Below are 72089 nucleotides of genomic sequence, written 5' to 3'. Positions count from 1 at the left end.
CAAACTCTTTTTATGAGGCTACAGTTACCCTGATACCCAAACCACATGAAGATTCAACAAAGAAAGAGAACTACAGACCAATTTCCCCCATGAACATTGATAAAAAAAATACTTAGTAAAAAACTAATCCAAGAAGACATCACAAAGATCATTCACCATGATCAAGTAGGTTTCATCCCAGAGATGCAGGAATGGTTCAACATATGAAAATCTGTCAATATAATTCACCACATAATCAAACTGAAAGAAAAAAAACCCCACATGATCATTTTATTACATGCTGAAAAGCCTTTGACAAAATTCAACACCCCTTTATGATTAAGGTCTTAGAGAGGTCAGGGATACAAGGAAGATACCTAAACATAATAAAAGCAATATACAGCAAGCTAATAGCCTACATCAAATTGAACTCAAAGGGATTCCACTAAAATCAGGAACAAGACAAGGTTCTCCACTCTCTCCATATGTATTGAATACAGTACTTAAGTTCCAGTTAGAGCAATAAGACAACAAAAGGAGATCAGGGGGGTACAATTTGGAAAGGAAGAAGTCAAACTTTCACTATTTGCAGATGATATGATAGTATGCATAAATGACCCAAAAACTTCTACCAGGGAACTCCTAAAGCTGATAAACACCTTCAATAATGTGACAGGACACAAGATTACCTAAAAACCAAAATCAGTAGCCCACCTATACACAAATGATAAATGGGCTGAGAAAGAAATCAAGGAAACACGCTTTACAATAGCCACAAATAATATGAAATATCTTGGGGTAACTCTAACCAAATAAGTGAAAGACCTGTATGACAAGAACTTTAAGTCTTTGAAGAAAGAAATTGGAGAAGATATCAGAAAATGGAAATGTCTTCCATGCTCATAGATTGGTAGGATTAACATAGTAAAAATGGCAATCTTACCAAAAGCAATCTACAGATTCAAAGCAACCCCCATCAAAATCCCAACACAATTCTTCACAGACCTCAAAAGAACAATACTCAACTTCATATGGAAAAACAAAAAACCAAGGATAGCTAAAACAATCCTGTACAATAAAAGAATTTCCAGAGATATCATCATCCCCGATTTTAAGCTCTACTACAGACCTATAGCAATAAAAACAGCATGGTATTGGCATAAAAACGGACTGGTGGATCAATGGACTTGAATCAAAGACCCTGATGTAAATCCACACACCTATAAATACCTGATGTTTGACAAAGAAGCCAAAATTATACAATGGAAAAAAGAAAGCATCTGCAACAAATGGTGCTTATATAACTGGATGTCAGCATGTAGAAGAATCCAAATTGATTCATATTTATCACCCTGCACAAAACTCAAGTCCAAGTGGATCAAAGATCTCAACATAAAACCAGTTATACTAAACCTGACAGAAGAGTGGGAAGTAGCCTTGAACGCATTGGCATAGGAGACAACTTCCTGTTGCAGAATATTGTTTTAAAGTATGTTGCTTTTATTTATGTTGTATTTGTTTAACTCTGTGAAGCTGTGTTATTGTGTCTGTCTATAACACCTGACGGTCTCATGAAGAGCTGAACGGCCAATAGCAAGGCAGGAGAAAAAATAGGCAAGGCTGGCAGTCAGGGAAGATATATAGAAGGAGAAATCTTGGAAGAAAAAAAGAGAAGAAGGAGGACTCCAGGGGACAGCCACCCAGCTACACATCAAGCCATGGAGTAAGAGTAATATTTGCAAAAGAAAGAAAATGGGAAAAGCCCAGAGGCAAAAGGTAGATGGGATAATTTAAAGTTAAGGAAATGCCAAGCTAAGGTCAGACATTTATAAGTAAGAATAAGCTTCTGTGTGTTATTTATTTGGGAGCTGGGTAGTGGGACCCCCAAAGAGAAAAAAAAAAAACATATTGTTGCTGCCTTTTAAGCCACAGCTGTCCAAATCAGCAACTGCAATTCAGCCACTACCAGCAGCAGTTAGGCCTCATGGGCCATTGCTGAAGGGAATTCTGTTCCCTCAGGCTCTGATTCTTTCAAAGCTATGAAGAGAACTTAACTGAATCTCTGTCCCTCTAAAGAACTCAAGATTCAAAGGTTAAGGTGGAATTCTGCTCCTCAGAGAGGCTACATAGCAAGTAGCTCACCTCCTCTCCTTGCTCACATCTTCCAAAAAGCCCTTCTGATTCTCCTAGCTTCTTCTTAAAACCCTTCTCTATTTGGCTCCCCCCTACCATTTCCTGTCAGCTAGTTGCTGACTCAGCTTTCTGACCACAGTTGAATTTCTAGAGCATAAACAAAAGTAACACACCTTAAAATAATATCATGCAACAAATTCCAGAATAGGACACCAATAGCACAGCACTGATATCAACAATTACTAAATGTGGCCTCAAGAAACTGAGAAGCTTCTATGAGGCAAAGAACACTGTCAATAAGACAAAAACCGCAGCTGACAGAAGGGGAAAATATCTTCACCAACCCCATATCTGACAGAGGGCTGATCTCCAAAATATTTAAAGAACTCAAGAAATATAAAAATACTAAATAATCCAACTTTAAAAAATGGTGCATTGATCTAAACAGAGAATTCTCAACAGAAGAATCTCAAATGGCCAAGATGCACTTAAAGATTTGTCCAACATCCTTAGCCATCAGGGAAATGCAAACCAAAATGACTCTGAGATACCATCTTACAGCTGTCAGAATGGATAAGATAGCTAATGACAGCTTATGCTGGAGAGGATGTGGAGTAAGGGGAACACTCTTCCACTGCTGGTGGGAGTGTAAACTTGTACAGTCACTTTGGAAATCAATAGGGCAGTTACTCAGAAAACTGAGAATCAATCTATTTCAAGATCAATCTTGGGCATACACCCAAAGCATGTTCAGTCATACCACAAGGATACTTGCTCAACTATGTTCATAACAGCTTTATTTGTAATAACCAGAACTGGAAACAACCTAGATGGCCCTCCGCTGAAGAATGGATGAACAAAATGCAGTGCATTTACACAGTGGAGTATTGGCTGTACAAAACAATGACAGCATGACATTTGAAAGCAAATGGAAGGAACTACAAAAGAAAATCATCCTGAGTGACGTAACCCAGACTCAGGAAGACAAACATTACAGTGTACTCACTCATAAGTGGATATTAACTATAAAGTAAAGGATAACCATGCTGCCATCCACATCCACAGCCCCAAAGAGGCTAGGTAACAAAGAAGACCCAAAGAAGGATGCATTGATTTCCCTGGGAAGGGGAAATAGAAGAGATCTCCTGGGTAATCTGGTGGGGCAGGTAAGGGATTGTGTTGGGTGGGTGAGGGGCCGACAGATGGGGAGAGTAATGAAAGATGCCTTGATGGAGGGGGAGGGCATTTCAGGGTCAGGTTGAAACCTGATGCAAGAGAAATGCCCAGGAATCCAAAAGGATGACCCCAGCTAAGACTCCTAGTAATAGTGGAGAGGGTGTCTGAACTGGCCACCTCATGTAATCAGATTGGTGAATACTCTAATTGTCATCAGAGAGCCTTCATCTAGCAACTGATGGAAACAGATGCAGAGATCCACAGTGAAGCACTGGGCTGAGGTCTGGGAATCCTGTTGAAGAGAGAGAGGAAGGACTGTATGAGCCAGGGAGGTCAAGGTCATCACAAGGGAACCCACAGATACAACTAACCTGGTCTCACAGGAGCTCACAGACTCTGAACCACCTAGGCCATCTACATATGTGTGACTGTTGTATAGCTTAGTCTACTTGTGGGTCTCCTAGCAATGGGATCAGGGCCTGTCTCTAATGCTTTGGCTGGCTTTTGGGAGTCTATTCCTCAACTGGGTTGTCTGGCCCAGCCTTAATACAAAGGGAGGATCTTAGTCATACTTCAGCTTGAAAAAAAAATCCAATACCATATGGAGACCTCTTTGGACAAGATAAGACCCACTGATTTAGAGCCAAAGACCATGTCCAAGCAACTTTTCCATTCATAGCCTCTGTGGTTCATGGAAGGTCAAGCTGCTTCTGGGAGCCTTGATTCCCTCAGTCCCACAGCAAGCATCACAAATTGTCGTGCTAGAAACCCCATCCAATGACTGATGGAACTGGATGCAGAGATCCATGGCTAGGCCCCGGGTGGAGCTCCGGGAGTCTAATTAGTGAGAAAGAGGAGGGTTTATATGAGCGAGAATTGTTGAGACCAAGGTTGGATAAAGCACAGGGACAAATAGCCAAACAAATGAAAACACATGAACTATGAACCAAAGGCTGAGGGGCCCCCAACTGGATCAGGCCCTCTGAATAGGTAAGACAGTTGATTGGCTTGATCTGTTTGGGAGGCATCCAGGCAGTGGGACTAGGTCCTGTGCTCAGTGCATGAGTTAGCTGTTTGAAACCTGGGGCTTATGCAGGGAGGCTTGGCTCAGCCTGGGAGGAGGGGACTGGACCTGCCTGGACTGAGTCTACCAGGTTGATCTCAATCCTCAGAGGAGGCTTTGCCCTGGAGGAGGTGGGAATGGGGAGTGGGCTGGGGGAAAAGGGAGGGAGGCGGGAGGGGGGAGAACAAGGGAATCCATGGCTGATATGTAGAACTAAATTATATTGTAAAATAAAATAAATTTTCTTAAAAAAGGTGTGTGCTACCACTGCCTAACCTCTAAAAGAAGAAGAAGAAGAAGAAGAAGAAGAAGAAGAAGAAGAAGAAGAAGAAGAAGAAGAAGAAGAAGAAGAAGAAGAAGAAGAAGAAAGAAAGAAAGAAAGAAAGAAAGAAAGAAAGAAAGAAAGAAAGAAAGAAAGAAAGAAAGAAAGAAAGAAAGAAAGAAAGAAAGAAAGAGGAATACATGTATTCATATGGATAATGGGGGAAATAATTTTAGATTTTATTGACTGATTCTCAAAGGATAGTGTGGATCAGCATCATTTGGAAACTTGTCAGAAATGAAAATTCTCAGAACCCACACCATACCTACTGAAGCAAATACTACAGTGAGGGTCAGCATCCTCCACCTTTACAAGTGCCTGGGTGGTGCCAATGGTACTGGAATTAGAGAAATACTATTCTACAGTATTACCACTCGCTAATGTTGGCAACAGCCTTTTTTCCTAATTCAGTATCTTAGTTTCCTCACCTTTAAGTAGAGGTGTAGGTAAAGATTAAATGAGTAAATGTCCATAATCTAGGTGGCCAACAATGGAGGAATAGGTCGAGAAAATGTGGTATATGCTCGGAAGTGTAATCTTTTTCAGCGAAAAAGAAGAAGGAAGTTAGGGTGTCTTAGGTTAATGAATGCACCCGGATATAGTCATACTTAATAAATTAAGTTAGCCTCAAAAAAGATTCTGGTATGTTTCACATTATTTCCACAGATTAATTAATTAATTAATTAATTAAAATCTATTTCCTAGATTTCCACATAAATACATAAAATCAGTATGTATATATGACATGGAAGGGGAACTATCGAGGGGGGAACGGAAGCTAACAGAGTGGGAGGGGTGAAAGGGATATAGAAAGGATGTGAGTGATTGTGCAAATTTACAATATACATGTATGAAAACTTAAGAGGCAACTATTTTAAAGTCTTCAGCACAGTGCCTCATAAGTGGCAAACATAAAAGCAGCTCCTACTGAGCCTAAGCAGTATTCTAGACTCTGAAAATGCCAAGTGGAACAACTGATACAACCCTTGTTCTCAAACACAAGACAGAGAGCATGAATAAACAAATAAATGATGTAATTCAATACAGAAATGACAATCTCTGTGAACACTGCTGCAAGGAGAGCTTGAATGGGAAGCCCTTTAGTTAGACGGGGAAGGAAGACCTCACTTCAGAGATGACTGCTGAGCTAAGAGTTGAAAGAGGAAGGCAGATCAGACATATGAAAATTGTTGGAAAGATCATCCAGGAAGAAGTCAGTGTTAAGTCCACAAGATGAGGATGTACTGTCTTGTAAAAAGGACAAAAAGGACAGGCCACAAAACAAGAAGGAAGCAGAAAGTGTTGTGATCCACAATGTGAGCAATAATCACAGTCCATGAGACCTTGTAAGTCCTTAGAGATTGAATTCATTCTCAGTGTTAGAGGCCATGATCATAGTGACAGATCTGATTTTCAAGGAGAATGGAAGCTGCACTGTGGAAGGTGAACCAGACTTGAGCATTTCAGAAGCACTGAGAAGAATTGAGCAGCCCTGCAGGACGATGGGAAGCAGGTGGTGGCTGCAAGGCATGATGATGGAACCAAAATTACTAGAAAGGAGATACATTTTGAAGGAAGAACCAACAGAATTTTCCAGTAGTCAGTGAGGGAAAAGGAAGGGTAAAGGATGAGCATCACTTCTCATCCAGTAGGTAAGGCTTAAGGAGGAAGGAAAGGATGAGCATCACTTCTCATCCAGTAGGTAAGGCTTAAGGAGGAAGGAAAGGATGAGCATCATTTCTAATCCAGTAGCTAAGGCTTAAGTAAGCCCTCTAAAACCTTGGTCCTCACACACAGGGCAAACAAGAATTGAAGAGGACATTTTAGCTGGACTCTGCCATGAATATCTGGGTAGTGCTAAGCAAGTTAAGTGCAAAGCTAAGGTCCTTTGTTCTTTCACACATAACGTTGTGGTCACTGAGGCAGGACTGAATGATTTCCTTATATTTGAATAAATAAAACCAAGTTCACAAGTACTCTTGAAGAAGCCCCTGATGACCAAGTGAAGTCCAGTGGCTGCCTTTGAAATTTCTGACATCCATGAAAGGTTTGGCATGGATCCCAGACTTTCTCTTCTCTTAGCTTTCGGACATCTCCTCTCTGCTTCCCTTACTGTCTGGTGACAGCTACTGAAGTGTTCCAGCAGCGCCATGCCTGTCCTTCCGCTCTTTCAATGCATCGCTTGGATAATGGGTCAGCCATAAAACTCAGCAGGGCAAGGAAGTTATCGTTTTCTTCTCTGTGCTGTGGACGCACAGAACAGCACATGAGAGTGCTTAATATCCCTGCATTCATTTTTAACACTCGTTCCTTCACTAAATGTTTACAAAATCCTTCCATTTGTATAATTTAACAAAAGAAAATTCCTGACCACAGAGTTGCATTCCAGCGAGGGAGAGAAGATGGGATGATGGAGAAACAGGCAAGTGCTGTATGTGGCTAAGTGGTAAGTGCAGCAAGAGTAAAGTGGGTGAAAGCAAACCAGAGAAGTCGTGGGTCAGAGCAGAGGGGTGGGAGCAAGGTGTAGAAATACCTGGGTGTGGTGCGTACACATACCTAACTTATTCTGCAGAAACTATTGACCTTCAGACCTTTGCAATTGCTCTTAAACAAACAGGATTGCTTCTAGTCCACGTTAGGCTGGGTGGACACTGTGCCTGTGGCATCCTCACTCAGACTTGAACTGATGAGGGTCTGAATTGCAGTGGTTGATATATGCTGGACACCAACGTCAAGTCGGATATGTATCACCTCTGCTCACATTGCTTGACTAAAGTAAGTCATGCAGTCATTGCTAACTTCAAGGGAAAATGTGACCTGTCCAGTTGTCGAAAGATGGATTTTATTGAATAATAGCAATGTCCACTAGAGTGTTACATTAAGAAGAGAGATGAGAGGGCAGAAGAGATGAACCAGCAGTTAAAAGAACCCCCCTATTCTTCCAGAGGACCTGAGTTCAGTTCCCAAGGCCCATGTGAAGTGGCACCCATCTGCCTGTGACTCCAGTTCCAGGAGCCCCAGCACGTTCGTCTAGCCTCTACAGGTACCAGCAGAGACACAAACACAGATAAATAAGCTCAACCTTATTATAAAAAACATAAGAGAGTTGAATAAGAAGATGTGCATGGGAAGACTCTTCCAGGCAAGAGAAAGGGCTATTGAGAAAGCCTGGTTGCGGAGTGTCACTGTGGTGTTCAAGGCAGTATGGAGGCTGGTATAAAAAGAGGAAGTCATCAAAAGAGGGGAAGGAGGTGAGATCAGCAGGTGACAATCACCAGGAGGGAGAGGAGGAGGGGCCAGGAAAGAAGGAAGGAGGAAGAGGAGAGATAGGAGACTGGTGGAGGGAGTCTGATACCACCACAGCAGGCGAGTCTGGCTCCCCTGTGACTAAACAACAACCTTCCCTGGTTTAATTTGAACTAGTTTTAATTATAACTCATCTTAAGTCAGCATAGCCTAGAAAAACATCAAGTTAATTTTACTATTTTAGAAGTAGTGATCCAATAACCACATATACAGAATGAAGTGAGATAAACTGACACATTCAGTGCATATGAAAGATATAAAGGTATAGGGAGAGCTATAAAATTCTCTGTACTGGTGCAGGCTCCGGAAGCAAAAGTGCCCATTGCCAAGCCTGAGGACCCAAGTTCAATCCCTGTGAGCCACATGGTAGAAGGAGAAAACCAACTCCTCTGATCTTCCCAAGAGTGCCGTGACATACTCACAAACACACACACACACACAGCACAGGCACACACACACACACACACACACACACACACACACACGTGCACACAAAGTGAACAAGAGAGAGAATAAATAAATAATATGTTAAAATAAATCGACAAAATGATACGTTCTCATTCATTTAAGATCCTTTTATAAAATACCTACTCAGGTAATAAAACAAACTACTAGTGATACATAATGAATGTGCCCCCATAAAGTTAGGGAGCTATGGCATGCAAAAGTGAAAAGATTTGTAACCCACACTATCCATTAAGAAAAAGCAAGGGTCTTTGAAGTTGGGGGAAGAACGGGGAGAGCTAGATAAAGTGTAGCTGGGGGAATGGGGGAGGCAGGCAGAGAGGAGACGGGCAGAGCTCAGTCAGGAACACCTGTCTTCAAACTGCCCCACTGCCAAGGTGGGGGAAACCACTTCCACGTTTGTGTGACGTACAAGATGACCACTTGCTCTCTGATTATCCAGCATTTGTTAAGAGAAGAAGCGTGGCTGCCAGCAAAGTGGCCAGTGCTTCTGTTCAGAGGAAACTCCAGTGGAACAAGTTAAATGGCTTGGCCTCGCCCTCAGCTAGCCTGAATCTTTGTCTTCTCAGAGCAGTTCAGTCAAGATTCTCCAGTGCATGATGCATGGGGTATTAGAGTTAAATTTAACCGGAAATTAATTTTAAGGTTGCTTACTTAGATTAGATACTAAATATTTATTTAACATAAATGCAGAGCATCCTTGAAAACAATGAACAAAAAGTCTCATAAGCACAGCGAGAGATGGACAGACTGACAGTGGAAGTACACAGGAGCCTACATCCGTTTACCCACCTGTTTTTGTTTTTTGTTTCTTGGTTTTTGGTTTTGGTTTTGATTTTGATTTGGTATTTTTTTTTTAAGACAGAGTTTATGTTTGTAGCTCTGGCTGTCCTAGAACTCACTCTGTAGACCAGGCTGGCTTGAACTCAGAAATCTGTCTACCTTTGCCTCCTGAGTGCTGGGATTAAAGGCTACCCATGTGTTAATTCTGCTGTGGGATGTTCTGTATGGCAAATGTGTTGCTCTGATTGGTTAGTAAATAAAACACTGATTGTCCAGTAGTCAGGCAGGAGGAAGTATAGGCAGGACAAGGAGGAGAAGAATTCTGGGAAGTGGAAAGCTGAGTCAGAGACACTGCCAGCTGCCACCATGACAAACAGCATATGAAGATGCTGGTAAGCCACAAGCCATGTGGCAAGGTATAGATTTATAGAAATAGATTAATTTAAGATATAAGAACAGTTAGCAAGAAGCCTGGTACAGCCATACAGTTTGTAAGCATCTGCAGAAGTGAGTGTTCTTAATGGGTATGTTTGCTCAAAGTGAGTGAACATGTCACAGCCAGGACAGAGGCGGGTATTATCTGTTCCTTCCAGAGAAAGAAGTAAGTCCAGGGAGAGGTTTGTCCTTGAATCCCTGTTGATGTGAGAGCTCAAACCAGCAAGGAGAACAGTAAGGGAAAGTCTAGGCAGTAAGGTGAGAGAGAAGGGCTTTAGATCTGGGTTCATAATAAGACAAACTTAATCTTGAGGAAGAAACATCATTCATGACCTCTGCAGAAGTGAGAAAGTACACAGCACTGTCCTGAATCTAAGAAAACTCAGACCCACTCATTCAATGCCTTGGAGAGAGTGTGTTCTAAGCTTTAGTAAAAAAATGCATCCCTCCATGAAATGCTGGGAGGTCCTGAGATATCTTGAAGTAGCCTCTGGAATGAAGGCCTTCAGAGGATTTCCTGCCACTGACTTAGCACCACAGGAACTTTGACTCTCTCTCATTTGCCCCTGTGATTTTATCCACTAATACCACGAATGCTTAAAGTTTTAAAGAAGAGGTCTGCAGGGCTGAGAATGTAGCTCAGCTGGTAGAGTATACCTGGATTTCCCCAGCACCAAATAAAGCCATGTCATGAGGTATAGACAAGAGGGTCTGACGTGATGTTCAAAGTCAAAGTCATTCTTTCTTGGCTACATTGGGAGTTCAGGGTTCAAGGCCAGGATGAACTACATAATGTCCTGTCAGAGAGAGAGAGAGAGAGAACAGGAAAGGGACAATGAGAAGGGAGGAAGGAAAAAAGAGAGAGTAGAGGAGGGAGAAGTAAGAAAGGGGAAGAAGAAAATATCTTCATTAGTTCACTTAAATACCACCATTAGTTTTATTATTAAAGTGTATCACTGACAAGAAGTATACATACTTAAGAAGTCCGTAAATGTTCCAAAACTGATCTTATAAAAACCCAGTCTGCTACAATGGAAATAGACATAAAATGTATTTGAAATACTAAGAATGGAAGAAAAAGATGTTTTTTAGTGTTTGGTGGAAACTGAGAAGACATTTCTTAATGTCAGAAATTCAATAACAATTCGTATTCTTCAGTTTTCAGAATAAAGATTTAGTCCCCAAGGGTTACCAAAAAAAGCATCCTTTGAAATATCGTTATTAGCTCAGATTTAAACATAAGTGAGAGTTTAATACACTTATGACTGTTTACATATTATACTTGTATTGGTTATTATTGCTCTAGCAACCTTTCTCCAGAGTATTTTGTTATTAATCATCCCTTTGCTCTAACAGTTTATTTATTTTTTTATTTTTTGTTTGCTTCCTCCCATAAGCATAGCTGTAAAAACCTTGCCACAGTTTGGAATATTTTGATGGTTTTAATATTAAAAGAAATGAGATACTGAAGGTGTTCCTTGAAAGAGAAAGCTGGCTACCCACTGCTACAATGTAAATCAGGGAAAGGAAGAGTACCCGGTAGAATCAAAATAGAGGAATGAGGCCTGAGGGATGGGGAGTAGCCAAGGGCCATGCAGGAGAGTCCGCTAGCATAAAGGCTGGCTCTTCACAGCAGTTAAGTTTAATACTTTGGAAATGGATCAAAAGCCAAGGTCATAGTTGAAAGATCAAAGGTGAAGGAGCAGGGGAAACACAATAATGAGCTTTTACATTAATCACTTAATACACAAGTTTCCATCTGATTTTCCTTAAACAAAGGACTATTATTTGACGAACACCAGAAGACCATGCAAAAAGATTATTCAAAGTTTAAGTTCTCTGTTAAAGGTTTGAGGTATTGCCAGGCGACCCTACAGAACACACTCCCACTGCTGGGAACTCCACAAGAGTGAGATGAGGGAGAGACCTGTTTGCCATATCTTTGAAAGGGAGATTCTGCCTTCAGAAGAGTTCTCCAAGTCCCCAAGTTAGGACATCAGCCTGTTATAAGCAGTTCTGCACTTGGCGATTTTAATACTCCCTAGGGTGACATAATGAGCTGGATGACCCCTCAGGGCACACAGACTTGCAGGCCTATGACTTCCTTTCCAAAATCAATCCTTGATGTGCCGCGAAGCCCAGTTTGAAGGATCTGAGAATAAACGGGTCTATGCCCTTCTTCTTTCGTCACTTGCTTTTGGGGTATACTTGGCTAAATCACATTTATACTGCAAGCTTTATCAATGTGATGATAATCCGAGGTTAAAGTCTAGAAGCTGCTGAGACAAATGCACATTAATCATCCACTTATACAGAAATATTTCTCAGGTGGTCTCTAGTGTAATTGTAAAATATTCATTTCCACTTAGATATTTTCAAAATATAACTGATCTAGAGACTTCTATTTGGATCACTTAAAATCTCTTGCTTTCTTAAACAGAATATGAACATATTTTAATCTCCCTGGGAAGTCCTCAGTTGAGTTCATTTGCAGACCTTGGCTGAGCGGCATTTCAATTAGGTGTGTAGTCGCTGCCCTTTCTCAGAGGTATAGAACTCATGTTTGCACAAACATTGCAATAAAACCTAGACACTTCACAAGAGAGGGGATGGGGAGAGAAAGTGTTTTCTTTTAATGTGTGTGAGGTAATCTCACTGAGGAACTGTCATCTTTATAACTGTCACTTAGAGGACCTCTTAGGAGTTGCTTGAAAGAGCTGTTACACCAGCAGCCTAGACAGCCAAAGCCTCCACATGGTACTGGGTGGGTTGTCATTGGAAGCTGAGGCTAGGTAAATAAGTGGATCAGACAAACTCTTCAGACAGAAACATTATTTGCAGAGAATTTACGGGTAAGGAAGTTACTATCTGAGTTTTTTCTGTGTTATTAAAATGATACAATAGAAATGATCTATTATTATTCTATCATTAACATTTCACTTACTCATCTTCTCATTAGCAAAGGTACATTTTATTTTATCCTGGCATTCAACCATATTCTTGATTTATATAAAATATATATCTTTTCATTAAAGTGTAAGTATTAGCTATTGCAAATAGACATTGACCAAATCCTTTGTACGATTTTTCATACAAAGAACAAAAGTTTTTGATGCCCCAAATTGAAAGTGAAGTCAACAGTCAACCCATTTGGAGTTGTTAAGATTTTTAACTTCACCACAAACACACATACACACACACACACACACACACACACACACACACACACACACACACACACACATACACACACACACGAGAGAGAGAGAGAGAGAGAAACAGAGACAGAGAGACAGAAAGACAGAGAGAGACAGAGACAGAGAGAGACAGAGACAGAGAGAGACAGAGAGTGCGAGCATATCTCAAGTCACACTGACAACCAGTGGCAGTCACTCATGTTCCACACCAAACTTCTGATCTTCTTTCTTCCCAAACTGCCCTCCTAGTGTCTTTGTCTCGGCAAATGGCAGCTCCTGTCTTAAGCAGCTTAAGGTAAAGGTTTCATAGTCATTCCAGGCTCCTCTCTTCACTCACCTTCCCTATCTGATCTAGTTGCAAGACAAGTCGGATACATTCCCAGAGGGTGTCGGGATCACCAGCTCAGGTATTACCAGTGCCTTCAAGCCGCCCTTACCCCTCCTAACTGCCAGATTCTCCTGACTGGTGTCCCCTCTCTGCTCCAGAACATTCTCAACATGGTAGCCATAGTTATCTTTTATAAGTGTGTCTGCCAGATCATAGCCCTGTCCTGTTCAAAACAATCCTCCAATGATTTCCTATATTAATCTAAGGAAAAGCCGGTCCTCAAAAAAACAACTCAAGTCCATATATGAGGAGACTCAGCACTTCTCCAGCTTTGCCCCCTGTACTCTCTCCCTGTATGACCAGCTGCAGCTGCATAGGCTTCTCCACACTTTGAGCATGCTTCACTCAGGGCCTTTGCACATGCTGTTCGCAGCCTCGTCTCTTCTGATCCTCCCTAAGGGCCAGCTTGTCTGTGAGGCCTCACTGCATTGTTTAAAACAGTAGGCTCTGTTCCAAAGCATTCATTCCCTTCATTCCACACTGGCTAAGACCCAACATATTGCATGTTTAGTTTCTTTTTGGCTCCCTGTGTCATGCACCACAGGTAGAGTATGAGGCAAGAAGAGGTGTGCATGTCTATTTCACCTACATCTTTGGCTTCGCACTAATATTTTTTAGTTAACGACTAAACAAATTCCAAAGAAAACAGATTTTATAGCATTTAAATTTTACCCATATCAAAAAAATTTTGTAGCTGTATTTAAGATAAAATTACATCATTTCCCCCTTTCACTCCCATTCCCTTTTGCCTTTTGTTCTTTCAACTCACCCCATCTACCCCATCTCTGTTCCCTTTCAATCCCTGACCTCCTCTACTTTAACTGTTATTGTTACACACACAAACACACACGCATAAATGCATGTAAGTATATAAATACAACCTGTCTTCTCTTTTCTCGGGTTTACCTTCAGAACATTTAATTGATATTGATACACACACACACACACACACACACACACACACACACACACACACACGCATAAATGCATGTAAGTATATAAATACAACCTATCTTCTCTTTTATCAGGTTTACCATCAGAACACTCCTACTAGAAAATTCAGTGACTTTACTCAGAGTTAACATATCTCCAAATCAGTGTTTCTCAAGCAACATCAAAGCTGGAAACCCCAATGTAGGAGACTTGTTTGAATGAATTCTCAGTTCTAAGAATCCACAAGAAAAGGGGGAAGAAAGCAAATCTGAACCTTCAAAACTCTAAATTTATCTGTAGTCCTCAGTATTTTTAAGGTAAGGGAACTCTATTCCTGGACATAGGTCAAAGGAAGCAAAGGCTGTAAAGTACACTTATTACACCAAGGACAATAGGTAAGTTCATAATAGCTTCACATCCAAATCAGTCTTGCCTTCTGTTCTCAAGCTGCAAATTGTCGCATTGAGAGGAACACAATGATTTGCCCTGACAAAGATCATTGGAACCTAATCCCCATAAGGACAAGAAAAGTTGGGACACAATTTTGCTGCTATTGCTCACGGTGACAAGGACTGAACTTACATAAGAGATGTTTTGATCCACATCTATTCTCAGCTTTCATACTGGCTGATTGATTAAGATCCCTCAGACATCTATGCTATGGGATAATGCTTTTGTACACTGGTTTAATAAAATGCTGATTGGCCAGTAGCCAGGCAGGAAGTAGAGGCGGGATAAGCAGAAAAGGAGAATTCTGGGAAGTAGAAGGCTGAGTCAGGAGACGCCAGCCCACCATACAGGGAGCAGCATGTAATGGCACACAGATAAAGCCACAGAACACGTGGCTACATATAATTTAACAGAAGTGGGCTGAGTTTAAGTGTAAGAGCTAGTCACTTAGCTAATGGCCAAGCAGTTTTAATTGATATTAGCCTACGTATGTTTATTTGGGTCTGACTGGCTGCGGGACTGGCAGATGAGAGAGATTTGTCATGACCGAGGAGCCTGGCAGGACCAGGAAAACTTTTAGTTACACATCTAACTGCTCTGTGTATGTTTTTGCCCAAGCAAGGTTAAGCTGGTTGATCTCTCCTCACCCACACCTGGTGGTCTAAACCCCAAGTCTAAAGGCTACTGCTAACTTCTTTGGTAAAGTGCATAAGAATTTTCTACTGTTTGTCACATGCTTTGAAGGATGCTTCTAGTTCTAAAGTTTGTTATATTTTATAAATGCTATTTAGTTTGTAGCCATTCTCTTTCTACACAGAATTATGTTTATTGATAACAATGAGCTGATAGAATTTGCTACCTTAACAAAGTCTTGTTCTGAGATGAAGCAAGGGTGTTTGGGAAAGCATCCTTTAGCATGTCATTCTGGCTGGCATCCTGACTTAAGTTTAGTAAACACTGATGATCCTGGTCAAGACTTTATTTTGCATCTGCATCTACAGCCTTTATCTATCATGTCACTCGCTGAACAGCTTGATCTCAAAAGCCCCACTTACATTGATTCCTGTCTTTTATTTTTTTTAACCTCATTTTTTTTTAATTCTACTGTCATTTAAAAGTTTCATTGGTCAGGTGGTGATGGTGTATGTCTTTAATCTCAGCACTCTGAAGGCAGAGGCAGGTGGAGCTCTGTGAGTTCAAGGTTAGCCTGAGCTACAGAAAAAGAGGGGGGAGTTCCAGGACAACCAGAGTTACACAGAGAAATCCTATCTCAGAAAACCAGAGAAAATAAGTAAATAAATAAAATTTTTGAAGTATTATTCTTTTCTTCTTCTAGTCAATATGGGTGTGAGGTGCTGGGGACTGAATCAGGGGCTTTAGAAGTGTTAGGTAAGCACTCTACTGTGGGTACCCCTAACTCAAAAACTAAATAACTCCTAATTCCCCAAAGAATATAGGTGCCTACAGAGTACCTAGTGCTAACAGAGGTGGGAACAAACTTCAGAAGGCTCTCAACAACTCCTCTCCACACTTACTGTCTCTTTTAAACTGCTCTTTGTCAAATGGAGCTTGTCTGTGGCTAGAGAGGGGCGCAGTGGTTAAGAGAATGCCATGCTCTTGCAGACAACCTGAGTTACATACAACCTCATAATTCTAGGTCCAGGGATCCTCTGGCCTGTGAAGACACAGGCACTCACATGCATGTGCACATACATACAAAAAATTAATAATAAAATAATAATAATAATAATAATAATAATAATAATAATAAATCTTACAATGGAGTTTGTCTTCAAAGGCCATTTCTTCCCTGATGACAGTTTTCACCCAAAAAGTGATCAACAGAGTTGAAAACCCTGGGTCTCTTGCCTCAGTGTAGGACATCTCTATGAATCATGAATTACATATAGTCATGGGAAAGGTTGAAGGACAGGGCAACAACTGTACTTGAATCCTGGCCCTTGAGGTCTGCACAGTGTGAACAAATGACCTTTATTTTAGGCTTAGTTAGGGTTACTATTGCTGTGATAAAACTACATGACCAAAGCAGCTTGAGGAAAAAAGGGTTTATTTGGATTACACTTCCATAACACCACTCATCATCAAAGAACATTAGAACAGGAGTCCAAATAGTCGGCAACCACAGTAAATAACATTTAGAGGCCATGGTGGGGTGCTGCTCATTGGCTTGCTCCCTGTGGCTTGCGCAGCCTGCTTTCTTATAGAACAGGACCACCAGCCCAGGGGTGGCCCCATCCATGATGAACTAGGCTCTCCCACATCACTCACTAAATAAGAAAATGTCCTACACTCTTGCTAGCAGCCAAATCTTATGGAGGCATTTTCTCAGTTGAGGCTCCCTCACACCAGATGACTCTTGCTTGTATTAAGCTGACATAAAACTCATCAGCACACTGGCCAACTTCAACTCATCTGAGTAATCCTAGGTATCCCTCAGGTACAGAGCACAGTAGGGTAGCTATATCCAATTGTTTTACTCATAAAAAGAGTGATCATGCACAATGAGCTTTGATTTTTCACTATTTATTATCTTCTTTGTTTAGGATGACTTCCTCTAACAGAATGTAGTTCCACACATTTAGTTCACAAATTCATAGAGAAAATTTATTTCAAATATTTATCTCTTGAAGTAGATGATTTTTAATAACTTATAACACTTTCATGTTATGATAATCCAGATGTCTTATTCTATCTTTCAATTCTATATAATAATTTAGAACACTATGACTAAATGCTTAGCCAACATTTGTAATGTGAATCATACCTGATTTAAATCAAGTTTAAAACTGCTTCTAAATGTATTATCATATGACAGGAACAAATGAATTTTACCTGAGACTAACCAGGGAAAAGTCCACACACATTCTACTATCGTTTGTCAAGAATAATACCCAATACTCATTAAACACCAAAGTCCTTCACTAATCTCAACATCAAACAGACGTTAACTTGCTGAATTGCTTACATAAACTTATGAGATAAATATTATCACTTTATCAGTTTTATAGATGAGGTTAAGTCTCAGGGCAAGAAAATAATTTGCCCAGAATCATAAGGAAATCAAATGACGTGCACCAAATTTAAATCCAAGCAGCTAAACATCAGAACAGCTTACTCTACCTATATTGTAACCTCTACAGTCAAGTTGCCAGTTATTTCCTCAGATATAATTGTTTTCTTGAATGTGAATATGGTGGAAGTAGATAAAGACAGGAGACATGAGCTCTCCCAACCACCAGTACCTATGAACATCTGAGTAAAATTTAAGGCAATTCAAATTGCCTCTCTCACCAATAATTTGATATTGGTGTGTCTTATGACAAGGGAAAACTGTATTTAAAGACTCTTATTAAAATAAAAATTATTTTCTTGTAAATGAAATATAAATACCAACACTGAGGACCAGTTAATTATACTGTTGATTTCCAAGCAAAACTTTTGATGTTTGTCATGTAAGAGAGAAAGAGCTCTGCAGGAAACCAAGAAGATTGGTAACACAAAGTTTTTGTAAATAAAATTTTGTATTTGTATTGCAAGTATTGCATTGTATTTTATGAATTCCAGAGTACAAATTGTCAAGAAGCCACTCTATAAAGAACTCAAAAGAGGTCGATTAGTGTTCGCTAAATGTGCTTGGTCATACACGATCTTCACTCATTTCTTCACCTCTTGGCTCCTTTCTCAAACATTTTCTGGTTTCTAACTCCATGCTCCTGAGTATTTTGCTTATGTTTACTTCTTAGGTCAGTTTTAAACATGCTCATGTTTTTATAGTGAAACTGACATTTCCTTCTCATATTATCAAGAAACTAAAAAAATATTCTAGATGCTTGGGGTTTAAAAGACTTCTAATAACCTTGAATTCCCAAAGTGGGTTACATCTAATCAAGTTGTTAGCCAAAGGGGAATGAAACAGCCTAAGCTATTGCCAAGGCTATTGGTTGCTTTCCACAAATTTATAATAAGGCCCTATTACTGAAGGTAACACCTATGAAACTCATTGAACATGGGAAAACTGATCTGGTCTCTATGTAGAGACTCAGCCCTACTGACTAGTGTTCATGGTGCTGGAAAGTACTCTGGATATCAAAGGAGAAAGGTAAACACTAATCCAGCTACAAAACCTTCTATCTAAAATAGGACCTGCCTCCAATACGTAGTAGTGAAATAGTGGCACAAAGCTGATGTGAGTAACTGTTCTTAGTTAGGTTTCTATTTCTATGAAGAGGCACCATGACCACAACAACTCTTATAAAAGAAAGCATTTAACTGGGGCTGACTTACAGTTGACATCCCAACATGGATGGGTGAAATCTCCCAAGGTTCCATTCCTAGATGAAGAGATACTAATGGCTGCTAAGAAGAGAGTTAGTCCTCTCCAATAACATGTTCCTGATAGGTTACCCAACCCAATTTTACATCCCTAACTAGATATACATATGGGTAACAACAAATAGACTCAGCAGGTATAGATGTAGATATAGACAGATAGCACATACACATACACAAATATATGTAACTGTAGATAGATATTTTTCTTTGTGCCACCAGCTCACAGAAAATGACACGGAGACATATAATTGATTATAGAAGCTCAACCTATACCTTAGGCTTGTCCCACTAGCTCTTATAACTTAAATTAACCCATGTGTATTAATCTATGTTTTGCCTGATGGTTTTTTATCTCTCTCCCATCTTGCACCTCCTGGATTTTCTCTGTGTCTTCTGGCATCTTTCTCCTACCTAGATTCATCGCCCCTTCTTCTCTCTCTGCCTGGAAGTCCTGCCTAACCTCTTCCTGTCTAGTTATTAGCCATTCAGCTCTTTATTAAATCCATCAGAAGGCACCTTAGCAAAGACACAACTTAGTGTACAAAAGATTATTCTACAACATTATATATATATATATATATATATATATATATATATATATATATATATATATATTAAGAGGTTGTGGAGTTGAGGAAACATGGAAGGAATAGAATGTTCAGTGAAAATGATGTAAATACAATATTCATGTATGAAATTCTCAGGAAAAAAAATGTTATAAACAGAATCCAGGCAAAATACAATCTCTATTGTATACCTGAACACTCATGTTTACTGTGACACTATTCACAATAACCAAGTTATGAAAATGGTCTATTTGCCCATCAAAGAATGAAGAAATGAAATATGATATAAATATTTTAAATGGAATATTATTCAACCACAAATAAGAATGAAAGTGTGTCATTTGCAGGAAAATGGGTAAAACTAGACATCATCATGAAGCAAAGCAGTCTTGGAAGCCTATCTTATTGCTATGATAAAGGAGGAAATGGAGATCTTTGGAGTCTTTTCAAAAAGGGCAGACTTCAACATAAGCACTCTGTGTTCCAAACCTAGTCTTCTCCCAATTCTCCCTGCTGCTGCTGCTGCTGCTATTACAAGGGGGTAATATTCCAACATATGACCATAAATATTCAGCCAATAGTGCCCCCCCATTAAAATATTTTCCTTCTTGTGCATAACATGGGAGGAAAGGGTCACAAAATTGAGAGTATTAGGGGGAAAAGTAACCTAGGCAGAGCGAAAATGATGACGAGGGAGTGAACGTATTCAAAGCCTGTTTTATGCATGTATGAAAATATCATGGCAGCCATTATTTTGTACAATTATAATATGCTAAGTAAACCTCAAATTCATTGACTTATTTAGTTGCAATTTTTCTTGTCATTCCAAGTTAAATGCTCTATTTTTAGCTGTTGACTCAACAGAGTTTTAAAGCCAAATAGAAAACAAAATAAATAGTAAAAGTCCAAAAGCTTCAAGGAAATTGATGGAAAAGATGAGTAAAGAAAGAAAGAGGATTGAATGGAGGTTTTTGTTGCCATTTACATCATACTAAGGGATGAACAGCCCCAGACACCAGTGGTGTCTATTCCCCATGTTGTCCTTCAAGCCTCCCTGACCCTCTTGATCTTCACCACTCACACTCACCACTGCACCCTCCTCAGTAGATCTGGACTGCTCAGTACATGAAATCATGTAAATGATTAAACACTCCTTTATGTGCTAATGATTCCATTCATTTACACAGCAAAGAGCTATTTGATACCTGCAGAGTTTTAAGCAATGTTCTGGCCACTGAAGATCCATCCAGTCATGAACAACCAGAAGTATAATCCAAGCAATACATATAATTTTAATTTTCCACAAGCTATACTTCCCAAAAGTAAAACAAAATAAGAGGGAAAATTTTAGTTTGATATTTTGTGTACCTAAGTGTGTCCAAAATTTAATGTTTCAATATTAATCAATATTCCCAAACAACAATGATATAGTTTACTTTCTTCAATTGGTCTTTAAAATGACAGTGTAACATTTAAGAGTTTAACCTTTCAGACAGTCCACGGCCACCACATGGCTAGTGGCTTTCATAAGGCAGACTATATCTGGTATTTCTCTTTTAATGACAATAGATGAATATACGGAGTTAGTTGTTGTTGACTTAATTTTTTAGACACAATTTATTATCATTTCCTCAGTCCATTATCTAATTATAAATTTTGAAATGTTGACATTTTGTTATTCCTTGCAAATTTATTGCCTGGTGCTTTTCTCTAGAAAAGAATTTTACCACAGTAGCTCTTTATAGAGTCTAAATACAGTTCTTTTGTATATCAGTTCTCACAATGATCTAGTTTCCTAATATCCTTGGAAAAGGTCCATTGGGCACAGGGAATACTGTCATAATATGTGGATTTTAACATATATGTTTTGTTTTAATCTGATATAATTATTATTGCTTCATTATTACCCCAAATCTTATCAGAGTCAGTGCTTTCAAACTGAGTTCTGTGGGTTGTTTTGTTTTGTTTGCTTTATTTAACTCCAATAGTCTTCAGTAGTTTCTCTATTTATCAATATGCAGGACATATTGAGCTTTATTATATGTTTTCCTGCCCCAGACCTGGAATTAGCCATTTTTCTGAACTCCAATAGACAATGAATTTAGAGAACACAGTATACAGGGAAGAAGAATACTTGAGGGAGAGATGAGGGAGGAAATCTGAAGAAAAACAAACAAGAAAACAAAACAAACAAAAAAAAAAAACAAGAAAGACAGTACATCCTTATAGTCCAGGAAAAGCCAAGAAAACAAAAGAGGGAGGATGTGCTTTAAGACAAGGCAAAGATGAGCTGCGTCCAGTTTTAGATTGGGTGAATTTAGGAAACCCCAAGTCTCAGTACTTTAGACTCTGTGCTGCTTAGCTTTTGCCAACTTCACACAACTTGGACACACCTGAGAAGAGGGAACCTTAGCTGAGAAATCACATCCATCAGAGTGCCCTTCAAGTCTGTGGGGTATTTCCGGTTTTCTTTTTATTGAAAATAGATCCTTTTTCACATAATATATTCTGATTAAGATTTCCCCTCCTTCTCCTCCTCCCAATTGCTCCCCACATCCCCTCCCCTACAGATCCACTCTCTTTCTGTCTCTCATTAGAAAAGAATAGACGTCTAAGAAATAATAAAATATTACAACATAGAATATGAGATAAGACAAAAATTATCACATTAGAGTTGGACAAGACAACTCATTTATTAAGCCTTTATTAAACACCTCCCTGAAAGGCCCAGGATGACACCAGGATCTTTAGTTAGGACTGAGATGTGAATGCAAGAACAGCACAGACCAAACTACCTGCTCATTAGTTCAAATCCAACATCATTTTCCGTTGAACCAGAGTCTCATGAGCTGGAAGTACTCTGGCTCATCACTCTTACAGCAACTAGAAACTCAGTTTTCAAAATTGCTTTTAAAGGCCAACAACCAGCTGGAAGGGAAGGGCAGAAGAAATAACCACTCATTCACACACTCAGGAATCCCATAAAAACACTGAACTGGAAGCTATAATATATACAGAGAAGACCTGGTGCAGACCCATGCAGGCCCTGTGCTTGCTGCCTCAGTTTCTGTGAGTTCATATGAACCTGATCGTGTTGCTCCAGAAAATCTGGTTTTGTTGGTGTCCTCCATCCCTTCTGGCTATTATACTCTTTCTACCTCCTCTTTGGAGGGATTCCCTGAGCCCTGAGAGAAAGGTTTTGATGGAGACAGCCCAACGAAGGCTAAGTGTTGCAAGGTCTCCCACTCTCTTCATGATGTCTGGCTGTGGGTCTCTGTATTTGTTCCCCTCTGCTGCAGGAGGAAGCTTCTCTGATGAGGATTGAACAGGGCACTGATCTATAAGTACAGCAGAATGTCATTAGGAATCATTTTATCTGTGGAATATTCTATTAATCAATGGTTGATTTGAGAATGCCCATCCCACTGTGGTCAATGCCACATCTGGTTGGGCAGGTGGTCCTAGGTTCTACAAAAAAACGCAGCTGAACAAGCCGCGGGGAGCAAGCCAGTAAGCAGCATTCCTCTGAGGTCTCTGCTTCAGTTCCTGCCTCCAGATTTTTGTTTTGAATTCCTGTCCTACCTTGCCTAAATGATGAACAGTGGAAGTGTAAGCCAAATAAATGCTTTCCTCCCCTAACATGGTTTTGGTCAGCATTTTATTATAGTAAAAGAGAAGCAAACTAAAACAGGAAGTGGCCCCAGGGAGTGGGCTATTGCTATGGCAAGCCTGATCATCTAGTGTTTGGAATGTTCAGCCAGAAGTCACTGAGAGCTCCATTCTTTTTTTTTTTTTTAATTTATTTTCCATCACAGGCAATTTATTTTGTTCTATTCATTCACAGTTAATACAGAAAATACTTGGAAACATTTCCATATAATGTTTGACACAGAAATCATCAAATAGAAGTATACAATGTTGACAGGAGGCAGGAAATTTATAATTTATAACCCCAAATGTATTTATATATTAGAAATGGAAAGATCTACAAATGAAATTATGAAGATTCACCAAAGTCATTTAATCTGTCAGTTTCTCATTCATTTTTATGTCTTAGTAATATTCTATTGTATGAATAAGCCACATTTTATTTCTCTCCAGTATTTGATAGCTATTTGAGTTGTTTTAACTTTTTTACTATTAGCAACATACTGCTATAAACTTTCATGTACATGTTTCATAGGTGCACATTTTCAGTAGTTTGAGGATATATTCCTAAGGGTAGAATTGTTGAGTAACAGAGTAACAATGTTTTGCATTTTGACCAACCACCAAACTGTTTTGCCAAAGTGGCACACCATTTTACAATCTCACCAAATCCTTGTTTTTAAGGCTCTGATTTTTGTACAAAAGCATTCAATCATTCTGTCAGACCAAACCAGGAAAAGTAAGCTATAGTTCAGAGCTGTTCTATTCCATTTACTATGCAAAGCCATTCTTGGCGTTTGAAACTCTCAGCCCTTTTGAGTATTCTTGCAGTGTTCACCTTTTCCTCCACCACTTTTTTCTTCTTCTTTCTTTCTGGTTTATTTCTATATATTACAAATGTATAAAAAATCCTCCATCAACACTGCTGTTAGCAGCAGAACCTTGAGAAATATACCTTTGGTTTGCCTCAGAAAAGGAACACATATTGCACTGTAAAGTTTATAAAATTGGCGCAAAACATTGTGATAATGTTACAATACCAGTTTTAAGAGTTCAGTGACTAATGGGGAGCCAATGGGATACATGCAGAACTGTGAAAGCGATCTCACTTAGCCAGCTGTACACGTAGACTGTAAATCTACATTCAGATCATTTCTGAACTAAAACTATCAGCTCAGTTTATCTGTTGAGGTCAACCAGGAAACCCAAGAATATACCTTGATTTTTGCAAAAAACAAAATAGGGGGAGGGGTTTCTTCAGCATTTCAGTCCACTAGTAACAGTATCCTAACAGGCAAAGTGTTCTCTCGCTGTCAACATAGAATGAACTGCTGCTGGAGGTCAACTTTGGTTTTAATTTGCATTAGCACTTACATGCATAGTAGTCCAAGTTGTTGACCTCATGACTTTAAAAAGTAACTCTAAAAAAGTAAAATGGCCCTTCTTGGAAGACTAAAGAGAGCTCTATTCTTAATAGGCTGTTCTGGGTAACATAAAAGTGTGGAGAAATTAGATGGTAGAGGCTTGGCTTATGAAGATTCCAAGGGAAGCAAATACTAACAGGGCTGTATAAGTGATACATTGGAATTAAGAATCTGTGGTTTCTGGTTCGCTGAGGCTGAAAAATGAGCTGTGACTAATGAGAGACAAAATCTTCATGGAGGCACTTCCTCTGAGTCAGCACACAGAAGATGTGGCCTAGTGATTGTTGGGGTGGGGGTAAGGGGCTAAGGCTGTATCTCAAGCTATCAACTGAACATGATAATGTTTAAGAGTCTCCCACAGAGTAGTGGCTTTAGAAGCATGAAAACGGCAAGATTGAAGAGATCATAGGGAGAAGCTGAGACTTGGCAATGTGTGGCAGGGTTTGAGTTACCGCAGAAAGGCCAGGAAGCCACTGGTGAAGGTGTAATCTCAGCTGCAGTAGAGACTCCAAGGTATTAAAAATGCCAGGGTCATAGGACAGCTACCAGGACAGGAGCAGGTATGGAGTGGACACGGCCTGAACCTATGAGATGAGCTATATGTGCTGTGTTTGGCAGAACTGAAGATGTGAAGTAGTCCAGCCTCTTTGGGGCCCAGAAGATCACAAGGGATGAAACTCAGCTACACTGCTGGACCCTGGTTGCGCTTTTATCTAACGACAACTGTGAGTCTTCCATCTTGGAATAAATAGCACTTAACTTGCTTTTTTATTTACTAGGAGCCCACAGTGAAGATACTGGATATTTCAAAGAGACATCAAACTTTCAAGTGATGGAATAATAAAAAGACTGTGGAACCTTTAAAGATGTCTTATATTTTATATTGTGATTTTAATATTAGCATAATCACAGGAGCAAACAGGAATGGAAAGGTTATGGTTTAATGCTGTTATGTTTATGTGTCAAGTTAACAAGGGGCCAATTATTCTGGCTAGTTTTTGTCAACTTAGCAAAAATGGAAATACCTGAGAAGAGGAATTGCCTCCACCAGATCATCTTGCAGGTACATCTATGAGGCATTTTCCTGATTAATGAATGACGCAGGAGGGCAAGTGGTCCTGGATGGTTTAAGAAAGCAAGCTAAACAAGTTGTGGGGAACAAGCCAGTAAGTAGCATTCTTCCAAGTTCTCTACTTCAGTTCCTGCCTCCAGATTCCTGCCTTGAATTCTTGCCCTAATGATGGACTTCCCTTGATGATGGACTGTGACACGGAAGTATAAGCCAGATAAATGCTCCCCTCCCAGGTCAGGGCTTCATCACAGCAATGGAAACTTAACGTGGACAAACTTGTGCTCCTTTTTCTCCATTTTCTGCTCACTCATATAACTGTCCCTAATCTCTTTCTCAATCTCAGCTTGAATAGCTGGTTGCCTGCTCAACATCTCCTTTTGGATATCTGGAATGAGTCCCTAGCTCAGCAAATGCAAATTCTGAGCTCTTGATTTCCATGTCTAATTCCAAAGTCCGTCTTCCCTCATGCCTCCCATCTCAGCAAATGCTCAGTTCTCCAAGTTAAAAACATGAGAAGCTATTATCACTTCTCACACCGAGAAATTCTGTCAGTTTCCCACATTTCTCCACTTCTACCATTCTCTCTCTAGCCACATCCACCTCACTCACCACTTAGACGATTTGCATCAGTCTCATGTTTGTATTTTCATTTTAAACTTTATATACACTTTATCTTTGATCTGAGTAACAGCCAGCACTGTGATTCTAGTACATCAGTTAGATGATGTCACATCCTTAGGAATATTCATTCAAATGTGTCTCACTAAAGAATCCAAAGATCCGGCCTTCCAATCTGGATAAGATACAGGATCTAAAGATGTTCTACCCACCCTCTTCATTCCTTTAATTACCAAACAACCAAAACCCTCTGGACAAAATCTGTACGTTAGATATAAAAGCACAGTGCTGGAGAAAAGAAAGCAGCCGCACTGGAGAGTTCAGGTCTGGAAGAATGACGCAAGCTTTGGTGTGTTTTGTGTCATGTGTGTCCTTGTCTGTGCTCACCCGAAACACCAGCAAGTACACAGACAGACAGACAGACAGACACACACACACACACACACACACACTAGCCATTTGTTCTAGTCATAGAACAGAGCAGGAGAAAGTGGAGAAGCGCATAAATATATTGACCATAACTGTTTGTTCCAGGTGAATACCAGGAGAAAGAAACACACAGCCAACCATACTCTGCAGATGCTGCATCCTTCCGGATCCTGGCGCTGTGCAGCCTGCACCTCTGCAGATGCTGCATCCTTCCGGATCCTGGCACTGTGCTGCCTGCACCTCTGCCCTGCTACAATGAAGCACTATGCATTCTCCTTCGACCTAGAAGAAGGAGGTAAAAAATCCTGCAAAGACCTCTATGCATACACTTCAGAATCAACACTGCAGAAAATCCAAATTTAAATGAATTTGGAATGCTTTTTAGATTTCTCTAGTCTCTAGGAGGCAAAAATGGGACTAAGCCAGAACAGCACTTCAAGACTGAGAGCCAAGCTAACATTTGAGCCACAGCCTACAAAGGTATGCTAGGATGAGCATTTTTAATATAAATGCTGAATCCTCACTAAAATAGAAGGTTTAAATAGAAAATAGTCTCATATCTAGTACTCACAATGATCATGATGAAATATAAAACTACTCATTGTAGCAAAATCATTAAAAAAAATCTCAACCTGAGTAAGGAAAACTGGATAAAACACAACTTTATTTGGAGGTTCCATGTGTTGGAATTTTCTGTAATAAATCTGAAGTAGCCACAATAAAATGTTACCATAAAAATTGTAAATTCTTGCCGGGCGGTGGTGGCGCATGCCTTTAATCCCAGCACTCGGGACGCAGAGGCAAGCAGATCTCTGTGAGTTCGAGGCCAGCCTGGTCTACCAAGTGAGTTCCAGGAAAGGCACAAAGCTACACAAAGAAACCCTGTCTCGAAAAACCAAAAAAAAAAAATTGTGAATTCTCTTTAAACAAGGAAATAAAAGGCTTAGGAAAGAAATAGAAAATAGAAAAAAAAAAAAAAAAACAAATAGAAGTTTTAGACCTGAAAACTACAATTAATGAGATTGAAAATGGATCCACTCAAGAGCAGCCTGGAGATGAAAGAGTTAAAAAGTCAGTGTTTTTCAGGAGATGACTGTGAGAGGGAGGGGGTAGAAGAACAAGCTCATCTCATGCTAACTTAAAGTTAATTAAAAGGGGAGAGGAACTATAAGAGAGGTTGAAGAGGTAGGTCTAAAGGGAGAGGAGGGGGAGGGGCGAGAGGGTCACAGAGCAGATGTGACATGAGGTACAGGATGGACTGTTTGGAAGGAAGAAGAAACCAGCGCACATGGGGAAAGGGTTGAAAGAAGGCAGAGGTGGGTTTGAGTAAGAATAGAGTATGGGGAATGTTACACACACACACACACACACACACACACACACACACACACACACACACACACACACGGAAATACCACCCCAAAACCCAGTACTTCATATGCTAACTAAAACTAGTTAATGATTTTATTAGAAAATAAGTCAGTGCAAAAAGGGGGGGAATCAGTACATCTGAAGATACAGGAATAGAAATTATCCAATTTCAACAACAGAGAGAAAATACATTGGAAAATGAGCAGACCTCAGAAGCTACAAGAAAAAAAAAGAATATTTACATCATCTGTGTTCTAGAGAAGATAATGTAAAATCCTTTGTGTATGTGTGTGCGCGCGCGCGCGCGAGCATTTTGTATATATATACATAGGCAGGTGTACACACACATGTAGACTAAAATTTCCCCAAATATAACACATAAACCTACAAATTCAAAGGCCTGAGCAAAGCTCTAACACAATAAAGTCAAGGAAATCTAACCCTAATCACACAATAACCAAATTGTCACAAACTGAAAGCTAAGAAGCAACCTCAGTAACAAGTAGAGGGAAAAGATGTACCTAAAGCAGAAAAAGTGTTACAGGGCTGTTACAATGACAAACAATGTATTCGTCAGAAATCACAGGAGGCAAAGTGAAGTGCTAGGATGTCCTTCTTAATGAAAGAAAGAAAAGCCATCAATCCGGAAATTTGTACCCAAAGTTTTCTTCAGAAATGAAGTTCAAATGTTGGGATTTAGTCCACTGACAGAATGCTTACCTCAGAAATGTTAGGTCCCAGAGTCAATCCCAACACCAAAGCAACAAAAAAAAAAAAAAAAAAAAAAAACAGGAAGAAAGGGAGAGAGGGAGGGAGGGAAGGAGGGAGGGAGGCGTGCACAGAGGGATGCAGGGAGGGACGGACGGAAGGAAGGAGAGAAAAGCTATAGTCATCATCAGGAAAAGGAAAACTGAGAATTTTTCCCTGGAGTACTGGGTCTACAAGAGCGGGAAAGTAGAGGAACAAAAAAGAGAACTACAAAGCCCTGACCAGAGCTGAGAAGGAGATGTAGGGCCTCCTCCCAACCTCCTCATCCTGGCCTTCCTATGTGCAGACACGCCTGCCTGCACCCTGCTCTTCTTCCAGCTCACCAAGCATCTCCAGGCCTTCTCAGTGCTGCCTGCCCTTTTCAGATCCCCTAAAACTCACCTGCACTGAGACTTCTCTGAGCATTTCTTACAAAAAAGCACTCTCCATCACTCTATTCCATAACTCAATTGCATTTTTGTTTGTAAAATTGATTATTTGATATTACATACTGTCCAATTACGTTGTCTCTTCACTAGAATGAAATTGTCTCCTATTTTTTTCACCAATATATCTCCTAGCATCAGAAAAAAAGTATTTGGTTCCTAGTGTATATGAACTTTGTATCGCTAGACTTCTAAAAGATATCTTCCATTTTGACAAAAGTAGAACTCTCTGCTTCTGTGGCCATTGTGGGGTGATATGGCGTTAATTTAACATATCAATGACTAAATTAGGGGGAAAACACAAAATGCAAATTAGATATGCCTGTTTACAGAGAAAATGAATCTAGAGAAAAAATATGAATTTTAGAAATGGAAGGGAATTCAATCTAAGGAACATTCAGGAAGGATGAAATGAAAAAAAAGAAAGTTGGTCAAATGGTACTAACTTACCCAAGATGGAAACACACTGTATACAATGATGACCACAGCTAGTAATAATGTACTCTATGCTTGAACAGTGTTGAGAGAATAGATTTTATGTAGTAATAATAAAATGATAAATAATAATAACTTTTAAACTGACAAATAGGAAAGCTCACTGCCTCTGGGGGCCCGAGATAATGGCATAAATGTTCAGAACAATAGCAGCATACTGTGACCAATGAGGAAGCAAGCCTATCAGCAAACCCAGGGCACTCAGGATGAAAACGCCCCAAGAAGACAAGGGGTCGTCTTTATGCCACCTCATCTGTGAGCAAAACAGCTCTGAATTCTATCACTGTGTTTCCCACTCATGATACTGTAAATTTTATCATTATTATTTTAAGCAATTCATAAAATAGTTTCTATTTGATTGTAATTGAAGATGGCTGAAGCTGTTTTTAGTTGGGGGCTTTTGATTCTTACAGATGAAATTATCTCTAATTGATACAAGATTTGTATTTTATTTCTCATTTTAGGAATTTCTCTGAAGAAAATTAATTGAAATATGTAGAAAATTTTTCTTACAAAGTGATTGTTAAAATATTATTATATAATTTTTTACAATAGTGGAAAAGGAAACGTCAGCATATAGGAGCACCCAAATGATTGTGCAACAATTAAATTTAAAAATTTGCTTGTCAAGTCCCTTAACATAAAATATCATAATGCTAAATAAAATTAAAAAGCATAATGTTTTAGAAGTCATTCAAAGTCGGGTAGAAAATATACCTAAAATGTTTCCTTTGTAAATGAGATTATAACTGACAGTTTCAATTTTGTTTTGTTTTTGTGTTGTTGTTTTTAGGTTCAATTTTTTTTTTAGAAAATAATAAATAAACTAAGATCATGCAGAATTATGTTCATGGAAACAAGAAGTATTTCAATAACATGAATAAATTTTAAGATATGCTAATTTTTATAACATTCACAAATATCTAAGCATTTATAAGGAAATCTATACCTTTTGTGTGAAGTAGTAAGACTATGTATCTATGTGTTTCATGTTGCTGTCACAAAAAGCATTATTAAATTAAAAATCTTACGTGTATTCCTCTTCAGTAGGGTGATCAATTACCTACCAGTGTTCTGTTCTTTGTTTGTGATTGTTCATGCTAATTGAGCCAGATAAACAAAGGACTTTTTTTTCATATGGGCATGGGAGGGTGGGGGTGAAGGGTGGGAATCTGGGGTGTTGAGACAGGGTTTCTCTGTGTTGTGTAGCCCTAGCTGTCCTGGAACCCATTCTATATAGACCAGGCTGGCCTCAAACTCAGAGATCTGCCTGTCTCTGCCTCCCAAGTCCTGGGATTAAAGGTGCATTTTGTGGCTATTCATACAGTTCACGTACAGTAATTCCACAAGTTATCACAAGCAATAAAATATATTAACATCTTCTTTTATTGAAAACTAATAGTGTACAAAGATATAAATATATTGTAAGCGTAAAGTGAAAGAAGCCAGTCAGAATGGACTACCACAGTGTTATTCTATTTATATGACATCATAGAAAAGGAAAAACTATGATAAGTAAGTTGTTGCCTGGCATTTGAGCCCAGAGGGGAGAGCTTATCAAGTGGAGACATGGAATTTAGAGTGTGAATATTATTGTAGTAGTGAATTCATGACATTGTGCACTTGTCAAAATCCACAGAACACTGAAATACAAGGAATAAACTTCAATATATATAAATTAAAAACAGAAAACTAGGGGCTGGACAGATGGCTCAGTGGTTAAGAGCACTGACTGCTCTTTCAGAGGACCCAGTTTCAATTCTCAGCACCCATATGGCAGCTTACAACTGTCTGTAACTCCAGTTTCAATGGATCTGATGCCCTCACACAGACATACATGCAGGCAAAACAGACAAGAAAAGACAAGACAAGACAAAACTATTTAGAAGGAGTGCAAACTGTGGCAAAATAAACTGTAACTATTACCAACTTAGGAAATAACCTGACAGAAGAGGATGTGTAGGTAACTTTGGAAATTGGCAAAGTCTGTGAGACAGAAGGGAGAATGATTAGTATACAAACCTTATACTCAAACTGCTGAAATCATACACTCAATTAAATATATATATATATATGTATGTATGTATAGTATATACATATATATGTGGATATGTGGAGTGAGAGTATTAAATAAACAGGTGGCAAATAATTTGGAGGAGACCACAGACAAGGAAAGAAAGAAAGCCAGGATGATCTGTGTGGCTGTGGCTCAAAAGGGAAGAATGCATTTCTGCTTAGCCTAATGCAGCCCCAGATGGTTGTGTTCTAGAAATACCTATAGATAAGTATATAAAAGACCACAGAAAGAGAGAGAGAGAGACAGACAGACAGACAGACAGACAGACAGACACAGACACACAAACAGACAGACAGACACACACACACACACATACACACACACATACACGCACACGCACATGCATGTGCGTGCGCTTCATCAGCCAAGAAGGATTAAGTGCAAAGACATCCCAGTAGGAATCAACACAACTAGTGCCTACATCATGGTTTCTAGTTCCATTTTCTAATAAGAGGAATGAAAATTACTTGGCATAATGACTTAATCATGAACTCAGGATGGATATAAGTCTAGAGAATGCTGAAGTGGCTAAAAATAAGAAACACAGGACACATGAGCCAGATGAAAGGACAAAGTTGGAACCATCTGAGCAACAAAATAATGTACAAAAAACAAAGAACTGTCAAATTATAACTCCCCCGTTTGAGGTCATAGAATAGATAAAGGACAAGGCAAACAGAACATCAACCCAGGAATTTAGAAGTTAGCGAATATTAATGTATCACTATTACTACTGATCAATATATAATACCAATATACGTTAATGAGGGGGAAAAAGGTGTGTGTAGGAATGTTCTACATTATTCTCACAATGTTATTATAAATCTGGAATCTAAAAACTAAAATTTTGGGTTTTGTTTTTTCTTAAAGACCAATAACATAGTATATTTCAAAAAACATACACACTGGAAAACTGCCAAACTCAGCCAATACCAAGACTTTCTGTCAAACTCAGTATGCATGAATGAAATCCCCAAAGAACTAGTAACATAGTATATTTAAACACACACACACACACACACACACACACACACACACACACACACACACACACAAACTGTTCATCACAAGGAGTATTCTACAATAGCTGAATCCTGACCAATAATTTGGACAGAAATTACTGGAATTAGGAAGAACCAGATAACTAAAACTCTAAAGATTCCCAGAAAAGCATCATGATATGGTTACTAAGTACAGAAACCTTAAAGTAGAAACAGTATTATTGCATTGGAAAAACACAATCTTTCTAAAAACTAGCTCTTTATAAAATTATTCAAATGATTATTAATCCCTTTTCACCTTTTTTAAATGAAAAGGAAAGAGATTTAATCAAGCCTGGGGTACAGCAACATTATATTCATGTTCTAGGTGTGGGCATGACCACTTCACATCCTTACAAAGGTGAAAGAATTAAGAGACGGAGTGTTTAGAAGCAAAGTACTATCTACAAAGCCCCAGCTCTACACATAAAGACTAACGAAAATTTTATTAAAGGTTAATAAAAATATTAAAATGTTATTTCTATGGGAAAATATAGACTGTCACGAAGCTATCAGTTACATTGCTGAATTTATTTGGAAGCAAATCAGACACATGAACTTTATAGCAGTGAGAAAAAATAATATAAAGAGAGCAGGAAATAATAATTATGTTTCTGGGCAGTGATAGCACATGACTTTAATCCCAGTACTTGGGATGCAGAGGCAGGCAGATCTCTGTGAGTTTGAGGCCAACCTGGTCTAGGACAGCCAGGGCTACACACAGATACTCTGTCTCAAAAAAAAAAAACAAAAACAAAAACAAAACAACCACAACCATATATGTTTTACTACAAATATTTTATTGCATCTATTTCAGATTTTGGCTTCTTGGCAATGTTGTTACAGTGAGAATCTTACCCTGAACCCAGAATTTGAATGTATATACCCTCTATAAGTTGATAATATTCCCCCAGAAGCCATTGGTTACAAGGTAAAAATCTCAGCAGCAGATGAGATATTACCTAGTAAATTTTTGTTTATTTTAGGGAGGCCCCAGAATCCCCTAAGATAATACAGGCTATTGTCATTGCTCTCGTCTGCCCACTGGAACTTGAAAGTAAGAGTGTATTGCTGAAGACAACATACACTTTGGTGATAAGATATGGAGAAAGCAAACTAAATTAACATGGAAACTTCTTCCCAGATGTTTAGCATTCATAGTACTACATAGGCTGTGGGAGAAAAGGTCACCAACAGTTTTAAACAGTTGTGAACCCTGTGAGCTACAGTTGCACCTGTCAAACATGACGAATTCTGCAAGGCAATGGTGGCATCACTGTTACAGGGGTACTTAACTGCTTTCTGACTGAATTTCAGACCCACTTCTAAGAGGGATACAGATGAATTGCTAAATGGTCTTATTAATAGAAAACACAGAGCCAGATAAAGGGGTGAAAACCTGAGAGAGATCAGAGGAATAGGAGCAGCCACATGCCAACCTCCGCTGGCGTCGGCTTCTTTCTAGGCTGCTCGCTTTGTCTCAGCGCCTTCTTTGCAGCTTCTCTTGTCGGAGATTGATTCTCCTCAGTCTTGATGGTTTGTATTAGAGGATATCCCCAAGGAAGCTTCATCATACCACACAGACACTTCTTCAACCATGTTCATTGTTGCTGTATTCATAACAGCCAGAAATTGGAAACAACCTAGATGTTTCTCAACAGGATGGAGAAAGAAAATGCGGTACATTTACACAATAGAATATTAATTAACCACTAAAAAATGAAATCATGAAATGTGCAGGTTGTGGCGAGCCACAAGAATGTATCATAGAGGTTCAGCTGTGTATTAAAGCTATACTTTGACCGGCCAAGGGTCTGTCAAGAGACAAACCATTTATTAGGAATATTTGGTGTTATCCAGCTCTTAAAATTTCAGCTGTCTTCCGCTATGAAATTCTTGCATGGCCAAAGATTTCCAGACCCCCTGAAAATCTAGGTAACTAACTCCCCCACTGAGCCTAGGGGACAAGCTGGCTGTAGATGCATAGCTTTGCTTCTTGTGCAAATGAAGCTCAGACCATCCCCTCCCCTTGAGGCCTAGTGGCTCTCCAGAGCTACTGACTGAGAACAAAAGAGGTTTTTACACATGAAGGTGGAAGGTAGAGTGGAGGAACGTTCCTGAGGAGGCAGAGCCGGAAAAAGAGAAGACAGGCATTTTTCTGTAGAGCAGACAGAACAGCATGGCAGCATGGCGAGAGAGAAGAGAGAAGACAGAGGTTCCATGGAGGGTAAGCAGATCTCGGGTAGAGTTTTCTGAGTGCCATGCATAGAGAGTAGTAGAGAGGGAGAAAGAGGATACAGAGGACGAAGATGAGGCTGGAAACATAAGAGCTTAGTTGTTAGCTGGACTATGAGTGGGAACCGGACAGAACTAAAGCTATGTAGACAGGATTTCAGACCAGAGAAATAAAGTAAATGGATAATGAGCTTGGTATGTCTGGAGTTGTTCCTGCCTTGAATGCCTGACGGAGCCATAGCTGTATTGATGGAATTTTGTCTTAGGGGAATAAAATTAACAGACATAAGAAGATAGTGTACGTAGATTTTTTTTCCCCTCAGAAATCCCACACCGGATGTATCGAAATCCCCAGGACCCTGGGAATTAAACAGCAGGTAAGTGGATAGAACTAGAAAAAGTCACCCCGACTAAGGTAGCCCAGACCCAGAAAGACAAATATGGTATGTTTCACTTACACATGAATATTAGCTTGGTTCCCACTGATAATACAATCTGTTTAACCACAGAGGTTAGGTATAGAGTAAGGGACTAGTGGGGACAGACAGATCTCGCTAGGAAAGGAAAAGAGAATAGATGGTTTGGGAAGGATGAGGGGGGGATCAAGTAGAGCGAGGGAGAGAAGAAGGGACCAAGGGAGGGAACACAGGGAGGAACAGCGAATTTGAGGGCCAGTTGAGAGCTAGTATAGAAACCTAGTACAGTAGAATCTTCTTACTGCATATATATATTTGAAGGTGATCTAAATGAAATTGCCAAATACTGGGGAAGACAGAGCCCCAACTGTCCATCTCTGGTCAACAAATACAGCTTCCAGTACTGGGACTGGGTTACATTTAACGGAGTTGTTGGCTACAGGAGTCCCATGGGACCCCCAAACAACCCAGGCTGTTGCCAAGACTATAGGTTGCTCTCTGAAAACTAGGCCCCATTGCTGAAGACAACACACACACACACACACACACACACACACACACACACACACACACACACACACACACACAGAACTGATGGCACATGGAGAAGTCAGGCTGGTGCCTCTGTGGAGCATTCACTCCATGCTACAGTCTTTGGTACAGAAAGGTACTCTCCATGCTATCAAAGGGGAAACAGACACCAACACAGTTGCAAACGCTTTCATCTACAATTGTGTCCTACCTCCAAGATATGCTAATGAAATGGTACACAAAGCTGGTGGGAGTAACCAAACAATATCTGATTTGACCGAAGGTGCCTACTGCAGGAAATGGAACTCAGACTCAACACTGCTTGGGTAACCGAGAACCTGACACTAGATAGCCCAGAGACCTAAGGGAAAATGAAATACTACTGTTTCAAAATGTAGCAATAAAATGACTCTGATGACATTTTGCTATACTCATAGACAAGTTCCTTTCTCAGTCATCATCAGAGAAGCTTCCTCCCCATACCAGATGGGAAAAAAAATACAGAGATTCACAGCCAGACATTACTTAGAGAGTGAGAGAACGTACAGCCCTAAATGGAATGTCTCCATTAAATCCCCTTCCAGAATCAAGGCTTGGGAAACCATGCAGAAGAGGAAACAGAAAGAGGGTAAGAGCCAGAGGGTTTGGAGACCATCAAGGAAACAAGGACAGACTTCTAAATCAACAGAATTTAAACACGTATGAACTCAAAGTGCCTGAAGCAGCATGCACAGGCCTGCATGTGTCTGCACCAGATCTGAAAGGAGAAGTGGACACATGCTCCCATCTCCAACCCAGAAGCTCTCTCCAATGGATAACCACATACAAAGGAAAACAGTTCTGTCCAAGGGAGTGTCACTGGGTAAACAAACTACTCTTAAGGATACACCTCATGCCCACAGTAATGGCCGACAGAAAATGAACTCAACAGCATCTCTGGAGGTTCCTTGCCTCATAGTGTCGTGTCAGGACATTTTTATTTTAAATCTTATTTCTTTAATTTTATTTTTTCTTTATTTTAAGTAATTTATATATTTTTATGTTTTTTCTCTCTTTTTACCCTTGGTCCTTTGTGGCTTCCAATTTAGTGTGTTTATGAGATTCCCAAGTGTGTAAATGAGTGAGTCTCTGGGTATATATCTGTTTCTTGTGCTTTTTCTTGGGCGTTTTTTCTTTCTGTTTGTTTTTTTTTCTGTTTCAGTGTATTCATTTTTGTTTTGTTTTATTTATTTTATTATTATCACTTAGAAGTCTGTTTATTTTCTAAAGAGAGACAGAAAGTGGGGTAGATTCAGATGGGAGGGAGATTGGGGAGGAACTGGGAGGAGTAGAGGGAGGGGAAACTGAATCTATTTGTAGTAAAAGGGAAATAATAAGTATTAATAAAACTAATAAATCAATTCTTGGTAAGCATCCATTATATAAAACTGAATTTCTTCCACTATAAACTTGATTTCAATCATAGTGAACACTAGTCAAGAAACTGTGGTCCTAACTGAAAAAGAAAGTGGACATGTAGTTTCAGACTGGAGGATAACTTTTGAGATTAGTTGATGTTTCAGAAATCTTATAGGAAACAGTCTTAACCCAGAATTTGCTGGACAGAAATACATTATATGGTACTATCTTGTTGTTGCATGCCTTATTCATCTACCTCTACCTAACTCAGAGTCTAATACACAAAGGTGCTCAGTACTTCATTAAATTCACTTATCCTGCTGTTTTCTTCTCATGTGGGTTTTTAAAGGATATTTTATCCCAAATTATGTAATATTCCATTACGAGTTAATACTGATCCTGACCCTCGGAACCCTGAAGTTCCATGTTTATTTTCCCAATCTGTTTAATCCAAGAGAAGGCTCTTCTGTTATAGTGACGACGATGATGCCTTGCTCTGCTCTCTGCCAACTTGCTTTCCTCTCAACCCCTGCACATACCAAGATCTTTCCTCTTTTTTTCATAATTTTTTATTGATTCTTTGTGAATTTCACATCATACACGCCAAGTCCACTCTTTTCTAAGTCCTTCCATAGCTACATTCCACCCTCGTAACCTCCCACCCCCATCAAAAAAAGAAAAAAATAGAAAATAATTTTTAAAAAAAAGTCTCGCTGTGGGAGCTGCAGGACGTCATGGTGTGTCACACAGTATACCCTTTTGTTTAGCCAGCTTTACTTGTAAATGTTCTCCACCACGAGTCATTGGTCTGGTTCAAGGCTACTGTGTTGTGCTACACCATCAATACTGGACCCTCCTTGGCCTTGAAGGGCCATTTCAAATTTCATTCCTTTAGTCATCAACCGATTTAAGGTCACTCTCAATACTCCGGGGTCAGTGTTTGTTGGAACAATCTTTTTGCACACTGTGTGAAGACGTGTCTACTTAAGGAAGAAGGTGAGAGTAGTCAAAACCAATGGAGCCGACAAAATGAGTGTGAATTTAGGCAACTGATGAAGGTTAAATACAATAAAGCAGAGTATTATACAAGGAGGATGAGAAACACTTGTAACATGTCTTTCTTTGGCCCAGCAGATCCCAAATAATGACGCAGAGACTTTTTATTAATTATGAAAGCTTGGCCTTAGCTTAGGTTTGTTTCTAAGTAGCTCTTAAAACTTGAATGAATCCATTTATATTAATCAACACTCTGCCACATGTCTCTTTACCTCACCTCAGTATCATATGTCCAACTTCCTCCTCATCTGGCTGGTGAATCTCCCACCTCAGAGTCTTTCCTAGAGTTCCTATCTCTGCCTGGAAGTCCCATCTATCCTCTTCTGCCTAGCTATTGGCCATTCGGCTTTGTATTAAACCAATCAGAAGTTGACTTAGGCAGGCAAGGAAGGACAGAGACACATCTATACACTTTCTGCGGAAGGTTGTTGGGAGAATAAAATTTGAATAGCAAACCCATGTGATGCATGATTTAAATATGTCAAATTGTTTCTTTGTTGGGGAGGAGGAAGGTGGCTGATGGAATAAAAACTGTCTCAGCGTTATGAGATAAAGGAAAAAATAAGGAGTAAGATTTCTGAACTACAAGGCCACTTGTGTATGTGCCCTGCCTACTGAGCAGTGAACACCGAAGGAGAAAGTGGAGTTCTCCTCAATTAAAAGTGGTTTATAAAGGATGAGATTGGAATCACAACAAAATCATGTGAGTGAGTAATTTTACTTCCAACTATGAGAACCAGTTATCTGTCTTCTAAACTATGAAACAGTGAATATGTGAGTTGTTTTTGCTTTTGTTTTAATAACCTAACTTTTCTAGGTAATTCAGATGGTTTAACTAGAGAAGATCTTATTTTTATTTATACTATATATTAAATGTGTAGATTTATGGCTTATAAAGGTCAGACGAAGGTCAGAAAAGCATTCTTAGTCTTGACCTATGTCCAATACGTCATGAAACCCAAATGGCAGAAAAATAATGATGCTTAGAAGGGAATGGTGGACCCAGTTAAGGTCACAATTTGGTATAACATGCTCTGGACAAGACGAATGTTCAATCGCATGTTCTGGTAGTGCTGCATAGAGAGAGGAAAAACCCACCCATGCTCTGAAGTCTCCACAGCCAAAATAGAGTGGTCCATTTTAATTTTCAAAGGAATTTGGTGAACAAATGACTAGATATCCACCAAACCTTGGTACTAATGAAAAATACAGTGCATTCTGAGAAAATCAATATATAGTTTGCCTGAAGGTATCCCAAAGGAAACATTCAGTTATTGAGGTTTAAAATACGTTAGCCCCAGAATAATAAAATTCTTGAATTGCAGGCGTTTGCAAGAACAGCAGAGGGGTTAAAGACATTTTATATTTTATCAAAGCTCTAAGCTGCTGTGCAGAGTCTTTATGCATTTCAGATTTTCCTTGCGGCTTCTTCCTGCAAAAGCCTTGGCCACGCCCTTGGAGCACTGCTTTCTGTTCAGGCCTCGTCAATTTACCCTTCAAATCAAACACTCTCAACAGCATGCCCACCTGTCTCCTACAAGTTCACTGGGTCACTGAAGGTCAGGTTGAGAGAGCTGGGGACATATCTTAAGGAGCAGGTATTTGTCAGTATCTCAGTACTGTTTTTGTTTTGGGAAAATAAGTACTTTCTTTCAAAGCCACTTTTTTTTTTAACTTTGATTTTAATTACAGATCTTATTTAGTTCAATGGCATGAAGAAATGAGAAATCATTTTATAAATAAATGCATGAAAAATGTCAGTACCAAATATAAAGGTCTAAAGTTATTTCTGTGAGGAAAGAAATTTAAAGCACCCTAAAATATAGGTTGGAAAATTAGCACTTCCATTTGGATCAAATCGTGAGTTTAACTCAGAAAATAATCTAATTTGACCTGAGTGATCTATATTAATCAGTTAGTTAGCTCTTTAGTATCAATTTACAAAATTGTGACTTGAAATCCTCCCAAGGAAAGAAAACAAATTGTCTCAGAAATAAATCCGACACGATAGAGATAGGTTGCCTGTATTATATATTGCATTTTTTTACCAAGTTAAAAAATTATCAGCAATCCAAGGGATGATTGAAGATAAGCCTTTTTTTTTTTTTTTTTTTTGGTTTTTCAAGTAAAGTTTCTCTGTCTTTTCTGTGTAGCACTGGCTGTCCTGGACCTCACTTTGTAGACTAGGCTGACCTTGAACTCACAGAGATCCACCTGCCTCTGCCTTCTCAGTGTAAGCCACCACTGCCTAGCCAAAGAGAAACATTCTTAAAAGCCTAATTTTGTAGAATCAATTATAAATTCAATGCAAGTATTTAAACGTAGCTTTTAGTAAAATAATTTTTCTTCTAATAAAAGAATTGCTTGTGGATACTAACAAATGTTTGTCTTTTCTGAAAATGCTAAGTCATCTACCTTCACCCATGGGAAGACCTTTGAGAAAGTATTCATAAAACTATCTTCACAATAATGTTAGTAACCACAATCTCATGGACCTTGATTCATAAGCAGAAATGCTACGGTTGCTGTATCCAGAACTTTCCACCAAGAAACAAGTCTTTATCATTGTGCCAATGTAGCCCCAAGTTGTTTATTCTGCTCTCTTATTTTTGAACTCTTCAAAACTCCCCAAACTGAGCAGATACTATGAAATTCTTTATAGGCCAAAAGGAATTGTAGTTCATTCTCAAAAAAAAGCACCACGGTACTATAGTATATGCTACTTAACCCTGACTGTAACAAAGTCGGTGTCATAACTCTAAAGAGCTTGAGTTCCACTCTTCCAGACTCTTCCAGTATTGTTTGCACTAAATTGACCTGAATGGATGTAATCCATGACTGTCAATCCACTGTGTTGTTTTTAATACTTAATACTAACCTTAAGCATTGAAAACAGTCAGTTATTCCTTAAATAACACAGAGTAACAACTATTTATGTATCATGCCCATGCATACTGTGTATTACATATAGCCTAGAGATGATTATGGAGGATGTGCATAGGTTGGAAATAGGCCTCCATTTCACAGAAAAGATGTGAACTATGGATTTGGTATCCATGATGGATATGGATCCTATAACCAATTCCCCAAAGGTGTCAAGATCCCTGTACGGTTCTAGTCATGTGTTCATGAAACTTCACAGAAAAGAGAAATGGCTCTCCACCTTGTTGTCTCCATGAAGTCACAGTTGAAAGACTGGTCTACTCTCTAGGCTGTTCATAGCATGAAGAGATTTTGCTGATGAATTTTACAGTCAAATGACTGAAGGGGAAGTTCTCTAAATACAACTAGTAGAAAAAGACTTGCCGTCATCTGGTAGCTTTGTCTAATGCCAGTTACCAGTACCTGATGTGAGCAATGATCTACTAAGTTATGTATCCCTCATCAACAAACAGCTGAAACCATGCTGATATTTTGCTTCCGAAATTTATACAGTAATTCTTCAAGAATTAAACACACAAACTCACACACAAGCCCAAAATTCTATCACAACCCATTTGAAAATTTTCTTGAATTTATGTCTATCTACCATGATTTAGTTTATTGTTATTAGTGAATTAAACAAAATTTTATAATTTCTTTTGTATTTCAGAGACCTTGGCTAAGAAGAATATAAAATAATCTAACGAGAGACTGTAATTGACAACCATGTGTGTGAAATTTGCAAATAATTCAGCTCCTGAGTGATTTTGTTTCATAAGAACTCCTTGGACTAGGAGTTGTCATTTAGTCCCATTAATTCATTTGCTTCTAAAAATAATGAGAAATTTAAAGATTATAGATTTTATAGAATAGAATGAAAATCATAATGAAACAGAAACCCTGCAACACAGAAATGTGAATTTTTAATTAACTGTGAGGGCAAATGCCTTATAATATGTACTTGGGATTCCTGTGAATTCTTTTTGTTCGTTTGGTTTGTTTTTGTTTTTTGTTTTTAGTTTGTTGTTTGTTCGTTTTTGTTATTTTGAAACAAGGTTTCTCTGTGTAACCCTGGCTGTCCTGGAACTCACTTTGTAGACCAGGGCAGTCTAAAACTCACAGAGAACCTCCTGCCTCTGCTTCCCAAGTACTGGGGTTAAAGGCGTGCGCCACCACCACCTGGCTAGTGTTTCTGTGAGTTCTAAGTCAAGCTGGGCCACATAGTAAGTTCCAAGCTAGCCTAGACAAAACATACACAGTGAAACCCTCTTTCTCAAAAAAAAGTGAATTTTAAACTAATACTGACATATTAAGAATTGGTAAAAGAAATCTATGGTTTTTATGGGATGCATTTTTTTAAAAGCTAGAGTTTTGAGAGGTGCTTCCATCAGTAGAGGCCGTACCACACAAACATGATGACCTGAGTTCAAATCCCCAGCACCCATGACTGGGTATGGCTGAGTGTGTCTATAACAGTAGGACCAGAGAGTGATCCATAGACACAATGAGATTTACAGAGCCATAATAAAATGAAATCATTGCTTTCACAGAAAAATGGAGGGTACTAGAAATTATTATATTAAGTAAAACAATCCAGATTCAGAAAGACAAACACCACATTTTCTGTTACACACAGAACCTACATCTTACATTACAGATGTTTGTGTCTTTGTATAAAGCTGTGTGGGAAGTGCTGTGAGACAAGAAAGGGGATCAAGAGAGGGTGGGAAATGGCCTTAGGGGAGAGAAAGCCATGATGGTTGGGGCTGTCTCTGGGAAGGAAGGGAATCAGAGAGGGACATGGGGCCGCAGAAGCCTGAACAAATGACAACAGTGTACAATGCCGTTTATAGGTGAAAATCCCACAAGGAAACCCGTCACTCTGTACACTAGCCTAAACTAATTAACAAAATAATTTTTAAAAGGTTTTGAAAGATAGGTAGCTTTCCCTGCATACTCAACACATTCCCTGGTGTTAGAATTCTACTTGGATGAAGCTTCCATTTTCCATCTAGTGAGTATTTGTTGATAGACGCCTAAGAGGTAGCTCAGCAGAGTGGGAACGATGCAACTGTGATGACCAACACATCCATGTCAGTTGTGACCACTTTTCTTCAGCTCTGTGACAACCGATAAATTGCTTTATTGCTTTAGATAACCATGAGAGTTAAATGAGGCTGCGCATGAAAAATATTTGGGGCAGTGTCAGCATTTTTCAGTCGGTCTTTCCTTTTTTCAGTTCTCTTTATGTGATATAGATATTTTCTGCAATTTTCCACACTGACAACTAGCCAACACAGTGGGTGATTAGGACAGTTATATGGAATTTTAGGACAAGACCCTGTGGTCCTGCTTAAATGGTACAACCTAAGGTGCATCTAAATCAAAGATATAATTTTTTTGTCTGTCCCTTAAACAAATAAAAAGATTTGGAAATAAACTTCTGATAGTTTGGAGGTAATGTTTTGATCTCTGCCATTTTATTATGAATTGCTAATTTGTTTGCTTCTTGATTATATAAACAAAGTTAATGAGAAAAGTAATAAATATAGATATTTTATAATTTTGAAAAAAATCTTCATATAATTCATGGAATGTTTCAGATGTTATGAAAGAATATATAAATAAAACATATTGAATAATTCAACTGTCTAAATTAATATTGTTCTAAAATGAAGTGTTTTACTTAAAATTAAGATGTTAAATTATAGAAAAGTAGGTAAAGTTTCAAGTCACAATATAAAAGAAAGTAACACCAGATCCAAAAATACAGTGAGCTATACATCAGTCTTATTGACTATAGAAGTCTCTGTCTACAACACTGAGTTCAGAGTAACTTTGTGGATGATGTTTTCACTATCTGTTTATTTTTAAAAAGAAATAGCAATAGCATTCTTCCAATCTTTTCAGAGCCTCAATCATCCCTTCCCCCATAACCCCCCCCTCCCCGGTTTTAAAAATACTCTGTGAAACACAGAGTAGGGGTAATGGCACCATTCTGTCTTTAAGACCTTCCTTGGGCAGAAACAAAAATGTTAGTTTCATATATTTTGGCCTGGAGAAAGACTAATGGCCAAAACATCACTTTTAGAATGGTTTCTGTTTCTGAGTAGTCTATTAGCCAACCTGTCCTTTATTCTTTGGTCTGAAATGTGGTTTGGCATTGTACCTGTATCTTGGCTCTTTCAAGCACCCCTAGAAAGTCAGTATCAGTAGCTTTTTCTCTCTTTGGTATAAGGACAGCAAATGAATGTTAGATAAGTTGCAAAAGAAATAATTCAATTGGCTGTTTTATATATGTTCAAAACTTAGAATAGCTTTGAGTGTGTTTGCATTTTTCAACTATTAGCTTGTGGTTTCTTATAACTGAGTATTCGTTAATTCACATGTTCTAAACATGGGATCACTTAAAGGGAGGATACAGATACCATAGTTGTTTTGAAGCAGAAAATTTTATACTTTATTAATTCTACATTCAAGATATCAAGGCAAGATCTCTTTTTGAGGATGAGACTCATGACAAGAAATTACAGACTGGACCTGGAGCGATGACTCAGTGGTTTTAAATATTGGCTGTTCTTCTAGAGGACCCAGTTTCCATTTCCAACACGCACATGCAGTCTTACAACCATCTATAACTCCAGTCCCAGGGAATCCTACACCCTCTTCTGGCCTCTGAGGCCCCTCATGCACCATACATGTGGTGCACAGATATACCTGCAAGCAAAACACCTATACAACCAAAGTGATAATCATAACAAAAATTGCAGACAATCAAGAGATTCCAATCCTTTCAGATTTAACTTTACCACTGATTCCATCTGTGTCAAAGACTAAAAGCAGTTGACAAAGAAAAGCAATGAGATGAGTGAGTCTCTGTGGAAGTAGAACTTCCTCTCATGGGCTTTCTTTCACTGGTTCCATTGTATTGAGTTTGGGTTTCTGCATTAATTTATATCTTATTTTCTCGGCTGGTTTTCATCCAACCTAATATATCTATCAGCCCAGCCTCTGTACTTAGAACTATTTATAGGAACACAAACTAAGGTTGAAAAGATGACTCCATGATTAAGACCCCAGGCTGCTCATGTTCCCAGCAACCACGTGGTGGTCCACAACTCCAGTTCTAGGCCATCTAATGCCTTCTTCGGGCTTCCTCAAGCACCAGGTACACATAGAGTACACACGCAAATATATACAGGCAAACACTCATACACATGTAATAAAATAAATGAATCTCTTCTTTAAAAAAATCACAAATTGATAGCTATTAATTTTTAATATTTAAGTATATATTACCACTTTATAATATTAAGCAAAAAAAATCCCAATTCATTTTCTTGAATGTACTTAGAATCAATTATTTACTATATAAGCACCTTGATTAAAAATTTATTTTCAAGCCCGGTGGTGGTGACGCATGCTTTTAATCCCAGCATTCGGGAGACAGAGGCAGGTGGATCTCTGTGAATTCTAGGCCAGCCTGGGCTACAGAGTGAGTTTCAGGAAAGGCTCCAAAGCTACACAGAGAAACCCTGTCTCAAAAAACCAAAACAAAATATATTTTCCTCTAAAATATTTCATCTTCTGTTATTAAGTAAGCAAAATTTTCACTTGTTTATACAAAATTAATATTATTACTATTAACAATGTATTTGTTTTGAGGGTCCCATTTGGATACTATTTATGCAATAGGCTGTGACTGCCTAGGCAAAAAAATTTAACAAATTTTAGATACCCAGATCATAATTCAAGATACAATCAGGTTGTTCTAGTCAACCAATGGAAACCACACGATTTATTCTGAAAGATAAAATTCAGTTTGAAGAAGTGTCAAATAGTAAGAACTAGTGCTGGGAATATTAACTGCTAAATACAAAATGAGTTTAAGCTTCGATTCATACCTTACACCATACACAAATTCTAAGGGAAAATCAAACATAAATAAGCCAGAATATAAGACTAAAACTATAAAAATTTTAAGAAATATACTGACATTGAGTTACACAAAGGTATTTCATATATGAAAGCATAATCCACTAATGAAAGAACTGATGATCTGGATATCTCCATAGTGGGATTTCATTCCTCAAAAGATATGGTTGAGGGGCTGGAGAGAGGGTGTAGACATCAAGAGCACTTGCTGCTCTTGCAGAAGACCCAGGTTTGGTTCTTGGTACCCACATGGTGGCTTATAGTCCGCTGTAAATCCCATTCCAGCGGATGCAACATCCTTTCCTGTCCTCCACAAGCACTGTCCACACACGATGCACAGACACACAGACATTCGTGCAAGTAAAACACCCACACACGTAAAATAAAAACAGATAGATATAAAGATGTTAAGTAATGGTTGAAATAATGAAAATAAAAGCCTCATCTGGTTAAGAACTTGCATTCGGAGTAAAAATCTTAAAATCATCCATCTGGTTAAGAATTTGCATTCGGGGTATATAATTCAAAATTCTTTAACAGAACAATCTAATTTTTAAAAGAATAAGAAAAAGGTTTCAATATCTACTTTTCCAAGGAAAATATATGAATGGAAAAGACGCACACACAAAGGAAAATTTCTGAAATGATAGATGTGTCATTAGCCTGATTGCGCTTGTGGTCTCATTAATCACTAAAGAAACGCAAGTGAGAACCACAATGAGATATAACTACACACTTACCAGAATGAGTATAAATGATGGGCCATCTTGCATTCATAAACTTAAAGCAGCTGTGGTTGCCGGCACCAGACCTGTACAACAAACCAAGCAGCATTCTAGCGTGGGGGGTGGGGAGGGAGGGGAGGTCTCATCAGTCTCTTCCTGTAACTGAGCAGCTATGAGCAGGTGATGGCTTCTGAGAGAGGAAGAATCTGTTTTCTTTAAGGGTGTGGCTCCTGGTGGACCACATCCCCCTCAAGTGGGCCCAGACACTTGAGTGTATCAGCAGCACAAAATAGATTTGATGAATTACTGACAAAATAAAAAAAACAAGAGCATAGGAAATCCAGAGGGGTGAAGAAGGGGTGGATTTGGGAGGAGTCAAGGGGGAAAATGGGATATAAATATGACCACAATATATTGTATGAAATCTCAAAGAATTAATAAAAATGCTTAACTTCTAAAAAGAGAAGAGCCACTCCTCTACCTCTGCATTCCTAGATGTATATTTTGTTACACAAGATCTCATTTTGATTTCTGCATAAAAGCATGTACTATATCCTCCAAAGTAAAGCACCAGCCCTTCTGGATGTTGTGTTTACTGAGGTCTGAGCTGAGTTTTCCTTTGCTTTGTTTTGCTTTGAGATGGAAGTCTTACTATATAACCCTGGCAGGCCTAATGCTCACTGTGTAGAGTCTGGCCTTAAACTCACAGAGATCCACTTGCCTCTGCCTCCTGAGCAGTGTGATTGAAGGCATGTGCCACTGCGCCAGGTCTGAGCGGAGTCCTTAGGAGGCCAGTCATTTCTAGATGACAGCAGACATGGTAAGACTACTGAACTCCTAAACATAAGCCCATCTCTGAAATTCTTATGCATAAAGTGAAATGTACAGGGGCTGGAGAGGTGACTCGATGGTTAAGAGAAATTGTTACTCTTACAGAGGACCTGGGTTAAATTTCAAGCACCCACATGGTAGCTCTCAACAATCCACAACTCCAGTTCCAGAGAATCTGACACCCTCTTCACACCTTCTCAAGCACTAGCATGCATGTGTTGCACATATGTACATGCAGGTAAAGCACTTGTGCATGAAAGAAAATAAATATATCTAAAAAAAAGTGAAATGAACAGAATATTATAGTCACGGATACCATGAATGCATCCAATGAAATTAAGAATACTGGTGTTGGCAGAAGTAAATCTACTTCCAGAACATGTTTCCAATCCAGTGAGTTCTAAACTCTGCCCTACCCCTGGTAGAAATATTCAGTCATTTGCCAATAGAACAAGGCTTGCTGACTCTCCATAGGCTCCTGGTGTTATCTGATGTCCACATGAAGCAACCTGTGGTCATCAGCTGAGCCTTTGAATAAGGAAGCGGTTAAGCTCATGAAGAGCTTACTTCCCCACTTTGTGGCCTCTTTCAACTGATCTTTATTTATTATCATTTACTTAATTTTTATAGTTTATTTTATAATTTATTTTTATAGTTTATGATATTTACAATTTTATAGCATATAGTGTTTGCAATACTTATTATTTTATCTTATAATTCATTTATTTTTTTTTAATAAGGAATGAGGCTGTCTGGCATCCACACAAAGGGTGAATGCACTTATCCAGTTAACTAACTACTCTATGTCCCCTGCACCAAATGATTTTTTCAAGAACATTCAGGATGGACATAATTGTCTTTATACTTTGTGACTATTCTGAATTGGGCATCCCTGCACCTCTTCCTTGTCTTCCAATTCTAACATATCCAAAGCCTTTCACCATTTGATAAAACCATGATCAACTTCCCATAAATCCGTACAGACATTACAGGCTTGTACCACCTCAGATTCATATATAAAGTTAGCCTAGTACTTCACAATCTGTCTGTATTTTCAGATAGGGTTTTTCAAAAAAAAGTGACTAAGACCATGTGTAAGCCTTAATCCAGCCCTTGTAACACGAGAATATAACAGTCAAGCAGTGATGGGAAAGTCGTATGAAGAAAGGGAGAGATGGGCCTATAGAGCTGAAGAGCGGAACCTGAGAAGAAACCAACCTTCCCACTCCTGGATTTTTGAACCTCTGATTCCCAGAACTGGAAAGAAGGTTTTTTTTTTTTTTTTTTTTTTTTTTTTTTTTTTTTTTTGTCTTTTAAATACAGCCAGTAGTGCTTTATTATACTAGCCCTAATGATCTAGGACAATACATTTCTACTCATCTCTCAAATCAGAAAGAATGGGCAAACATATATTGTTTGAATACATACACTGCTTGAAATTCTGTTCATGAGATGGATTGCCTTTCCTCAAATATCCCTGTAGGTCAAAACATTTCAATTAACACTATGTCTCTGCTGCATGTGTAAATATGCCCTTCCTGCTTTGGGGAAATAGTGCTTCTGTTTGGCCTAAAGAGGGCAGTCAGCATAGAGCTCTTCAAAAAGCTGAGGCTCCCCTTACTGTAAAGTGTCTGGTGCAGGAGATGTAGTTGGGGAGTGGTGATACATAACATGTATGATAAATAGACTCCACTATCCCAACTCCATAGCTCCAGGCTTCTGCTATTCCAAGGAGCTCTGGCATCTTCACTCAGTATATATAGACTGTTATTGAATCTAATCTTCAACCAACCAAGAAAACTGTTCCCCTCCCTTCTCATTGCACAGCTACTGCATTAAATCCAGACTCTCTGTTAAGTGCTCCCATATCTATGAGTGAATATGGACTGTGTTGGTGTTTTATTACATCCTTCATGGTCCAATATCCTTAAAATTCATCTGTCATGCATTGCAGAGATTCAGGTGTTGTGCACATGAATTATTTCTTCTGAGTGAGACTTAGTATTTGGACTTATGTGGCACAAAGCTAGGACCCAACCATTGTGTCTAGTTGTAAAGAACTATGGTTGGGTACAACTTGAGGAACAGAGTTCCTCCTCTGCAAAGACTATCCTTAGTAAAGGTGTTTGAGGGTTTCAGACATGGGAAAGAATAGTCTCTTGAGACATGAACAGATATGCTATTTCCATCAACGGTGCCTATGTTAAGTGTTCATGGTCCCATATTTTTCCAAGTGACACTCATTTACATGAAACAGACTTGGCTAGCCTGTGAATGAAACTCATGCTAGAATTTCATAATCTGCACAATTCAGTTTGGTGTCTAATCTCTACAGTACTAATACTATCACTGTGAGAAACAAGAGACCATTTCAAAGCTACTATAGGTCCCAACTTCCTTGGCCATATTTTAAACTGAAAGTTTAAATTGTGCTTCTGTACATGTTCTGGTTTGTTGGAAAAATTTCACTCCCATGTCAAGTCTTTTTAAGTCATTAAAACAGCTCTGATGGTAGAGTATAGATAGTGTTCAGATTATTTTTTATTCTTTTGTGAACAGGATTTCTCCATTCAGTCCCGGCTATCCTAGAGGTAGCTATGTACACCAGGCCTACCTCAAATTTAGGGATCTGCCTACCTCTAACTCCTGAGTGCTGGGATTAAAAGGTGTGTGCCATCACATCTGATGATGCTCAGATTCTTAAAGCAGTTGTTTCAGAATACACTTAACAGTACGTGATACAGTAGATACATTACTTCTAATACTACTTCATGCTGTGGATTACGCACATCTCATATTCTGTTGGCACGGAGTTCAGCATTTTATTTAAGTTTAGGAACAAACCCAAATCAACACCGAAATCTCATCTTTGTCAAACATATCTGTGATCATTCTATTCTGCGTAGATTTTATTTGTTATGTATCCAAATTATTTTATGATCTTTAAAATGTGATTGGCTGGTACCCAACTGTATAAGAAAGGGTAAACTGATAATAAATCACAAAAAATATTTTGAAATATGATAAACTCTTCTTTCAATCACTTGAAAGGTGACTTCCTTGCGTTGTAATAAATCTATCATAGTGATTGGGTGTTTATTGCTCTAGTTGGCAGATGAACCCGGGAGATCAGGTCTTAAAAATGAGGTAGACTAAGGCCTTATGCACTAGCCAACTTTATTCAGAGCATCAGACAATTTATACTCTGATAATTAAGAAGAATTACATGCATAACATGTTCAATCACAAATACATACCACACACACATATGCATGTTATAAATTTAGAGCATTTAAAATAATTTATGCAAGCTTGAAATGATGGTATCTTTTTCCAAAGAAATTTAGAAAATGGATCTAAAAGCTACCTTTAACACATTGAAAATTCAAAATAAGTAAATCTGTAGCTTTGCTACCTAGAAATTCCTTGAGAGACAGCATTCAACTCTTGGTTTTAAACAAACACTATATTATTACCTATAGGTCAGTTCCCAATTGTTGGAACACATTCCAGGAGTGGAGTCTTGTGAGAATTCTGAGTGCCCGTGAGAAAACACTAAGAAAACAAGGCAAGAGTCTTGTGACATCATTGAGGGATGTGGTACACCCGTGTGTGCTCATTCAGAGTCCAGAGTCAACACTGGTATCCTTCATCACTGTCCACTGTGGGTTTTTAGACAAAATCTTTCAGTGAGCCTAGAGCTCACCATCATGGTTAGACTAACTAACTGGTCCATGAGCCTCTAGGGTCTCTTGTGTCGGTTACTCATTTCCCGGCACTTGGGTAAAGGATGCTGCTGTGTCCAGCATTCACGTAAGCTCTGGGGATCTGAGCGCAAGTCCTTACGCCTGCGCACCAAGCACTTGAATCTCTGAGCCATCTCCGTGGCCACCAATTCAGAGCTACTTTAGATAAAGTAAATGAGCCTATAAGCTTTTCCTGACTACCAACTTACAGTAACAGGTTTTTAATTTTTGTTTTTTCATATCCATGAAGTTTCATGGTAAATGGGGCTAAAAGGGGGAAGTCGATAGAATTGGACTTTTGTTAAATAATAAGTTGGCAGCCATCAGAGTAGTCAAACTGGGTGTTCAAGCTAGACCTGTGAACAGCTAAGTGAGGGAGCAGGACAGACAGATGAAGGCATGTCTGAGTTTAAACCATGTTCAGGGTGAGAAGCTGCCGTTGTCTGCGAAGAATTTGTTCTGGAATCTAGACCTACTGTAGGTCCAGTGGGCTCTCAGACATTACTGTCATAATATTAACTAATTAACAAAATGTTGCCTTGACTATGATTCGGTAGTTTAAGTTAATAATGACAAGTTGAGTTGCACAATTTTTAAATCTGACTTATTTCAATTATTACTAGAGTAGAAAGCAATAGCTAACCTCTAATTTATAAATTCACTGTCATTGTACAAAGTTATATGTTTTAACAAGTTTAGAATAATACATTTTATGAAACATTTTAATTTTAAGCATATTGAATCAGACCCACATTGACTATAGCATCCAAGTTTAAACTTCATGAAACATTAGACTTCTGGTATCTAATGGCAGAAAACCCATATAGAAAACAGAACTGTGTGGTAGAAACAGTACGGACATTTTCTGGGGAACGGTTGAAGGGCGTCAGCTGTTGATTGAACTCGCCTGTACACAGGTGTTTTACGTGGGTGCTTTACTTCACATTGTTATTTTATTGCCTAGGCCCCATCTAAATTGGAAACTGTGGGACATGAACTCAAGCACTGATTATTTCTAGAAGTTTCTTAACTGATGCTAACGCACAGCCAGGGCAGAGAATTACTATTTTGGGCCTATTTCTATGTCCATGATTTAAGGAAAACAGTGGTACCATTTGCCCAGGCTTCTTTGAGAAACCAGCTGAAGGTTGGAGTCCTCCTGTACTAAGAAGCTTCAGAGTTGCCATATTTCTTGCCTGTCAATGTGTCCTGTTAGCTCTGAGAAACATAAACAATTGTTGCAATTTCCATTCAAATTTGACACTTCCTAATTAAAACTAGTCTATTCTTGTTACCGCTTTCCCTCCTGTTGATTTCACTATTTACTTTTTTTCTTAGTAATTCTCCTACATGCTGTAAGAAAATTTGATAGAAAATTTATTCAATGACATACTATGTAAATTATAATCCTCTAATTCTTTTATAGATTTACAAGTGTTTTTAGATAATCTGATAGAGTATTACTCAGTAGTCACAAAGATAATATATTTCACATCTAAGTATTGTCATATATTCAAAAATTAAATAAATATAAAATAAAAACAATTCATGATACCCTTGAAATATATTCTCATTGCTTCATAGCACTATTAAAAAGAATGAATGCAATTTGTTTTTATTCTTAGAAAAAAGTGCTTCTCTAAAAAGTAAAAAGCATTTTGAAAATGAAAAGGAACACCCAGTACAGGAAACTTTTAAAGTGGAATCATACTGTGCTATTTCAAAAGTAAGAAAATTTACTTATAATATATAAATGCTAGATATAAAAATTTTTTGACATTACTAATAGCAGAAATGATAATATTTCAACTATAGGAACACCTATAAAAACTCAAGAATTTGACACATCTCCATCAAAGTTTTCACACTTAGATGTAAACATTTCTACTTGAATATGTCAGCCAAACCCTTATTGTAAGGCTCTAACTGAATCTTGCCATTGACTGTCCTGAAATTCCATAACTATAAGCCTACCTCATAGGTTACTGAGGATTAAACTAGTGAATTAAACTAGTTACACTATAGAGTATACATAACAGTGAGTGAAAATTAAATGAAACAATTTTGTTCTTTGAAGCTACGTTATATTTTAAGAAATAAGAGACTGCTGTGGTTAAAATGAGCATCCCTCTAAAATCCGGGTTGGAGTTTAATCCCCAGTGCAGCAGTAGACGGAGAAAGAACATTGAGGGAAATGGTTAAGTTATAAGAGCTCTGCGGTCATGAATGAGAATAATGCCCTTATAGAAGAGGATTCCTAGAGGTGCCTTTCCACATGCTGCTTTCCACAAGGACACCATGGACAGCACCACACCTGAACAGGCCACATCGCACAGTGAATCTGATGGGCCCTTGGATTTGGACTTTTCACCTTCTATAACCATGGGGGGGGCAGTTACTTATAATATCCAACATGAAGTATTTGGGAACAGCCATGGCAATAAACTGAGACACACGCCGAACCACAGACCCACTCTCACCTCAGAAGTTAGTTACTTTCAATTATATCCCCAGAACCAGGATCAACAGAGCCAAGAGGAGAGAACAGGAAGAAATTGCTCAGGAAGGAAGGAACGTGGAAAGAGAAATAACTGTAAAGGTAGAAAGCTTGGAAGCGAAGGATTTATTACCTAAATACAAGATAGAAGCATCCCTTCATCCACAATTCTTCCCAGAGTCAGTTTGCCTTCCATGCAATTAGGCAATGTCAAGCTGCGGCAACACAGCCTTCTTGGTTATTCTGCAGAGCATGCAGAACCAATAATTTATTTTTGTGTTGAAATTCAGAGGCTTAAAGGGGGAAAATGGTAATGTATATTTGATTGAAGTAATGCTTGCATACCAAACATGGGTTATGTTAATTTTAACTTTCTTTTTATCATCAAAGACACTTCTCCACACACACACTTAAACATAAGGTAAAGAAAATTGTCACTTATTTACGCTAGAATTAATATGTTTAGATAGCCATAATATCAGACAGTAAACATTATTTCAATGCATTTTTCCTTTCCATGCAGTTAGAGATAAAATTTGACATATGAAAATGATTCTTTTTGTTAAGATATTCAAGTGAGTGTTGAAATAGTTATAAATGTAAATTTCTGAATATGTAAATTTGAAATATCAAATGTGTGCTTATAAATTATACCTAAATATACCACAGCGTGTAATCCTAAAAGGAAATGGTCTGTTTATTTTATGGACATTAATTTCTCTCCATACTTCCCCATTCAATGATATCCTGGTTTTGCCTTAAATAATCTGCTAATTTGATAATGTATGATTCAACGAGGCTGAGATGTTAGTATTTTAGTGGCTTGAAGGTTTTCTTAAATAATGAGGTAGCCAAATAAACCATAATAGTCTTGAAATGGACCATTTGTTTGTTGCCTTAAACGTAAGCTTATTCTGAACTGGATATTCTGATATTTAAGTATTTCTCCATTGTCCTTGCTTCTCTCTGTTTCCACTGTACATGCTTTATCTCTCCTTGCGTCGATTTCCACCTCTCAGCAATGAGGCTACGCTAAAACACAGCAATTTCACTGGGATTAAGTGAAACTCTTCATGGTAGTTTTTCTTCTTACCTCTCTTACCCTCATCAGCTCTAGCACAGTCACAGGAGTTGACACTGTGAGGAAGAAATGTCCTGCCTGTCACATCTGTGACTCAGTCCCCAGGCTCAGCATTGATCAACACTATATTTGATTTTCAGATTTTTTTAAAATAATGTTTTTTATGAAAACCCAAGATGTGTAACCACTTACCTAACTACATAATGTTAGTATTTTTCCACGTTATGCTTCATAAGCTGTGTCATACAGGATCTCTGTATGCAGTCTCGGCTGCCTAGAAGCTTATTGTACAGGCCAGGCTGGCCTCAAATTCACAGAGATCTGCCTGTTTCTGCCACCTGAGTGCTGGGATTAAAGACCTGTGCCACACTCTGATGTTCTGAGCTTCTTAACTGCTCACAGTGTTTACAAGTTTGGTTTTTCCATATGTAAATATAAATCTCTGAATAAGTACCTAACATTAGTGATGGTTTTGCTTTCTTAAATATTTCGTCATGGTACAACACAAAAGCATTCACCAAAATATCATCCTGTTTTTAAAATCATTTGAAAAATCTGGATGCTGAGGTTCATGGGTGAGATATGCAGGCAAGAGATTAGTTCCCGTATTTTTTCCCTTTGAACTTGAATGCACAATTAATTATAGAAGTGAAGCACAAAGTTAAGTAGTTGTATTTCTGTCATGGTTTCCTCTGTATCCTCTGTCTTACTTACATGGCCCTTACTAGAGGGCCAAAAGTGATAGAAATTTTTGTTTACATAAGTATATGCACCTCTTATAAAGTTCAAATATGTAAGTAATAGTAGGACATAGTGATACATGTTAGTAGTCCTGGAACTCAGGAGGTTGATCTACATGGTGAAACACACAAAAGCAATTATTTTGAGTTCATGTATTGAGGTTCCACTTGGAAACTCAGTTCCCCAAGTAAGTCTTGTCTGGCTAATCTCAAGCATGTTAACTCCATGTGTGTTTTATATGCCCTAACAAACTATCTTAATGCTTTCTTATATCTATTTGTCTGACAAGTGTTCCTCTTTACAATATAAATTTCTAATCAGGACCACCAAAAATATATAGACTCAAACCAGTACCAAAAAACACTCTGAATATTCACTGGATGTAAAATATTAGCTTCTTTTTTCTGAGATAAATTTCTATGCACTTGAATATATTTGATTAACTTCATAATCATTTTTAATTATTATTCATGGAGCATTGCCTAGCTTCTAATTGTTTTTAGAATTATATGAACATGTGCCTAATCTTTTCTCACTTTCTGTTTCTGAGGACATAATCTCACCATGTGGTGCAGGCTGGTCTCAAACCTGCAATCCTCCTGCCTTGCCTTTGAGAGCTCGGTTTACTGCCTTGCTACATGGTGCTCAGCTCATTACATATTCTAAGTGTGGAAACCCATAGCCATTTTTGGAGGATTTGTTTCAGGAAGTGAAAGAAAACTGCTAAAAATTTAAGATGCCTTCAAGAGGGAGTTACTGAGAATGACTGGTTTTCCGAATGTAAGTGAGTCCATGGGTGACACTATTCCTTCTGAAAATTTCAGAGTCAGGTATTTGCTGTTTGCTACCTCTTCTGCTTCCTGGGCAAAATCCCCATGCTTTATTCCATGAATCCAATCACTAATCTCTTTTTTACCCACCCAAACAACCACCTTCTTATCAGCTTTTTGTCTTCTTGTGTATGTGTTGTGTGTGGTTTATATGTATAGCATGTGTGTACGTATTCACATGTACGCACATTTGTGCAAATGCACATGTACAGATGTGTAGGGAGGCTGGAGGTTAATTTGGGTGCCTTCCACAGTTGCTTCTCTGTTTTCTTTGTATGTGGGGGAGTGTATGGGCATGGTACAGACATGTGAGTATGGGAGTGCATGTGTGTGCATTCAGAGGCCAGAGAAGGCCATCAGGCATCTTCCTCTGCTGCTCCCTATCTTAATGTCCCATGTCAGAGTCTCTCGCTGATCCTAGAAACAACAGATTTAGCTAGACTGTCTGGCCACTAAGTACAACGGCAGGGATCTTCCTGTCGTTGCCTGCTTGGTGCTGTAATTATAATCCTGTACGTCCTGGGGATCTGGGCTTGGGTCCTCATGATTGCACAACGAGCATGTGACCCCCAGAGCTACCTCTCCACATCTTTCTCATTAGCGTTCTTAATACTGCAAACTCAAGATTTCTGAATGAGTCAGTTTCCCTCTCTCATCTACTTACTTCTTATAGCCACTAAAGCCACTAAAGTAACCAAGTGCTGTGGTTAGGATTTGACGTGTCCTCCCAAGGCCCATGTGTTGGAGGTACATATGAGCTCCAGCGTGGTGCCATTGTAAGACAGCAGAAGGAAACCTTAGGAAGTGTGGTACGTTGAGAGGCTTTAGCTCATGGGGGAGTGTCCCTAAGGAGGTTGTGAGACATGAGTTTCCTCTCTTTAACATCTGTATCACCAAGAGACAAGCAGCTTGCTCTACTGCACAATGCTGCATACCCAAAGGAGTAAGTTCTCCTGAGCACTGGCTGAACCGCCAAGACCGTGAGCCAACTAATCTTTGCTGTCTCTAAGTTGATGGCTCTCAAGGATCTATTACAGCACTGGAATGCTAACACACTAAGGCAGAACATTATTAGCTCTTCAAACCAGCATATAAAGTAATAGGTTTCATGACGGCATCTCATATGTATTTGTGTTGATCCTCTTCCCTTATTCCTCTCTTCTGTCCCCTCCTGTTCCTCCCCTGGTCCCTGCAGTAATTCCTTCCGTGACCCTGCTATATGTATTCTGTTTGTCTCCTTCATGGACTTCATTATCATTTCATAAAAAATAAAACCGCATAAAAAATAAATGAGGGCTGGAGAGATGGCTCAGCCGTTAAAGGCTAGGCTCACAACCAAAAATATAAGAGTTCGGTTCCCAGCACCCACGGCTGTCTCTCCAGCCACCAAGTAAAAAAATAAATAAATAAATAAATGATACCACATTTTTAAAAATCTGTGTTGTTCCTCTTTAAATGTTTTTAACACATATCTTGTCCTCCTCCCAATTTCAGGTTCCATCACCTTTTCAGCATGTTCTAAGTCTCCAACTGGTGGCTCACATTGATCCACTTGAAAAGGGACAAGAGAAACCCTCTTTTAAAATACCGCCTTGACCACCACCAAAACAACAGGGATCGACAATCATTGGTCATTGATAACTCTCTATTAGTGGTCTCAATTCCCCAATAAAAAGGCACAGGCTAACAGAATGGATGAAAAAACAGGATCCATCCTTCTGCTGAATACAATAAGCACCCAACACCAAAGATACACATTACCTTACAGAAAAGCTTTGGGAAAAGATATTCCAAGCAAATGGACCTAGGAAGCAAGCTAATGTAGCCATTTTAATACCTTCTAAAATAGACTTCAAACCAAAACTAATCCAACATGACTTTATAATAAAAGTCCCATTGAAAATAGAACTAGTGGGAATAAACATCCACATAATAAATACTATAGAGTTTCTGGTTTTAAATAATGCTTAAATAAGATTTCCAAACTTAGAGACCAGGTGATTACATGCTAGTCCATTTTTTTGTTCAGCTTTATTCATTTCCCTGTATTTAATGATGTAGGAGCAATATTGATAATATCAATTTAATTCTTATACATTTCACACCTACACAACTCTTCTCAAAAGTTCTATCCAATCTGTTTAATAGTCCTATGCCCTATTCTTTCATTAGCACCAAACTATGTCCTCATATAATATTTGTGCTTTCCCTGATCTCAAGCTACTTTTTACATTTTGTGGTTTCCATACCAAATATTAGGAAGATCAAACTTCTTAAATAAGGAAATAATTTGCTATAGAAATAGTAAAAAATTAGGGCCTGGTGTGGTGGAGCAGGCAGAGGCAGGCAGATCTCTGGAAGTCCAAAGTCACCCTGGTTTACATAGTAATTTCTAGAACAGACCCTGCATGAAACAAAACAAAAAATAAAAAGGAAAAATGGGGGCAAAAAGCTATTTTTCTCATTTTGCTTCATTAAACTCCTCTTGGATATATCTGTCTTTTTTCATTTTCACACAAATTAATCTAGCTCAGACCATAATCCCCTCTTAATTGTAGCACAGCTTTGTGAGTTTTTACCTCACCCAGTCGTAAAGACAGAATTTCTTGGAAATGTAAATCCAAGTATATCTGTCTTAGTTTCAAACCATCCAGTCCTGTTCCACCACACTTACATCAAAGACTACCAACAGTATCTGTCTTTGACACCAACCCTTCCTTCTAGTATCTTACTGTGATTTCTGTCTATTTCTTTACCCTATTCACACCAGTCCTGAATTTCCTCAAACACACAGGATGCCTCCTGCATGGGAACCTTGGCATGCGTTGTCTCCCTGTCTGTAACTTCTGCATGACCTCCTCTCCTTCACTAAATCATTTTCTCCTCCTCCTTCGGTTTAACTTGTCAAGCAAGAGTTCTAAAGGGAAGTTTTCTGACCACGCCTCTCATCCCAGACTTGTCTCTGTACTTCTCCATTATAGAACTCACCTATACAGTCTGTCAGTCCTACCATTATCTGAAGTCTAACTCCCTACTGTAATACATATTTCGTAGTGTTAACCATGAATTAATTTGGTCTGATTGTACTTCCTGTGGTGGCCAAGTATTTTATTATAGTATATCCTCAATAAACATTTGTTGAATATATCAAATAAACAAACAGAACACTAGGGGTATATGTGGAGAGAAATGGTAGAATAATTGCCTCACATAAGTGAGGCCATGGGTTCAGTCTCTTGCACTGAAAAACTAAAAATAATTTGAAATAGCAAAACATAATTTCTATTATCATGTCTATCTCCAATGAGACATTTCAAGAATTTAAATAATTTCGCTTATCCCACCTGTCTACAAATATTAATCACCATTACTGAGTATAAAGCCATTCTCTCTTTTCACTCTTAAAAACATGCCTTGCTTATTCAAGCATCTAGGTCATCATCAATCATTTTTTCCTGCCCATAATGCTCTTGTTTCTATATTTCTTAATTCCATAACTCTTTCACAACTCCAACCCAAAGCTGCTGACATCACATTTCTATGTTGATTTATATTTATGAATTTCTATAATATTAATAAGTGTTTACTAATTTTAAGCGTGTGCTTGCTATTTTTCCTTGTTTATTAATCTACTTTCTTCAACCAGAACTTACATTCTTAGTTCATTTACTCTATTCACTTCATGCACTTTTCCTGTGGTCCTCATTCAAAGCTTTCTGCCTCCCAACCCTATATCTACAACCACATAAACATCCTTGAGCATTCTATATGCTTATAAATTACTCCATAAATACTTGCCAGTTAATAGATTTAACTTTACCTTTAACATAGGAAGGAGCCATATGGCCAACTGTACATTGGAAATTTTTTTGTCATTAAAAGCCAAAAGCATCAAGAGGCAGTGGGAAGCAGATCTCTATGAGTTGGAAACCAGCCTGCTCTAGATAGTGAGTTTCAGGCTAGCAAGAGCTATATGGTGAGACCATGCCTATAAATAAATAAATAAATAATAAATAAATAAATAAAATTTTAAAAATAAACCCAAATCATGAATTGATATAGACAAAACACCTCATCTGAATTTTCTTCTCTGCTGTATGATAAAGTCTAATGACAATGTCAGTCCAGATCTTACCAGAGTTCAAAGTTAGTCAAGATAAATTTGTTACTCCTATTATATCCCCCAGGTTATCATCTGGTCTCTTTTAGCACAAAAGTAGAAATAATTGCATTTAAAAAATGCCATTCATAGGCTAAAATAGTATGTTAATAACATTGAAAAAATCAGTAGTCAAATATTTAACCCAAGTCAAGAACATTCATTCTTTTTTTTTAATCTTGTCTCATTTTACAGATTTGGAAACTGAGTCCAGAGAGGTTACACTGTAGCTAACCACTAATCCTGTGATTTTTTTCTTTCATTCAAAACTAATTTTTTTTTTAGCATCTATTATGTTTCCTATCATACAATAAGCCCTAAAGTGTTAAAAACCAAAGTTTTTCTCTATGATATCATTAACACAGAAAAATTCTCTCCTCTGGGTGCTAGGTTCAACTTTAAACTCTTTTTTAAAATTTTTTTTATTTTTAATTTTATTTTATTTTACAATACAATTCAGTTCCACATATCAGCCATGGATTCCCTTGTTCTCCCCCTCCCTCCCCTCTCCCCTTCCCCCTAGCCCACCCCCCATTCCCACCTCCTCTAGGGCAAAGCCTCCCCCAAGGACTGAGATCAACCTGGTACACTCAGTTCAGGCAGGTCCAGTCCCCTCCTCCCAGGCTGAGCCAAGGGACCCTGCATAAGCCTCAGGTTTCAAACAGCCAACTCATGCAATGAGCACAGGACCCCATCCCACTGCCTGGATGCCTCCCAAACAGATCAAGCCAATCAACTGTCTCACCCATTCAAAGGGCCTGATCCAGTTGAGGGCCCTTTGAACAGCCTGGACATGAGTGGGCAAAGGGCAAGGGTCAAGGGAAAGAGAGCTTGGAGGAGTGGGAGATCCCAGCTGGATCAAGAACAGAGAGGGAGAACAAGGAATAGAAGACCATGGTAAATGAAGACCACATGAGAATAGGAAGAAGCAAAGTGCTAGAGAGGCCCACAGAAATCCACAAATATACCCTATAGACTGCTGGCAATGGTCGAGAGACAGCCGGAACTGACCTACTCTGGTGATGGGATGGCCAAACACCCTAATTGTCGTGCTAGAAACCCCATCCAAGGACTGAGGGATCTGGATGCAGAGATCCACAGCTAGGCCCCGGGTGGAGCTTCTGGAGTCTAATTATCTAGAAAGAGGTGGGTTTATATGAGCAAGAATTGTTGAAACCAAGGTTGGATAAAGCATAGGGACAAATAGCCAAATGAATGGAAACACATGAACTAAAAACATTCATTCTTAATGGTGCATAAATGGGAATGGACTGAACTTTCTGATGTTGGTCTACTACTCAGTCTTGTGAAAATATATGAGTGTTACTTCTTTTAAAAACTACTTATAAATTATCTGTTTATTTTATTGGTGTTTTTGCTTGCACGTATATCTGCGTGACAGTGTCAGATCTCTAGAGTTACACAGATAGTTGTGAGCTGCCATGTGAGTACTAGGAATTGAACCCTGGTCCTCTGGAAGAGCAGCCAGTACTCTTAACTGCTGAGTCATCTCTCCAGCCCCCTGGGTGTTGCTTCTTGACAACACAATCCACTGCTTGTCTTCTAAGAACCATAGAACCTCTGGGTGGAACACAAGCCTGACTAACATTTTGCTGGATTGAGTTTCCCATCTTTCTCTTGAATCTTTGTTTTATTGTTTTAATATTTTATTGTACTGGTGTTTTGCTTGCTATGTCTGTCCGTCACATATGTGCCTCCAGAAGAGGTCTCCTGGAACCTCTGAAAGATCTCCTGGAACTGGGGTTACAAATGGTTGTGAGCCACCAGGTGGGCACTGGGAATTGAACCCCAGTCCTCTGGAAGAGCAGCCAGAGCTCTAAACTGCTGAGCCATCTCTCCAGCCTCCCTCTGGTTATTTTGAAGACCTGTTCTGCAAAAATGTAAGAAGTCTGCCTTTTCTGTCTGTGTATGAAATATTTCTGCGTGAAAATATAATCAATGACTAAAACTCTCCCTGTAGCTCTTTGGCTACAGGTTAGGTACTCAGGAAGACTAACGGTCAAATCAGGGGAGTGGCACTTACTAGTGTATCTTTAATCATGATTTCTAGTATTCTCAGGTAACCAGTGATCACAGGAATACCATTTACTGGTGTATCTCTAATCATACTTCCTAGTTCTCAGGTAACCAGTGATTACAGGAGTACCATTTACTGGTGTGTCTTTAGTCATGATTTCTAGTATTCTAATAACCAATGATCAGAGGAGTACCATTTACTGGTGCATCTTTAATCATGATTTCTAATATTCTAATAACCACTGATCACAGGAGTGGCATTTACTAGTGTATCTTTAATCATGATTTCTAGTATCCTCAGGTAACCAATGATCACAGGAATATCATTTACTAGTGTATCTTTAATCATACTTCCTAGTACTCTAGTAACCAATGATCACAGGAGTACCATTTACAAGTGTACCTTTAATCATAATTCCTATTATTCTAAGGTAACCAATAAAGCTCTCAAAACTGCTCGTAGGGCTTGGGAACAAACAGCTCAGTGGACAAAGTATTTGTCACACAAAAGTGGGACAGGAGTTCACATCAGACCTTCTGAGCCTGTTTAAAGGCTGAGCAGGCATAGAGGCCTCCCTATAATCTGAGTTTGAGAAAGAGACTCTCCAAGCAATCTGTTTAGTCAGACCAGCTGAATTTGTGTGATCTGTGTTGATGTGAGAGACCTTGCCTCAGTATGAGGTGAAGAGTGTTAGAGGAAGAAACGCAATGTCAGATTCTTGCCTCCGCAATCACCCTCACACACTTGCATCCACACCTGGGCACGCGCGCACACTCAGTTTTAGGGCCTGGAGAAGTAGCTCATTGGTAGGGCACTTGCTGAGTGTGTGAAAAGGTCCTGAGTTTGATGCCAGCACTACTAAAACAAAATACTAATTTGGTCAAGGAAATTATATCTGAAAAGTACTGATCTTCATTTATTTCTTTGGCCAGAAGATAAATTTATAAGCATTTCAGTCATTTTCATGAGCAGTGTACTTCAATGAATTAGGTTTTTTTGTTTTGTTTTGTTTTGTTTTGTTTTTGTTTTTTTTGTTTTTGTTTTTGTTTTTCGAGACAGGGTTTCTCTTGTGTAGCTTTGCGCCTCTCCTGGAACTCACTTGGTAGACCAGGCTGGCCTCGAACTCACAGAGATCCGCCTGCCTCTGCCTCCCGAGTGCTGCGCCACCACCGCCAGGCCTGAATTAGGTATTTTGAAAGTTTGCTTAGAAGTTATTTCCAAAGAACTATTTTCTCTAGGAAACACAATCTCATCAGCTGGGCAACTTCACGAGAGCACTCCTGTGGGAGGAACCTGCTCCAGGTACAAAATATTCGGCACTACGGAAGAAAAGCAGGCTCCACACCCTTAGAAGCTTATTTGTTCTGTGCACTTGTGTTTTGGGAAGGACTGTGGGGAGAATAAGCGGGAGCCAAAAGATAACACTATTTTTAGGTAGGTGTAGTAATCCACAGCTGGAACTCCACCACTCTGAGACACTAAGGTGGGACGATTGCAAGCTGAAGGTCATCCCAGAACGCATAGTAAATCCCAAGCTAGCCTGGGAGACCTTTTCTCAGAAAAGAAAGGGGGTTGGTTTTGAGGAGAATATAATAGGTAATTGAAGTCGAAAAAAATTAAATAGCATATTATAACCTGGGCAGTGGTGGCACACACCTTTATTCACAGCACGTGGGAGGCAGAGGCAGGTAGATCTCTAAGTTTAGAGTCAACCTGGTCTACACTATGAGTTTCAGGACAGCCAGTGCTACACAGATAAACCCTATCTTAAAAAAACCAGGTATATATATATATATATATATATATATATATATATATATATATATATATATGAAGAATAAAGAGCATGCTATATAAAAGGTACATGAGGAACACACTTTTCACAATGGAATATATATATATGTGTGTGTGTGTGTGTGTGTGTGTGTGTGTGTGTATTTACATATTCCAGCTAGCTATCAAGATAAGTCAGATAAATTTATATCCATACAATTAATACAAGCAATCTCTCTTTCTAAGTTCATACATCCCATGGTATTCATTGGTCCATGAGTGAGCAGAGGAAATAGTGTCACATCTGCAAAAGAACAAATTACACATAAAAGCAAAATTTTGCATGCATAATAAATAGGTGATTTTTAAATTATAGATGTACTTACAAGTTAATTATGAAAGATAATTAACAAACAGGATCAGTGAAACATACTTTCAAAGGTCACTTAAGAATGTATGGATAAGGCCAGGCAGGCATGATGGCATGAGCCCTCAACTCCAGCACTCCGAAGGCAGAGGCAGGTAGATCTCTTAAGTTCAAGGCCAGCCTGTCACATGAGACACTGTCTTTAAAAAAACAATGACAATAAAAAAAATATTCTGTATACACAACTCATTCATCATCTCTGAATTGTTTCCATACAAATTCAACTGAACATTCCATACAAAAAAAAATGCATAGAGCTAAGCAGTGTCCAGTAAGCATGTGTATAAATGCTTACAATAAAACAAAATTTGCATAAACGTGCATTCCTACTTTATACATGGTTTATTTAGAATCATTTCTGTTTCTGGCTAATTGTGTCTGACAAAATGTGGTAAGTAATACAAAAATCTAAAGCAAATAATTTATTATGGTAATATTAAATATCAATTTGCATTCAAAAGAGAATGCCATCTTCCAAAAACGGCTAAAGAAGGCCCGTCTTGTTATTAATGCATCCTTGCACATTTGTAGATGTGCCCTCATAAATACCCCACTGTATTAGAAAAGCATGCCCTCTTAAAGGCCTCTAAGTTGGCAGGAGTGATTTTAAAGAAGCATACAATTAGTTTGTAATAATGACAGGCACGTGTAGATGCAAGAATTAATGAAAAGCATCTTAAACACACAGGCTCTTAGTGTTACCGGTTTGACTTTGCAGGAAACGTATGTCGTTTATTTTCGAATGGAATAATAAAAAATACTTTCTAGACTATATCAGTAATATTTAAAATAAGATACTCATAACTTTCAAATGCTGCTTTTACTAGTCATTATTTGTCATTAAACATAACTGTATATTTGAGAGCTTCCCAATAATAGCCTTTAATTAAACCAAAGACTGACTCTTAGAGGGTTTCTGTTGCCCTTTGAAGTTCTTAATTATTACTTGTATCCAGCCTTTTATGGTACACTTAAGGTTAAGTAATTTAAATATATCTTGAAAAGAAATATGAAGACTTTTGCCTTTTTTAATTAAATATCTGAATTTCAGGATTTGAAAATAATAACATATGTTTTGATTTTTTTTTTCATGGCCGAATGGTAAAATGCTCGCAATATTAAACAACAACAAAAAATGGTGGCTTTTTACGGGACTAATCGCTAAGCAGATGCATGTAAATGAGCTATTTTCTATGCATGGCTTCCAAAAGTGCTAATTAAATAGTTGGTATTCAAGGCTGTGCTCGCTCACTGTTTAGTGACACACAAATCCAGCGATGTGTGCCAGCAGACATTTTAAGTTGAATGTTTTCTCCTCTGCGGCCTTTGTCATGAAATGGTGGCACCAGGATGAGAACACTAGTGTAAGCAAAACATTGAAATATGCTTTAATAATGTTTTAACCATGTAGTGACACTAGCCTAGTTTCCTAATGAATTTTTAATTTCTTTTTTCTTATAAGGGTGGTATGAGTTATCGCTGATGCATATTAAATCATATACATGAGTCATTTTCTCTAAATTTGCATAAAATGGCTAAATGCTAATGCACCAAATGGAGCTTACTATATGTGCTACAGCAAATATTCCCTTGAAGATTTTCTGCAATCAATCTCCTGTATTTCATTAGCAACCAGATAAGGTGTGGTCTGCAGAATAAAAAGGAAAAGTGTGTAGCTCATGAACTTAAGGCTTCAGATGATTTCTACATGGTGATTAGAGTAGACTCTGCAATTAGGATTTATGTAGGTAAAACATACACATGCCTCCTTTAAAGGCACAGTGCAACCAGAGTTCTGAAAACAACCTAGCAATGCTGAACAATGAAAAAACACCGTTCAATTTCTGTGATTTTCTGTATCCAAAATTAAATGAAAGAAAGCCATACTTGAAATTTAGTACCATTTGATTGATAGCACCCTTACTCAAATTTCACAATTTTCTCATTATGATTGTAAAAGAACATTCAAAAATAACCATGGATAAAAAATATTTTATTACCTAACTTCCCCCTTTTTCTTTGTCATATAATGATGAGAAATTTTTGGCACTGCCATTTAAAAATGCTTTTTCTTTTTACCACCAAAATATCCTTATTACCACCAAAACAGCATTAAGGTCATATGCTCTAAAACAGCATCAAGGTAAGAGTATTATTGGGCAAGCCAAACATGTCTCCGTGAAAAATAAACTTACTCCACTCATCAACCTTGTCCTCATCCCCCATGTTTTCACCATCTGGTATACTTTTTAATCTGAAAAAAATTGGGGAAAGGGATGGCTATTTAAAAATAAATGTATGCTTTGCCCTACAGTTATTTTGAATTAGTCTTGATAAATAATTAAGGAATGCATAATATATTATTTAGAATCCATGGTCTTAAGAATTTGAGTGGTATTTCAAGTACAATTATAGTCATTTATTTATCAGTAGAAAATTTACATAATCACACTTCAAAATCCAGTGGACTGGAGAGATATCAGAAAGACACCCATGAATGTGGTAATGACTCTGGGCATTACATTAAGTTAATAATGTAGTGGCACATGGGATAGTCTAGTACCTAGCACGGCAGCATTGATCACTTGTAACAATAAAAGCATAAATATTTTCCCATTTCAAGTTGCATTTTCTGCAGAAGAGCTTTTTATTATATAAAATGCAATTTGAAAAGTCAAAATTGAATTAGACAATCTGTAATGAAATAGAGCTAGTTGAGTATCAACTTTTAATAAACAAAGTCAAATTTCTCTTTTCAGTGGTAAGAAAATAATTTAGTCAATAGCAATTGGCTAACACAAATTACTTTTCACTTCATATATTCTAACATGATAATATAGACCATAAGACTAAAGTCTTGAGGGGCAGAAATTCAAGTCCTTTTTCCTGCCCATGAGCAAAGCATACTAATAGAGACAGGGTTGCCTATTGGAGAGGATGCACACTTCCAGTTAAGACAGTCCTGGTATGGATTCTCCCTTAGCAGCTACCTCATCTGAGACAAATTGGTGGAAATAGATACAGTGTTTGTACCCTGGTGTTTGACTCACTGGAATCCCAGGTAGTATCTGCAAGCTGGGACTTCAGGCTATAATTGAGCATAAGTCTTCAGCAGGAAGACTTCAGCTACACAGCTATTTCTAATATGATTCTGGAATAACTGAGCTTTTTATTTCTTGTATTAACATAAGTGTGCACAAATTATGAAGAGTCATTTTATAAAGCAATGAAAATGTTAATTTGTTAATTCCTATTTCTTGCCGTTTAGATATTTACATGATTAAAATCATTCAAGGGGCAACTACCACAAACTCTAAGGATAAAGACTTGTTTTTTTTGTTTTTATTTATTTATTTATTTTTTATTTGGGAATGATGGCTTATACATGTAATCCCATCACTTCAGAGGCTGAGACAGGAGGATTTCTGTTTGAGGACAAGCTAGACTCCATATTGAATTCCAGGCCATCATGGGCTACAAAGTGAGATCTTGATTCAAAAATCATTTTTTCTTATTCTTTTCAAACCAACTTGCTGTCAATTAGTCATGGTCATAGCTTCACATTTAAAGCTCTTAAGCAGTTTTCGAGCTGTCCCACATACTGTTCTACACTGTCCACTTCAGATGCTAGTGCCAGCGAGGAATAATTTAACACTGTGTGTACAGCATGTATTTCAAGGATAATGTAATAAGTTAAAATAATTTTAAACAACTAATGTTTATAAAATATCTGCTTTTGAAAATATAATACCTAAAACCTATCATGTGGATTCTTCCTCAATAGTGTTATATTCCTGCATCTGTTTCAAGTTCCTTCATAATACTCACTGAATTAAAAATAAGAACTAAGTACACTTTTATTATTACTATACAAGAAATTTAGCCTTCACAGGAAGCTAGTTGGTAGAATCTGAATTTCAATGATATTAAATCTGTTATTGTCTTCATGGAGGCATTAATTCCAAATAGATTATAGAAGATTTTTTTCATTAGAATGGGCTTGATAAATATATAAACTGTTTGAGATATTTATTCAGTGAAAATATTTCTCATCATATATGTCAGTAATTTTCATATTCTAATATATTTTATTCGCATACATGTTGGTGGAAAAATGTTTTCTGTAAAAGACAAAGATTTAAGAAACATAATGAATCATATTCTACAATGTGTTTCCTGTAACCTAATTAGTAGAAAATATTATTAGTTTGCTGTTTGATATTTTCCACACGACCCTCATCTCAAGTGACTCCTTAGCCTTAGCCATCAATTCGCAGGTTTTCACCAGTTTTTACAGTGATCAGTAACTAAAGTTATTTTCGATCTCACACTAGCTATTAATGATAAAAAGACATAAACATTTTAACCTTGTCGTGTATGGGCTGAAATTTTTTTTAAAAAAAAGTCTCAGAGCTAAGCTGCAGTTAATATCATCCTGATAACTTGCTTTCCCAAAGCAATGACTATTAAAAGAAATTCATAAACACAAGAAATCTGCCGGATAGGTACTTAGTGACAGAGCCAGATGGATATTCTTAGATGTTTTAATAACACAGCATTTTTGAGGCATTTTCCCAGGGTTATTTCTAATTGGCCCTGTCATAAAAATAGCCACAAACTCCTTTTAAACAGCAATCGGTTTGAAACTTATGACAAGAGGTTGTTAGTAATACTCTGAGAAATTTACCTGTGAAATACTGAACTGAACTACTTTTTCAAAGTAGACCAGAAAGTAGCTGGCCTTGGCAATACAAATAGACCAGCAACTAGAAAGCCACCAACTCTGGAAACTGGAAGACTCGCCTGAGCATCCAATAGCCTTTCACACCTGTGGTTAATAAAGTAAAAAAAGAAAAAGAAAAAGAAAAAAAAGCTCTACATGTTGGCCAATACCCTTCTGAGAGTGTCATTATTATCACACGTATGTGCACATCAGGATGTCAAGGACTTCCTCCTGGTGATCACGCCCATTCCTGCAGCAAGACGTAGCACAGCCTCCCAGGATAACTGACTGTCACCTAAAGTAAGGACTAAAGACGCTACAGACGTTTCTGCCCAGTTCACTTATCCAAGGCTCCCCTCTTTTCTAGGCTCATTGAAGGGCCTAAGACCCGGACATGAGCCAGAGGAGGTGGATTTAGGCCAGTTAGAGTTAAGATGGTATCATTAGCTGCGCACAGCGTGACTTCCCCTTAATCCCGTCTGCAACTCACAACAAGTTTAAATGTCCATGCATGATGTTATTAACTGGCTTTAGTAAGTGCTTAAGACCCAGATCTTTTTTTTTTTTTTTAAGTAATCTCTGAACAAGTTCTACTGTATCCACCCAACAAGGAGATTAATAGTCCCAGCAAATCTGATGGAGTGAAGATGTACCTAGCTCCCGGTGGACCAAAGGAGTAGACCAAGTGGGTGTTCCCTTGGACCCAAGTTCAAGATCACCCATCACCAGGAGTTTTCCTGCTGGGGGATGGGGGGTCCTTTTCTGTTAGCATCAACTCACTATCTTAGAAAAGAAAAAAAAAAAGTATGAGGAGGAGGAGACATTATCTTAAACCTGAATTATTTCAGAAAACAAAAACAAAATTGGGCAGAGCTAGAAAAGCTCAGAAGAGAACCCTAAAACACTGGGAGTGGAGTCCACCAGACAGGGAAGGGACTCGAGGACAGAAGGCACCCGCCTGCCAGAAACCCTTGTCCAAATCAGGCTAACCCTCGGTGCCACCTCATCTGCAAGCTCGGGGATTCCTAAGCAAAGGCCGATGGAGAGGCCAGGTCGCCGGTACCCGGGCCGAGGCCCCGGCAGCTCACATTCAACAGTCCTCCTGGGTGCACTCGGCGCGCCAGGCGGGGGGTTGGGGGTGGGGGGTGTCCTGGGCGACACAGCCCTGCGGGGTCCCCAGGCTCCCGGCGGCGGGGCGCGAGCACGTGAGCTCCGCGCACCTCCCCCGCCGCGGCGCGCCCCCGGCCTCTCGGGCCGCGCGCCGTCCGGGAGCGCGCGCGCCGGCGCACCAGCTCCCCCAGCTCCCCCAGCTCCGGGCAGCCGGTCTCCCGGGAAACACCAATCAGACGCCCGCTTTCTGCCGCCCGCCGCGAGCCGCGGCCGCGGAGGGAGGAGGACTCGGGCTGTGGGCCCGCGCTGGCGGGCCTTGTGATGCCCAGCGGCAGGCCCGCAGCCGCAGCCGCTGCCCCTGCCTGGCGCAGCCACTGGTGCAGCCAGTCACAGCCTGCCGTCTGCTCTGCACACCGCCCACGCCAAGCACCTTGCGAGGCGAAGCCCGGCTATTTTTAGATCTCTGGACTGCGTTGTGCCGACGCCTCGCGAGGACCGAGTCCAACCACCAAGCACCGCGATGCGCTTCTCTTTGAACAGATAGGGCTCAGAACTCCCTGTTTCTCTGAATAAAGTCGATTATCTGCACTTTTTAAACTCTACCCCCTGCGGTCTGGCAGTTGGCTGCAAAGCAGAAAGCCACACGCTTCCACCTCAAAAATGGCCATCACCTTTCTAAGGAAGCGCACTAACTCCTGCCCGAGGCCCTGTTTGAGAGCAGGCAGATATTCCTTAGCAGCAATCACAACTATATACTTGCATTTTCATCCACCATTTTAGGATTAATTCCACGGGAAAGCCGAACAATTCCCAGAAGGGGTGAAATAGGTTCTCTAGGCAAATGCGAATGAATTTTTTTTTCAGTAGCTTGTTTAACTTGGCGGGAGGGGAAGGGGGTGGGAGGGGGGTGGGGGGATGGGGGTTGCAGAATAACAGGATAACAAAGCCATCCATTAATCCAGAGACACTGAAGAACTGCCTTACATGCTCCATTGCTGT

The sequence above is a fragment of the Peromyscus maniculatus genome, chromosome 15 (assembly GCF_049852395.1).
Source record: "Peromyscus maniculatus bairdii isolate BWxNUB_F1_BW_parent chromosome 15, HU_Pman_BW_mat_3.1, whole genome shotgun sequence".
NCBI classification, from domain to species: Eukaryota; Metazoa; Chordata; class Mammalia; order Rodentia; family Cricetidae; genus Peromyscus; species Peromyscus maniculatus.
The sequence above is the reverse complement of the archived record's forward strand: the minus strand, read 5'-3'. Positions refer to the sequence as shown.